Consider the following 72,089-nt stretch of genomic DNA (forward strand, 5'->3'; position numbering starts at 1 on the left):
CATGCACATGTGACAAAAAAATTCAAAAATAAATACATTCCTATGCTAAATCATAACCCACATTCATGCTACAAAATATTACACTAGCTTGAAATTACAACTTTACTCAGATCTGTCAGTTTACAAGAGTTCAAACGATTTCTACTGCTACAAACACAAGAACCAACATCACTCATTACCACAGATAAATGTGTGATCAATGTATTACTCTCCTTATCAATATTTAATCCATCATCATCATCAACTGGTTATCATCATCATCATCATTATCATCACACTTCTTATCCTATCATCATTTGTTAAATTATCACATCATGTTCCAGTTGATAAAAACTTCTAATTTATATTTCAATATGAATAAACTTCTCAAAAATTAAAAATATTGTATAATCATCATCTATAAATAAGATGATGAATGGCTTTCTTCAACTGTTATCACCGGTATTCATTCCACACAGAGATGGGCCATAGAATAATCAAGGAAATTGGAGCATTTGTGTTTGATGCTGTAAGCCACAGTTTTTTTAACATCTATGAATTTCAATAAATTGAATTTCAAGTGGATAATACTAATGTACAAGCTGAAAGAGTTACGCCTCTTGATTTAGCCAGTAAGGTGTCATAGAAATATCCAAACAAATCACTGTGTTCCCTGGTTATATAAATGGACCACTCATACAATATTTACATTTTTTAACCTTTACCCTGCTAAATTTCTAAAATGAACTGGTCCAACATTCAATTTGGGCAGTACCACTCATTATTCAAAGGGGTGTTCACTGAAAATTTACTGACTGAATAGCGAACAGCATAGACCGAGATGATCCGTGCAGGCTCATCATGGTCTGCACTGGACGCAAAGGCAGAATCACTTGAGCCAGCAGGTTAAAGGTTAAACAGTTATACTATACTAACTACAATCAACTAAGAGAAAATAAGAATGATCTTGAAAATATTGCACATAAAGAAGCATAAAATACTTAATATTTCAACAATCAGCACTAACCTGCACATAATAAAACAAAATACATAAAACACAATGAAGACCATAAAACTGTCACTCAAATATTCAAACTGTAAGATAGTCTTGAAGCTGTATCATCATACAACTTAATTATCCAAGCAAAACAAGAGAAAAAAATTGTTGCAGTCTGTTTGATAGTTACTTCTTGAAATGAAATAAAATAGCAGCAAAGTGGGTGTAAGATTTTATTATATACCTGTATAAATTCTGTAAAAATCTGGCCTGTATTTCACAAGTAAATATGAACAGGCAGACAAAAATTCCATATTGTACCTTTTGTATTGTATACTGCTGGACTACTTTCATTTAATATTCATGACCTGATACAGTTCTATAAATACCACACACAAAAAGTTCACTCATTTCTATTTCAACATCAACAAACATTGAAGATATCGTTCGATAATAAAACAACAAACAAAAAGGTGGAGGTATAAATTAAAAGGGTTATTACAACAGTAGCTTGATCTGGGATGCTGTATTTGGCTCTTGTTGATTTTGCAAGGATGGATCACACATGGCGCTTGCATGTCTCGTGAGATCCGATCTGGCAAAATCCATTCAAGCTGAATACAGCATCCCAGATCAAGCTACTATTATAATAATCCTACTGTATTGACCATCTGATCACCCATCTCTGCTAACACCTTTAATAATGGAAAATATCTTTTAGTAACTGATCCTTCCATGATTCAGCTATCAAAATTTCATCAAAATCCATTCAGGGACATAAATATTTTTTATCTATTGATTTACAGAACATAAAAGTTATATACCTAGAGAAAACTTACCAAACAATCAATTCAAAGACATTATAAATATTAACAATAAAAAAACTCATACACTCTCAATTAAAAATAGGACCGAATTTAAGAAGAAACTTAGTAGATAAAATGTGTCAGTAATGGGCAGAAAAAGTACAGTTCAGAATACGACCAAATGTCACATATAAAGACTCGGGAACAAACTGCAACATGGTATTAATAATGCAAGGGAGACAAATCAGTTCCCAGAAGAACTACAAACATGCAATTTGGTGTGTTTGTTTGAAGCAACCAACAACACAATAATTGTACTTTTAATTACAAAAGTATGCAACAGCACATCAAATACTTTTGATGGTTTCAGGCAGTTTAATGTAATGCAATATAAATAGCACTCTAACATCAAAGCAGTCAACAGTAAGAGATATTCTATTTATAAAAAAAAGGATTTTTAAACAATTTAAAACAATATAAGCACTTGTTTAACAGAAAATAATGTTGAAAACAGAAGTGTCTAATGTAAATTTTTTGAACACAAGTAGCACACAATGAAGACAAAAGATGTACGTCACCAATATAAACAAATCTGTGAGAAGATCGGTTGCTGGACTACAACTCAACAAAACATAAAAAAAAACTTCTTGCAAAATAAACAAATAGGGAATTTTTCTGTTAGTTCTCCAACATAACATGGAGATAAATACAAATATATATATATATATATATATATATAACTATATATGTCAATGTATGTTTCATGTTTAAGAATATAAGAGCTAAAAAGTAGATTACCCTTGCTTCCCTAAAAACATTATCAACCATAAACATAACAATTTATTTCATCAAATATGCAGTTTGTGTAGTAAACACATCGTATTAAAACAGTTTTGATTAAAATAACTAATCACAAAATATATTAAATTGCATATTTTCTATCATGGGTAAACCCTTTAACAACAATTGAAACAAAACTGCGTAACACTGAACACTTCCAACCTGTAAATAAATCTAAACCTTAATGCAACATGCTGTAACCCTCTAACACACAAGTTACAACGTTTATGCCCAAATTCAGATCTACTGTTACACATGTAAATAAAAGTAATCAACAATATGGCACATAGTAAAAGAATTGTATCTAAGAAAATACTCTACCGTTTTGCATGTATATACAAATAAAATGATAGCAATATACCATACAATCATGTGACATTATTATAAAAGTTTCTACCTAACTAAATAATAATCTTAAATATTTTTCACAACCACTAAAAAACAACAGTGTTTATAACTGAGTTTCCTATCATTAAACTTCTCAAAACACAGAAACGTCGTAAGTAATATTAAACACCTACAGAAATTCTGTAAATCTGGTTTATATTATATATATTTCCATGAGAACCCTAAGCCTTTAATAAAACTGCCAATCTGGCACTTTTTAGTGATATAATAACGTCTACAATAACAAACTTGCATTACTGGTGTCATTTGAAAAAAAAAAAATCATTTTGTGCAAGAAAAAATATGCACATAATTGTACTGCATTTAACTACAAGTACATAGTTCAATTAAAACAATTGATGAAAAATGTTAATTTACAAAAGCTCGGCAGTAATACATTCAAGTTGATTGTAGAAGCTAACAAATTTAATGTGCAACATTTTACACACTTTGTTTCTTAAAAACATTCACATTAAACATCACTTTTTAACCTTTAATAAGACATTCACCTACAACTTCACGTAAAATCCATTTCCAGTAAGTTTCAAGGGCAAATAGCACAGCAATAAAACTTGAAAATAAAAGTAACAGTGATATAAATGTCTGCATTTAACAAATATACTTTCACAGATACAACCCAATGCTATTGTAACAGCAACTTTCAAAGAAACCAATTATTTCCATAACATAATTTTCACGGTGTATTTTAGTCTCTCTCGTTCCAAATGATGTCTTCATCCCATTCATCTACTTCTTCTGTTTAACTTTCACTTGTTTCATTATTTTGTCAGATTTATTCATTTGTTTACACTGAACAGCTGCTGCAGATGTCTTCTTGTCTAAATCCTGTTTACACTGAACTGCTGTTGAAGCTGTCTTCTTGTCTAGCTCTTGTTTACACATCACAGCTGCTGATGTTTTCTTGTCCAGCTCATGTTTACACTGAACAGCAGTTGAAGTTGCTTTCTTGTCTAGCTCGTTTTTACACTGAACAGCTGTTGACGCTGTTTTCTTGTCTAGCTCAGCCATGGCTTGCTGTATAGCTTGCTCCAAGTTACTGTTCATTTTCCTTCCCCTAAAATTTAGCCATGAAAATACATAAGTAACATTTCATTATGTGTCACGATAACCGAGTTTTGCAACTAGATGTGTGTCCACAGGACACTGGTGCCCAAACTTCCTGTCACTGTTAGTGGTTTCATGACTCTAGGTGAAATACTTTTAAGATATACTACTTTTAAGCACTTCATGTGTATTTTTCACTAAGTCAAGGACCATAACTCTGGTCTAACAGAGTGTTATCCCAAACAGAACAGCAGATGCGCAACTTTCTAATGCTATATAACAATCCTCTAAAGTTCTATGATTGTAAGTCAAATACTTTTGTGATACATGTAACACAAACTTGTATACCCTTTATGCATATTATTTACTAAATCAAGGGTCATAACTCTTGCCTGACCAAAAAAAAAACAAGAGGGCCATGATGGCCCTATATCGCTCACCTGTTATCATTGCACCTGAGGACAAGAAGGTCCTCAGAAAAAATATCTAAGTCCAAAGGACAGGAACAACAAAGGGAAGAAATTTAACCAAAAAGAAAAAAAAATCTTACAAGGTATAGATATGTTAAAATAAACCTAAAAATTGGAGGTACCATCCATGTTGTACCACAGAAAACTGGTCTCGTGTTTTCCCTACGGCCAATAATAAAAAAAGTTACTAAAAATAAGCTATAAAAAAATAAAATATTGTAAGTGGACAAAAGAAGGATCTGCCAAATAAATCTGTTGACATAAATGAAATTTCAGATCAGTATCTTCATTAGTTATGGAGATATAACAATTTTAATTTGAAATAAAGGGAGGTAATTTGACATAAAATCAGTCCATAGTTATCTACCCTCATTGTCTCAGTCCAACTAATAACAATAATGAAATTTCAAATAAGTCCTGTAAGTACTTACTGATATAAATCCATTTTGATTACAATCAGGGGAGGTAGTCAGATATAAAATAACTCTGGAACCTATGATTGGATCTGATTTGTCATGGAATCCAAGATTTCTTGTTGTTGAAGGTATTTTGGAAGTTTGTATCAAATAAAACCATAAATGAAGTCTCTATATGGCTGCAAAAGCCAAAATAGCCAATTTTGGACCTTCAAGGGGCCATAACTCTGGAACCCATGAAGGAATCTGGCCAGTTGAAGAAAGGAAGCAAGATCTTGTGGTGATACAAGTTGTGTGCAAGTTTGGTTAAAATCAAATCATAAATGAAGCTGCTATTGTGCAGACAAGGTCAAAATAGCTAATTTTGGCCTTTCAGGGGCCATAACTCTGGAACCCATTACGGGATCTGGCCGGTTCAAGAAAGGAACCGAGATCTTATGGTGACACAAGTTTTGTGCAAGTTTGATTAAATTCAAATTATAAATGAAGCTGCTATTGTGCAGACAAGGTCAAAATAGCTAATTCTGGCCCTTTCAGGGGCCATCACTCTGGAACCCATAATGGAATCTGGCCAGTTCAAGAAAGGAACCAAGATCATATGGTGATACAAGTTGTGTGCAAGTTTGGTTAAAATAAAATCATAAATGAAGCTGCTATTGTGCAGACAAGGTCAAAATAGCTAATTTTGGCCCTTTCAGGGGCCATAACTCTGGAACCCATAATGGAATCTGGCCAGTTCAAGAAAGGAACTAAGATCTTATGGTGATACAAGTTGTGTGCCAGTTTGGTAAAAATCAAATCATAAATAAAGCTGCTATTGTGCAGACAAGGTCAAAATAGCTAATTTTGGCCCTTTCAGGGGCCATAACTCTGGAACCCATAATGGGATCTGGCCAGTTCAAGAAAGGAACCGTGATCTTATGGTGATACAAGTTGTGTGCAAGTTTGGTTAAAATAAAATCATAAATGAAACCACTATCGTGCAGACAAGAAATTGTTGACGGACGCACGGACGCACGAGACGCACGGACACACGACGGACGACGGACGAAGGGTGATCACAAAAGCTCACCTTGTCACTATGTGACAGGTGAGCTAAAAAAACAGACAAAGCCCCAGGTGCACAACTTCAAATGCTGAATTAAACTCCTATGGTGCTTCATGACCCTAAATCAAATACGTTTTAAGATATGTGCAACACAAACACTATGCATACTTTTGACTAAGTCAAGGGCCATAACTCTGGTTTGACTGAGTGATATCTCTTACGAAACCCCAGGTGTAAAACTTCACATGCTGAATAACAGTCCTGTAAGGTTGGATGACTCTAGGTCAAATACTTCTTGAGATATGCCCAACACAAAGCTAGGCAGATGGACAGTCAAGTGCAAATCTAAGTGACTGCAAAACTGTTAAACACATGAAACATGTAAAAATATGATGTCAGATATGACAAATGAGCTAAATTTGTGACCTTAACCTTAGATTTACTGACACCGTTTATGATCTCTGCACATGTCTCATTACCCACTACCTATATGTAAAGTTTAAAGTCAGTATCTTGAATGGCTTCTCTTTCGACTATGCTCTACAAATGAAATATGACAGACGGACAGACAGACAGGCACACAATCAAGTAATATGTCCCATTTTTCCTTAACAAGAGTGTAAAATTACTGCAAAAGAAAAATTAAACTGTTTATAATGTTTCCACCTGAATGCATCTGATAAACAAAATTCTTTTTCCTTCTTGACATTTACAAAACACCTTTAATGAATTAATTTACCACAAAATGACCAGCAGTTACCTTCTATGTTTTTTTCTTGCTTTATGATGTGCTTCTAGCCCTTCAGATAAGGTCTTCAGTTTATTAGGTTCCACCTGAGTCACCGTATTATCACCAAACCATTTTACAAATACCTGCAATAAACAATCCAAATGGTAACTCTAAGCTAGCTGCTCATAATACCCTTAAAATATGATACATTCTAACCTTTAATAAATTATTAAAATGATTAAATACTACAGTGAAACTTTGTTCTCTCAAACTCGACGGAAAGGGTAAAATTTGTTCTAGCTATCTGTAGTTCAAACCATCGAACAATATATATAGGGATATTGCCGGGGTCTGATGATGAGCTCGAGCGAATGGTGGTGTTTGCGTTATCCTTGTTCGAGTAAACAATTTTTACAAAGTTTGACTGTATTATAGCTGTCTGGAAATATCTTGCTCATTTTGAATTTTCAACAACTGTAAGACACATAAATCACATTGCATTCACTATTGTTTTGCCTAAGCAACTGTCAGTATGACCTTGAGCTTTAGTGCTCAAAACAGCCAAATACATTATTATGACAATATACCATCACTATGAAAATTTCAGTTTAGGTTAGGTTTCATCTACTGACCACAGGCAATCATCCAAGGAAGCTTCCAGACTTTGGACACTATCTACTCAGTAACAGTTTTTACTTTAAAGGTCTATGACCTACTGAGCCTAAACACAATAGCATTCATCTACTTCTGGCAATTACTGTACAAAGTATGGTAGCCTCAGATCAAAGGGTTCTCCAGTTATTTTTGTTTTACCTCCCACAATAATCCAGCATTTCCCTTGGCTGAAAGGTGGTCACATGGTGACCCCTATATTTCCTTGGAAGGTCAGTAGATTTTCATGTTGGGTAAGGCTAAAAATAATTGGTCAGTAAAACAAATCAATTATTGGGTTTGATAGTGCCTTGCCCAACATTTATCATACTGTACAGTACCTACTGAGCAGATTTGACAGTTGCTTTCTACCAAGTTAAAACTGCTCTTTGTAAGTAGATTAGACAGATGCTTTCTCTTTCTGTCAAGTTAAGACTGAAGAGATGAGAAATCACACTTCCTACTGAGTAGATCAAAGAGATGCAAAATATAAGACTGGACAGAATCAGTCTGAGTAGATTAGACAGAAGCTTTCCAATGAGTAGATGAGGCAGACACTTTCTACCAACAGAATGGTTAAATGCTTTCTATTGAGTAGATAGCACAGAGTCTTTCTGAGTAAATTAGACACAGGCGATTTCTACTATGTATATTGCAAAAACACTTTCTACCGACTAGATTGCAAAGACGCTTTCTGAGAAGAATAATTCATATAAGCTTGAAGCTTTCATCACAATCGAGCCAAACTAAATCTTATATATAAACCTCAATTGACTCTGCATGTTTCATACATAGTTTTTAAATTGTAATATCTTACTTTGCCTTCGATCGTATCTCCACACTTGGATTCAGTGTTGTCAACAAGTTTGCCGGGCCAAGATGGAAAGCCCCGAATTTGCCCCCATACAAGGTCCCCAGTACTGAACACTCTTGATAATAGTGACTGCTGTTCCTGATGACCTTCATAGCTTCCTGAAACATAAAAAGTGTGCTCCATCTAATGTATCCCCTTTTTCAAAACAATGATTGAGGGTTTCCATATTGATGTTATGCCATTTTTCAACCACATTTCAGTTCAGCAAATTTAAACAAGTATTCATGGATTTTGGAACCTATACAAACAAGTTTCAGTAAATGACAATTCCTCTGCAGGAATTATTGACCAAGGACACATCTGTCCTTTACAAAATCAAACTGGAGAACATTCACCATACTTAGGTTTCAAACTGGTGACTTCTTGATTCATAGTACTTTACTCCCACTATTAAGAAAACCCAGTGAAAACACTCTGACTGACCAACAGTTACTGTAATTTAATAAAGCTGTCACGTGTATCAATTACCATAATAATACAAAGAAACATAAACAACAACATACTTCTAAACGCTACCATCGGGTCCAAGTTGAAACTTTCAATCTGGGCAATAATTTATAAAATGCCTCAGATTGTTGTATGATGTATCAGAACAGAATTTATTTTTCATTTGCTCACTATCTGTAACAAAAAATATATATCAACACTTAAAAACATGTTGAAACATAAAATGTAAAAACAGCTAATATACCTTCTTCCTCTTCTTTAGAAGTGACATGTTCCCCCTGTTGCTGCCCTATCTCTGTTACATTAAATTCTGTATCCCCTTCACTGCTTGTCTGTGTTTCTTTAGGACCTTCACATATCTGTGCCAAATTTTTCTTCAGACATGACAACTGCCACTGACCTTTCTGACTTGACAATGCTGCAGCTATACGACTTGTGAGATTGTCTTTCTTTACACATTCTGTAGTGTTGTTTGTAATATCTAAAGTCTGTGAGCTGTTATCAGAATCAACTGATGAATCACATTCAAGATATTCATTAGAGACTTGAGTTTTCTTCTGGATTTCTTTTGCAACAATATCTTCATTTGAGCACGATGGTTTAGGATCACCATCACATGGTACCTGTTTAATGTCAGATTTTGCCTCAACCTGCATTTCTTTCATTCTACTTGCATCTTTCCCTTTACTTATTACTGCTGCCAGAGAAGATGATGCTTTTGTAGCAGCTAATGTTGATGATCGTAATTCCTTTTTCTCAAAGTAAATTTGCTCTTCTCTCCTTTCTTTACTTTTCATCTTCTTCGCTGCTTCAACAGCTCTTTCAACGGAGCATTCTAATAATCGTTTTCGCTTTATCTTTAATTTTAATTCATTGCCAGAAGGCTTTGTTAACTCTGCAGCCAAATTTTGACTTCTAGCAAGGCTAGATTTTTCTCCAAGCAACCTGGACTCTAGTTCGCTTGATCTTGTTGTACCTTTCTGGGTCGCTATTGCTAAACAGGTATTCAAATTTGATGTTTTTGAAACAGGCAAAGTAGCTGGTGGCAAAGTATTGCTAGATACAGCTTTTATTAATGTAATTTCACCAGGATCTGATTCCATATCAGAGGGTGATGCATTACTTGTGTTCTCATCAAGATCATCTTCATATTCAGACTGAAGTTCAGAATTGTCTTCATCAATTGCATCTGTTTCTGTGCCTATATCAACAGTTCTTGTTGTTGAGCTGCAATCTTCTGTTGTGTCTGCAGCCGCAATGACTCGTACAGTGTTAGATCTTCTGAGTGTGACCTCTTCTGTACCTCCTGAAACCATTGGCAACGGCCCAGTGTTTACATTGTTAGCCTCAACAGAAGAAGATACACAAACTTCTACATTTGGCATAGCTGCAGCAACAGACTGATCGGCAATATCATTTCTAGATGGTTCTGTCACAACAACATCACTGTTTGCATTGGCTACATTATTTGTCTGCCTCCTTTCAACTGTAGCATTGTTATTTACAGCAATGTTCTGCAGATTGTACTGGCTAATTAGACTCTGCATCCCCTGTACTTGTTGCAACTGCTGCAGTAGCTGCTGCTGCAGCTGTAACGTCTGTAGCTGCATGGCAGTAAGGTTTGTTCCATTTCCAATGGACTGCTGAATATTCAACATGTTCATCACTGCCTGTGCATTTGAGTTCATTGCCATTGGATTGCCAATAAGAAGGGGATTATGAGATGCATCAGCAACTGAGTTAGGTATACTAACAGACTGGTTTGATGGCTGCAAATGAACACCACTGTTATGTGGTGCAGAATGACCAAATGATGTATGCTGTTGTAAAATTTCATTGATATTTGAAGGATTGTGGATACCTTGAAGATTTAACATTTGTGCAGGACCATTGGAATTTCCAAGTAATGGAACAAAATTTTGCATATTTGAAACTGCACTATTGCCGTGGTCTTGTTGTCGTAACAATAGAGGTAAGCTTGAAACAGATGAGGAATTTGGCTGACTGTTCATAAGTTGATTCAATGTGGTATTTGAAGCAGCTGTGTCTACACACATGTCAGGGGCATGTAACTGTGTGTCAGATGCACTTAACTGTTGTTTCTGCGGAGTAACATTTTGTAAAGGAAATCCAAGTGCATTGTACATTTGCAACAACTGTGCATCAATCAAGGGTGTATGCTGGCCACCGGGCATGGCACTAACAACTGGTGCAACTAATGTTGAGCTATTCATGTTCTCTGTTGTTACACTTGGATTAGCGAGATTATGTACTGGGGGCTGAGGTGGCAATGCTTGTCCTAAATGAGCCATTTTAACCATTTCTGGTATTGGAATATGGCTTGATGTTCCTTGTTTTTGTAACTGCTGGATTAAATTGAACATTTCAACCTCATGGCGCCCACTCTGCTTATTGGAATCATTTCTATTTAAAAGTTCTGAAATTTTTGGGGCACCTGATTTTGGTTTTGGTTTGTCTGTAGAGTTGACGGGGACATTTGCATTCGCAGTTACATTGTTCACTGATGTTTTCCCAAGTACAGAAGATACCGGCAGTGGTAACATATGGCTTTCTGCAGCAGAAACTGAAGAAGTTTGAATGGTATTTGTACCATGGCACAGTGCCGATGAGACAGTCTGGTTCTGTAAAGGTAACATGTTATTTGATAAAGGTCCAAGATGATGGGCCATAAGCATGCTAAGGTGATTCTGTTGGGCAATTTGTGCCTTTGCTGCTGCTGATAACAATGAGCTTGCAGGGAATTCACCTTGTGACAAGTTACTAAGCAATTCCTGGATAGGAAAACTTGGTCTCTGCACTGCCATAGGCATCATGCCAGTATTTGTTTGGGGAAGAGTTGATGGTGTAGTTATTAGGTTAGGTATCATAGGTGCACTGGATGTTTTTGAGGTGCCTAATGTTGCAGGGTGAGACAGCACTTGGCTCTGACCCCCAACAGCTGGAATACTTGTTCTTGGTAGATCAAGGGATTGCATTAGAGCCTCTTGTACTGCCTCAGGAAACATCTGTTGGAACACCTGACCTATCTTTGGATCATTTAGAATAGCTGCTATTGGATTCAGTAGACTCCCCTGTGGTACATCCTGTTTGCAATCTTTCAAACCAAGAGAATGTTGTCTAGCCTTTATAAGTGACATCTGGTGGCAAGACAAAGATCCAGGTGTGTGATGAACCACAGTTGTGGGCGTCGGTGGGGCACTTGCAACAGGGGCAGACTGTATGACTGTCAATTCTTTTGAGACTATACATTCATTTGAGAGAGTAACATCTTGTCTGGTAGATGCAATAACAAAATTATCTTCAACATTTTCTGATGAGACTTTAGAAGACTCAACCACATTTTCTGCTGGTTTCAATACTTTTGCAGTTTCTTTGTCAAAAACTTCTTTTTCTGGTCTAAATGGACTGTTTAGTCTATCCGAGCAAGCTGAATCTGACCTTGTTTTCTCACCATCAGCCTGTTCGACATTTTCAGATCTTTTGCCTTCAACAGCAGGACTTGAGCATGTAGATGACATCGAATTATTGACAAGTTCTGTTTGCTGTTTCAAAAACTCTGTTGGATTTTCTAGAAAAGATGCTATTTTCTGCTTTGGAATTGGACCATGACCTTTATCTTTCAACTGACTTACATCAACATTCGGTGGTGGAACATTACTGTCAAAGAGATCTTCCATTTTTTCGCAATCAACTTTCTTATTCCTTCCTTTCTTGTTTTTACTTTTTCCATCTGGACTTAACCACACAAAATTTGACATCTGCGGATGTGTTCCCCCTAAAGTTGAAAACATTGAACTAAATGGAAAGCCTGGTCCTTGATTATGGGAGAATGGGCGGACATTTGCTGCTGTCAAAGAGCTGCCTTTTGAATTCACACTAGCACCATGCTGATAGCCACCATGGACATTTCCTGGAAGTCCTGGCAAATTAAATGGAGGGAACACTTGTTGATTTGGAGGACTAGACAGTTTATGCAAATTTGCAAGAACATTTGCTTGGAAGGGTGTCAAAGGATTTGGTGGTAATACAGGTAACTTCAGCCTATCTGATTTTCTTGTATTATGTATTTGTGGAACACTTGCTTGCACCGTTGGACTCTTACCTGATGGACTTGCACTAGGAACTCTAATGAAATTTTGCTGAAAAACTGGAGGCAGATCTGACGGATTCACACCACAAAAGTTCATAAAATGAGTAAACATTTCTGCAGAAAAGCCATGGTCATTTCTTGGCGACAATGACCTATCAGAGCATCTAGATGAACTATTTCTTTCTGACCCAGGTGATGAAAGATCAGATGGTAACCTTGAACTTGCCGATGATCTTGACCGAGACCTCACAGGACTCTTAGACTTTGATGGAGACACTTTTTTTTCAGTGTTTGATTTTAGATGCACTGGCGATTTCAATCCCGCACTTGAAGACTGTACAACCTGTTGGGTCAGATGAAGACTACTTACAGACGAAGGTACCAATTCATTTTTCACTGCTTCTGAAGCTGAAACTTTCCCCTCAATGTTCTTGGATATATTACTGTTAACACTAGCATTTTCTACTCTTAGTGGTGATAAACCATCTGTCTTTATTCCACTACTATTCTGGGTAAGAGGCAGCTTTGGAATGGTCTTCAGAAGATTTATAGATGTTTTAACCACTTCATTTTCTCCTTTATCACCTGTGTTACAAGCTTGAATACTTTCCTTTATTGAACACTTCTCATTTTCTGCTGTTGTTACATCTGCTGGTTTACATTCATCAGTATCTATATAGAGAGCACTACTTTCTACTAAACTTGTACTCACAATATTATCAGAGATCATCTGTTTTGCAGTATTGTCTTTAAATCTATCGTCTGATTTCCTAACCACTACATTATTACTATTAACACCAGTAACAGTCTGATTAGACAACTCAAGTGAACTTGCAGATTTCTGTTTCTTTTCCATGTCAGTGGTAAAATTTTCTGCCTTTAGTTCATTGTTTTCATTCATATTGTCCATTTTTTGTTTTTTATTGCTTGTGTCTGAAAAAAAGAAAATTTTACATACTGTAAAAAGGTCTTTGCATTGTAATGATGCTTCAATGAAACAATTTGCATAAAACTAAAGACTTTGAAAATGAAACTAACCTTCTTCAAGAATAAACAAGCTAGATTTCATGCAGACAAACATTCTGACAAAGTTTTTGATGACCAAATATAAAATATGACCTCTAGAGTGTTAACAGGGTCTTTCCATAATTTGACCAAGTGACCTACATTGTAATTTCTGACCTTATGTAAAACAGTTTTAAACTAGACCTAGATTTCATAGAGAGACGAACATTCTGACAAAGTTTTAAGATCAAACAGGAAGTGTGGCCTCTAAAGTGATAACAAGGTTTTTCTATGATTTGACCTAGTGACCTAGTTTTTGACCGCAAGCAAACCAGTTTCAAACTTGTCCTATATTTCATACATATATTTTGATAAAGTAACAAGAGCTGTCCATAAGACAGCGCGCTCCACTATTCGGCGATTTGACAGTAAAATGAATATATGTCTCAATAAGAGACAGGTCTCTACTTTAAAAGGAAGATACACCAAGGGGCATAATTCTGTCAAGAACACAAATTAGAGTTATTGGGATTTACCACACATGCAGATGATGATGGTAAAGACATAGTTTGAGTTTCCAGTCATTATCTTGTATAGTACCAAAGTTATGTCCAGAAACCGAAGTTTGTCAAAAAAAAATTAAGTATGAAAGGGGCATAATTTGGTCAAAAATAAAAATCAGAGTTATGGGGATTGTTACCACACAAGATGATGATGATGAAGATACATTTCAAGTTTCAAGTCTTTATCTTATATTGTACTAAAGTTATATCCAGAAAGCAAAGATTGCCAAAAAACTTTAAGTATGAAAGGGGCATAATTCTGTCAAAAATACAATAAGAGTTATGGGGATTGTAACCACAAATGCAGATAATGATTATAAAAAATAGTGTTAATTTCAAGTCATTATCATTTGAAGTACCAAAGAGATGTCTATAAATGAAGCTTTCGAAAAAATTTAACATGAAAATAATTCCAAGTATAACAACTTTGTGACCTTGACCTTAGGTATAATGGGCCCAGCCCCTGCACATACTTTGTTTGTATACTGGACAATGTTTATGTGAACTTACAGTAAGATATAAGCAACTGTAACAAAGACATGACAGAAAAACAAAGGTTGCTGAAAAACAATTAACATTAAAAATAACCAAAGTATAACATCTTGGTGACCTTGACCTTAGGCATAATGGGCCCAGCCCCTGCACATACTTTGTTTGTAAGCTGGACAATGTTTATGTGAACTTACAGTAAGATATAAGCAATAGTAACAAAGATATGACAGAAAAACAAAGGTTGCTGAAAAACTTTAACCTTAAAAAATAACCTAAGTATAACATCTTGGTGACCTTGACCTTATGTATAATGGGCCCAGCCCCTGTACAAGGACCATTAACAATATGAATCGGTTATACACAGCATATATAATTCACACAGGCTGTGGTCTCGTGAAATTGTTCTGTAATCATAAACCTAATTGCACTGTTTCATTATGTTAAAACATGGTTCTGCTGTACATTATTTAATCAATATATTACTTCTAGAATTATTGCTCAACTTACATAAACCCTGATTCTCTTGCACAGTGCTAGAGACACGTGGAGACATCATTGCACTGCTTGATACCAAGGAAACATCAGGTCTCAAAGCTAAGCCAGATCTGCTTGTCTGGCACACAGCTGAAAATTTTCTTTTATGGTTACATAAATTGCCTGTGTCCTTTATGCTGGAAGGAGTCCATTTGATGCTAATCACCTCACTGCTAAAGTTAAATACTTTTTCAATGTGAAATGGGCAGTCTAGACCACACTTACAAGTTCCATCAGTAACCAAGTACTGTCTTACACTTTCAGCTGACGTCAGTCTAGTACAAGTGGGACTGTAAACAGAAAAGGAAGAAGGCTTTTATCACATCATTCACCTAAAATATTACAAGAGGACCATGATGGTCCTGAATCGCTCACCTCTTCCCACATGACCCAGTTTTGAGTATGACATCGTTTTTTCTATTATTTGACATAGTGACCTAGTTTTTCAGCTCATGTGACCCAGTTTTGAACTTGACCTAGATATTATCAAGATAAAAATTCTGACCAATTTTCAAGAAGATCCATTGAAAAATATGGTCTCTAGAGAGGTCACAATGTTTTTCTATTATTTGACCTATTGACCTAGTTTTCGAAGGTACGTGACCCTGTTTTGAATTTTATCTAGATATCATCAAGGTGAACATTCTCACTAATTTTCATGAAGATCTCATGAAAAATATGGCCTCTAGAGAGGTCACAAGGTTTTTCTATTTTTATACCTACTGGCCTAGTTTTTGACCGCACATGACCCAGTTTCGAAACTGACCTAGATATCATCAAGGTGAACATTCAGATCAATTTTCATGAAGATCCATTGAAAAATATGGCCTCTAGAGAGGTCAAAAGATTTTAATAATTTTAGACCTACTGACCTAGTTTTTGACCGCAGTTGACCCAGTTTCAAACTTGACCTAGATATCATCAAGATGAACATTCAGACCAACTTTCATACAGATCCCATGAAAAGTATGGCCTCTAGAGAGGTCACAAGGTTTTTTTATTATTTGACCTACTGACCTAGTTTTTTAAGGCACGTGATCCAGTTTCAAACTTGACCTAGATATCATCAAGGTGAACATTCTGACCAATTTTTATGGAGATCCATTCACAAGTATGGCCTCTAGAGAGGTCACAAGGTTTTTCTATTTTTAGACCTACTGACCTAGTTTTTGAAGGCACATGACCCAGTTTCAAACTTGACCTAGATATCATCAAGATGAACATTCAGACCAACTTTCATACAGATCCCATGAAAAATATAGCCTTTAGAGAGGTCACAAGGTTTCTCTATTATTTGACCTACTGACCTAGTTTTTGATGGCACGTGACCCACTTTCGAAACTGACCTAGATATCATCAAGATGAACATTCAGACCAACTTTCATACAGATCCCATGAAAAATGTGACCTTTAGAGAGGTCACAAGGTTTTTCTATTATATGACCTACTGACCTAGTTTTTGAAGGCACGTGACCCAGTTTCGAACTTGACCTAGATATCATCAAGATGAACATTTTGACCAACTTTCATGAAGATCTCATGAAATGTATGGCCTCTAGAGAGGTCACAAGGTTTTTCTATTTTTAGACCTACTGACCTAGTTTTTAACCGCACGTGACCCAGTTTCGAACCTGATCTAGATATCATCAAGATGAACATTCAGACCAACTTTCATACAGATCCCATGAAAAATGTGGCCTTTAGAGAGGTCACAAGGTTTTTCTATTATTTGACCTACTGACCTAGTTTTTGAAGGCACGTGACCCGGTTTCGAACTTGACCTAGATATCATCAAGATGAACGTTCTGACCAATTTTCATGAAGATCTTTGAAATATATGGCCTCTAGAGAGGTCACAAGGTTTTTTTATTTTTAGACCTACTGACCTAGTTTTTGAAGGCACATGACCCAGTTTCGAACTTGACCTAGATATCATCAAGTTGAACATTCTGACCAATTTTCACGAAGATCTTGTGAAATATATGGCCTCTAGAGAGGTCACAAGGTTTTTCTATTTTTAGACCTACTGACCTAGTTTTTGAAGGCACATGACCCAGTTTCGAACTTGACCTAGATATCATCAAGATGAACATTCTGACCAACTTTCATAAAGATCCCATGAAAAATGTGACCTCTAGAGTGGTCACAAGCAAAAGTTTACGGACGCACGGACGCACGCACGCACGCACGGACGGACGGACAACGGACGACGGACACCGTGCGATCACAAAAGCTCACCTTGTCACTTTGTGACAGGTGAGCTAAAAAAGAACAGAGTCCAACATAACAGACTGGCCACAGCAGTAAAATTGGCAATATAATCATTAGGTCATAGACGACCCAGTTCCAGATCAGATCTAAATTTTATTATTTTATTAAGACAAACATTCTGCTAAGATTGTAGAAGATGTAGCATCTCATGTGATCATTTTTGTTAATGATCTGACCTTAAATGAGCAAATTTCAAACCTGCCTTTGATCTCGTTAAACAGAACATTTAGACAATATTTTATGTACAGAAATGCGACTTCTACAATGTCGAGACTTGACCTACATGTAGGAAGTAATCTAGTATTTAAAATTGTGTGACACAGTCTTCTTTTCATTAAGGTAAACATTTAGAGAAAGTTTTAAAAAGATCAGAGAGTAGTGAAGTCTGGTTTGACCTTAGATGACCAAGTTTCAAACTTGACCTAGATTTCATAAAGACAAATATTCTGACCAGGTTTCATGCAACTATGTACCCAATGTGGTGCATGTACACTGTAGTATAAACAAGGTAGTTTCAAGATTTATTTAGAGACCAATCATTTTATTCCAGATGACAGATTTTCCAACTTAAGCAGGACTTTATAATCGAAAATACTCTAAGTTAAAATCAGGTAGAAAATGTGACCTCTCGAGTGTTAATGTGTTTCTATAATTTGGCCTAAAGACCAAGTTCAAACCATTAAATTGGCACAGTTTTGAACATGACCTAGACTGTGGTCTCTAGGGTATTAACAATTTAGTTTAACTACTATTTGACCTAGAGACCCACTTTTTTAACCCAGGATAACCCAGAATCATATTCTTCTGAGATTTAATTAAGACATACACCATGGTAATGGAAGTCTAAAATTGTAATCTCTAGAGTGTTAACAGCTGTTGACGCATGACAAACGATTTGACAACCAGAGACATATGGTGATCACAACAGCTCATCTTAATCACTTTGTGGTCTTGTAGGCAAAAATAATGATACAGACAGAAAAAGATTCAACTGAAATAAGAATGAAATACTGGTGGTAGCTGTTACCGGTATTCATTTATATAACTTCTCCACCAAAGCTACAGGTTAAGTAGAATCTCCAGCAAATGGATATATATTATGGATCCAGTGAACATCAGAAACATGCTAGTACTACATATGTCACTGGAATAAATGGGAAAAAAAGAATAATTTTTATAAGAACTCCTTTTTGTATTTTATATCATTTTGGAATATTGTACCAGACTACTGCTTCTTAAGTACCCATTTTTCTTAAACAATGTCAATTTCACCATCTGATCTGTTTGTGCCATTGTTTTCTGACACTTTAACTTCAGAATCAAGTTGTAATCCTTCATTAATTTGTGTTTTTTATAATGTTACAGACTCACCTATAATATACAATGGAATCTCCTTCTAATGCTCTCACCCATCCATATGGCACCATAATTGTATTTTGTTCAGATCCATTCAGTTTATTCGGTGATCCCAAGTCTGATTGTGGTTTCAGATCTTGAATAACGTTTTGTTTGAAGGTGTCAGAGACACCAGCATTTTGTAATGTAATGTTTCCTTTTCCTTCGTTTGTGCATACCTTCAATGGCATTGTTGCTCTTGACAGCACATTTGAAAGTGTTGTGACAACACCTGTTGATATTGCATTAGATGTTGTTATAGTACTTGAAGGCTTTGAGGAACACAGTTTTTGAACACCAGGCTTCAACTCTACACCTTTAACTTGTTTGGTTTGCAAACTCTGTACACCTGTTGAAGAGACATTGTTCACAACCCGAGACTGATTTGAGAACTGTTCTATATTCCAGTTATTAAATTCAGCATTGATATTATTATCACTAACTGTCTTAATTTGCATACTATTATCATTTGAACTTAAGTTAGGAACACACTGATTGGCCAATAATGTGGCAGTTTGACTTGAAGCACCAATAAGATTTCTAGTAATATTTTGGTCAGAAGCAGCATTAGTTACTACTGCCTGCTGTGAACCAACCGAGTTTATTCCAAGATTTTGTAGGAAAGGGTGTGGCAAACTCTGCATATGGTGATGCAGAAGAAAATGTCCAAAACTAGGCAAAGACTGGTTAGGGTTCGATGAATTTGCCATATTTTGTTGGTTTTGCAAATTCTGGCTCAGTTCCGTACCACCATGATTTGCTATCTGTGCTAGAAGTTGCATTTGTTGATTGGTTATTCCAGAATTATTACTTTGAGAATTGGCTTTTGTAAGATTGTCTAGGTTTCCATTTCCAGTTGGTGATTGGTTGACAGATAGTATGCCCATATTCTGATTGGTTATTACCTGTGGCTGAGAAAGTAGTCCAGGAATTTGATTCGTCAAGATATTCTGGGCATTTCCATAGATCTGTTGGTTAACATTTTGAACAATGCTTGGGTTTTGCATGAACACATTCTGATTAAGTCCTTGGGCCATAAAATTTTCACTTTGTAGAATCATTCCACCATTTTGGCCTTGAACTAAAACATTGTTACCTTGACCATTTGACAACAGCTGTTGCTGAGGTGTAAACTGAGCAATGCTTGGGCTCTGAACTGCAAACTGGTTTTGATTTTGAATGGTAAATTGCTGTGTAGGGCTTTGCAATGCAAACTGTTGGTTTGGACTCTGAAGCATTAACTGCTGTGTGGGACTTTGGATCATAAGCTGGCCATTAGCATTCTGAAAAGCTATCTGTTGCTGATTTTGGTGCAGAGCTGCTATCTGGGGATCGAACCCTGCTGACTGCAAGAACTGTTGTTGCTGTTCTAGTGGTGAGAGTGTGGCTGTTCCAATGTTGGTTCCAATTTGCTGGGGACTCAGTTGTACAGCAACTCCTGCACCTTGTACTCCTTGATTTACAAGGGTGTAGTTTCTGGGCATTAACTGGTAGTTGGCAGTGTACACACCCCTAGGACCTGAAAAAAAGAGATACTAATAAACTACAAAGACCTTTAGCCAAAACAAAAGTGTCACTGTAAGGCCTAACTGTAAGGATGGTTTGTCTAATTATTTCTAACGGAAGACTGATAGCTGACCTTAAGTTATAACACAATGATGCTAAACAATTGCTTTCATAAGTTTATCAAAATTGTTTAAATTTTGGTAGCCTTAAAAGTAATCATTCTATTGCTACATATATGTGCTCTTTTTATCATCTTAACGTATTTTGAACCCTGACATATCTACTAGTATTCTTGAACATCCTATAAAAATTGGTAATATCAAAATCCAGTTAAAACTGTCAGTACTTCAGATCAATTATAACACTTATCATTTTTTGTAGGAGTAACGGTAAGACATTCTTAGAAACTATGAAAGACTTACCTAACATTTGCTGGGCTGCAGCATGCTGTGCCAACAAATGTTGCTGTTGTTGCTGCTGACCCAAAAAGCCAGGTGCTGGTTGCCCAACAAACTGCAAACCAGTCTGAGAAGCCATGACAGTTTGGTTCCCAGCCTGTTGTGGATTGTTGACTGGTAAAATTGCTTGTTGGATGACATTCTGTGGGGCACCAGATGGTTTAACAGGTGCATTCTGGGTAAACAATTGCTGTATACCTGGTAACTGTTGCAAAATCTGACTTGTTGACTGTGCTTGACTGTTCGCAACATTCATACTAAAATTTAAGGACACAAAACCGGAATTATCCATTCCGGAAAGTCTTAGTGTTTATACAATTTTCCATCTTCCCATTTATATCCATAGTAACAGCCAGCTAACATACTCTCATCAAAGCACTTTATCTCCAGTCAGGTACAATCCTGTTTCATACCATCATACAGTTGTTTCCCGGACATTTCTGAAAGATAAAACTCTCAATTAGTCATTGAAATTCTAATTTGTCAAAATGCGAGAAGCAAGTAATAACAGTTGTCAGCAGACGCAATTCAACTTGCCAAAATGTTGAAAAAGGAATGTCTCCAGAAGAGGGTTCCCAGAAGAGTGCTGTGTGACAGACAGTTAGATGCTTTGCAACCTTGATACTCTTTTTTTTTTTTTTAGATATTTATCAAACTTCAATGAAAATTTAATTTATGTTTTTGAGCCCTGTTCTGTCTTTTGATCCCCTCTATGAAACTGTAAACATGGTTCATACAGGACTTGGCAAAAAAAATTCAAGGACTTTTCAAGGACTTTTTAAGGACTTTTTATTGATTTTCAAGGACTATTTTAATCGCTTTAAATCTTAAATTACAAAACCATTTAGGCTCTTCATAAGGCATTATGACAAAAGAAAAGTCACAGAACAGTTTTATTTTCCATAAGCTACAATAGCATATCTTAACCTTTATGAGATCTTCAATGGGATTACCTTTTATGAGATATATTTGCCTGTATACATACTTAGTACATGTTTTTTATAAGTCTTTCAAGCTCTCAAGACTACATTTGTAGTTTTCAATTTGTCCTCAAGGGACTTCACTTCTTGTTTTCGCGTGTGATTTCAACGCACTTTCTCCCATAGTTCCGACATCAATGAGTTTATCACATACACTTATGCTTGTCTGACTTAAACTTCTTTAACCACGATGAATAATCATCCTGTGTAAGCCATTTATTGGCGAAACTACATTTATTTTTTGGGCCACTCATTGTTGTTGTTGATAGTCACGCTACAATGACCTTGCGCATAATATTTTAATGTTGTGAAAATCGCTATTCCATATCTAACTTCCGTACCGAAACGGTGTTCAACTAGCGTTCCCTCCGTGGGTGTGCATGTATTTTTATTTTACACCGTTTTTTCGCTCGTTTTGACTTATTTATTATTTATTTTTTGTATTTTTCCCCTACAATACGATTGCACCCCCGTTTTTAGCAAAAATTTAAGGACTTTTCTACCTTTTTTTTCAAAATTCAAGTACTTTTTCAGGGGATTTTTGGAAGAAAAAAATCAAGGACTTTTCAAGGACTTAGGATCAAATTCAAGGACTTTCAAGGACCTGTGCGAACCATGTGTAAAAGTTCACTCATTTCCTTGTCTCGTCTCTGCTAGAATTCTCCCAAATGAGTCTTTAATGACCTAGTGTGTTGTTTATCATTTTGAAACATGTTATATTAGCTAGGCCTGACTTTTGAAATGTAGACAGCAAAGACAGGCACAAAATTTTCAAAGTTCAAAGTTACTTATGATGTTTCATGTTTATGTCACAGTATTGAATTTTACTACAAAATTTCGAAGAAAATATACAAGTGTCTGGCTACACATTTTTCCGGCCATGCATACCTGCCAATGTTCTCTGACAATCAAGAAAATTATGAACAAATTTACCATCTTTAGATATATATTTGGTTAACTAATTATCTACTGCAATCATGCCTGAAGGAAATTGTTAACACCACAAGCTAAATTCTTGGGAGACTGAAAGCATTAAAATTGACAATGTTATGTGTTAAACCCGTCAGACTGGTTCTTGCAATTTTTAAACTAGGTCAGCCAAAATACATGCAAGAAGTTAACACAAGACTGTGTATCAAATTATAAACACTGTTCAATCACGTTTTCTTATAACACATTTTTGAGTGTTAACTGGAATCAATTAGGAAAAACTGAATTCTAAAATTGAAGCGACTTTCAAACACTTGTGTAGCCTAACATGTAAAAAATTAACCTCAAGAAAACCTCCCCAAGGTATTTATATTTTCAGAAAGTTGGCTGGTAGATCTATTACACCGCCATATTTCTTATAACAGTGATCATGACTTTATTAGTTCACAGATCATGTTTACCATGTTTCCTATCCCATAAGTAATCTAAGGATCGATTAATTTTGACATAGCACTGAACACTGGAGTCAATGTAAAACTCGTCATAAACTGGACAGAACATGCTTTAATATGAGGAGACCTGGTGCCTCAGGCGTTAGAGCACTAGAAAGTCTGAGACCCATTGTTCATGTCCTGGTCTGCCTGAACATTTTCTCTCACTGCCACACAGTCAACAATACTTACAATCTCAACAATTTTGTATGACATTACGAGTTGCTTCCCTTGGATCAAAAACTGTTAAAATGTGGTCTGTTAGCAGGTATTTTTCGTCTAATTGGAAAGGATTTCAACACGTACTAAATCATCAAACAAAGTAAATGCCTTCCAAGATAGTAGATTGTCTTTTACAAATCACAACGATCAATGCCTAATCTTATTAATTACGTAGGTTTGCATAATTTCGAATCAAGACGAAACAGGTGCCCCGTGAAAACGTAAACAAAGCAAGGTACGGCTCAAATTCGGGGAATAATTACCATTTTTGAAGGTTTCTTCAAAACAATGAAGTACTGTTTTGTATAGCCAGCATCTTTCTGTTATCTGTATCATACATAACAAGAATTAAAGCTTGTTATTTAAAATTTGCGTGTTTTTGCTGCACTTTTAAAACAGGAAGTGGTTTCTGCGTCGGCGCACATTCCCATAATGCAGCACTGCCCTACTTTCAGTTTCTACTTTCGTTTTGAATACACACGCACAGGCAACCAATAATACACCAACTTAGCTACACACTCACACCTGTAAAGGATGGCTTTAGCGTGTCAGAAAGACAGTTATCTAAAAGAAGTAAGCCACAACAACTTTAATTACTAATGGATTATGTTCTTTATGACATTAAATATTGATTATATTTGGAAAAATATCTATATATGACACTGTAATAAATAAACATGTACCACAGCAAATGAGCAATTACTATAAAATATATATCTTGACACTTATTTCTCAGAATATCACTAGCCAATGATTTACTAAAATTCTGAGATATGATAAATGTTATTTGAAAAAAGAGAAGGAAACTTGTATATTTTAATAAGATCTATAATAAAAAAAATGCTTAATCATTTATGATTTCCAAGAAAGTATTACAAGGAGTGGTTTAAGATCCAGGAAGAGAAATAAAAAAGAATATTATTATTGTAACACCAGGATTACGTGTTTCTAAAAATACAATGAAGTGAAAGTGACAAGGCATGCATGACCAAAGTTTACCAGCTGATATTTATATGTTACAGTAGGTCTCAAGGGCAATAATAAACTTAATTGTTAGAAAAAAATAAATTAAATTTGTCATAAATTATTTTGAGTAGTAATTTACTGATTTATAACATAAGAATGTTCACTATCAAAACTTGAACAGCCATTGATGTCTATAATTATCTATTGGAATTTGGAAAACTGTCTGCTTATTATCCCTCTCAGAGTTTTAATAATTTATTTATATGAAAATGAGTGTGACTCTGACGGTGCTTTAATTACTGTTGAATTTTTAGATAAAATCTAATCAAATAAACCTTTAGCCTGCTGGCAGCAAGTGATTCTGTTGTTGCGACCAGTGCAGACCAAGATCAGCCTGAATTGTCCGTGCAGGCTGATCATGGTCTGCACTGTTCGCTATTCAGTCAGTAAATTTTCAGTGAACTGTGACTCCTCCGAAAAATAAATCATACTGTCCAAACTGAATGATGGTCTAGTCCATTTTAGAAATTTAGCAGGCTAAAGGTTAAAATGTAATAACATGATTGTATTATTGATACCTGAAGATCATGTTCTGAGTTTAAATGACATTAATAACCATACAGTACCAGGCTATATTATATGAGTGCTGATATGATTATTATTATAAAGCATTTTGATAATTCATGAGAATGAGGTATTATGGGTACCCTGCTAGAGTTATCAGGGCAGTTTGAATTTTATTGAAACATAACAATTCATAGTACTTTGTGTACATTGTGTAGAGGTGTACTGGTCAGAAACCCAGGCAATCCTTGCGTGTATCAGTGCTATACACTGGGCATGTTAAAGAACCAGGCTGTCTATTCGTAACGAGCTAGGCTAAGTTAGCCGGACAAGCCTGTATCTGATTTCTGATGTCTCTGTCGTGGGGGCTTTGCCTCACTCTGTCCCTCTGGTCAGATCGCTCTGTGTCTGTACTAGTAGAGGATGAATTATGGGCCCTGTGTGGCTGCATTTGAACTGTGTAAAGCGCCTTTGAACGTGAAATTGATCATGAAAAGGGCGCTATATAAATCTGGTATAATAATAATAAACAGGCAAATTCGATGAATTGGTATCCCCCGCCGAAAGGGTTTGTGGTGAGGAATGGCAAAAAAATATATCTGGCAAAAAGTAAAGGATGTTAATAAGAAGCAAATGATTTCATTAGTCAAAATCAATTTAACAGAACGCAAATGTTTAATTAAGAGTACATAATAAATGTATGATACTTTAAGCCTGACTAAAGAATTTATTTTGAATGGGTTATGCTTATTGTAATAAGCTTAGCTTTTAAAATTAAATGCAGTTAGTTGAAATGTGAGCTTGAAGTTTAACTAGAATGAAATTTTGTCTTTGAGTGGTTTGGCACCAGGTGCTGATGTTTAACATGTACATTTGAACTTAAAAGAACAGATGTCCTTTTAAGAGAACACATTCAATTAAGATATCTTGAACATGGCTGAGGGCAAGGTTTGTGCAGTCACAACTTAACATGTTGAAGGTTTGAACATTTAAAAAAAAAAAAAAGGAATAGAAATATATATATCTATATAATTATATAGATATATGTATATATTTATTTTTTTAGTGGGTGGGGCTGCGGGGGAACAGGTGAGGAAACAAAATTTCACATGTTTATTATAAATATTGATGGAAAAAAAAAAAGAAAAAAGAAACTTGCAAGTTGATAAATATTCATGGAAGGTTTGAAAAAATCTAAAATAAGGAATGATAAAAAATATATATTTTTTTGAAGGGGGGGGGGAGCGGGGTGTGACCAAGGCAAGTGGGTGACCAGGTGTGGGTGCGCAACTTCACATGTTTATAATAAATGTTCATAGAAAATAATGAAAGAAATTTAATGAAATTCTGTCAAATGGTAAGTTTGTTATGTACAAATATGTGGATTTTTAGACAATTAAAGGGCAATAACTCTGAAGTTACAAAAGAAATCCATACGAAATTGTGTGTGCACAACCACATTATAGTGCTCTAAGTTCTGTTTAAGTTTCATAGTTCAAGGTCAAATATATCAAAAGTTATGATGCAGAAATTGCCATATCTATAGATCTATAGTACCCTATATATATAGTTAACACTAGAAAATTCTTAGGGCCTTAACTCTGGTGTTACTTGGGCAGTCTGACTGAAACTTGATGGGCCCCATAACCTCATAGTGGTGAACATGTATATGAAGTTTGTTTGAAAAAAATCTAAAATAAGGAATGAATTTTTTTGGGGGGGAGGGGGGGTGTGATCAAGGTAAGAGGGTGTCCAGGTGTGGGTACACAACTTGACATGTTTACAATAAATGTTCATGGAAAAGAAGGAAAGAAATTTAATGAAATTCTACCAAATGGTAAGTTCGTTATGTACATATATGTGGATTTTTATACAATTAAAGGGCAATAACTTTTAATTTACATATAAATCTGAACGAAATTGTGTGTATACAACCGCATTATGGTGATATAAATTCTGTTTAAGTTTCATAGTTCAAGGTCAAATATATCAAAAGTTATGATGCAGAAATTGCCATATTTATAGTACCCTATATAGTTAACACTAGAAACTTCTAAGGGCCATAACTCTGGTGTTACTAGGGCAATCTGACTGAAACTTGACGGGCCGCAAGAACTCATAGTGGTGAACATGTATATGAAGTTTTATATAAATACTCCTAACCATTTCCTAGATATTGCTCCGGACGGACGGACACACAGACGGAAGGACAGACGGAAGGACGGACGGACAGTGCCAAAACTATATCCCACCGACTTTTGTCGGGGGATAATAATGTAGTTCAATATTTCAGCTGCTAAATGGAGGATATTTGTTTGTTTAAGAGTGATATTGAAATTTATTGTCATTGATAACGGATACAATTCAATATTTTTATGAGCAATATGAAAACAAACAAATTTACATTTTATTTTTAATAATGCTCATTTGTGAAAATAAATTGATTTTCTGTTTATTACATGCTTACAGACACAAAAAGGGACAACAAAAATATACAATTTTTATAATTTTTTGGGTTAATGTCACTGGATGCATGTTGTGTTAACTAGGTCAGAAAAAAACATAAGAGGGATAACTGAAATGCATTGATAACTTAAACTAAAATTATATTTTATGATGGATTTAATACAGATGACAAGGAAAGATGTTTAGGTTTATATGATGTAGGCTAAGTAAATAAAATTACATGGGACACCTGCACTTTATCGATACACTCTTTCAATAAATAACTGCTTATAATATTACAGTGTGTCCAAATTTTATACTGGATCATCTTTGGTTAAAATTTAGGAATGTTGTTCTGATGCACATGAAACTTGGTCATAATATTTGTCCTTAAGTAATCTAGGATTATCTTTGGTTAAAATTTAGGAATGTCGTTCTGATGCACATGAAACTTGGTCATAATATAGAGATAGACCCTAAAATTTTCAGTGATAGTAATACATCAAATGAAGTCTAGAAATTGGTTTCCAAGTCCTTGAAATAACCAAAAATGATTCCACAAATGTGAAGTTTATGATAGTTTCGTTAATATCAATAACAGAAGTTTTAATTTTTAATTTAAAGTTGTGATCCACAAAGAATGACAACTCCTGCCTTGGGCTAGTACTTATAAGCAAAGATATCTATTAGTTTACTTCCCTTGCAATTACACAATTGAGTGGAAAATGAAAACTGTTTTAGACAAAATATCTTACTTTTTTGCACAACAAAACCATTTAGGATTTATTCATTTGTGTTTGATTTACCCCTCAAAACATGGTTCCTATGATTCTGTCAACTTACATATGGTAAAAAATTAACTTTTAACAAGCCAATAATAAATTGAAGTACCAGTAAGTAATTAATAGTGCAGATAATACAGTTTTGCTTGTATCAAAATGGCCCAATAGAAGCACTTTTGTAATACAGAACACCTGGTAGGATTAGTAAAGGTGCAATTATATTGATCTCTATTTCCTATGCCTACATAATATTTGTCCTTAAGTAATCTAGGCCAAACTGAAAACTGGGTTCTCCGAGTACAAAACAGATGTCAATAGGTGCAGTCATACAAACCTTTGTTGAAACCTTAGATTTACATTAGGATGTTTGACCTTACGAAATTTAGGCTAAGTCTGAAACCAGGTCATCTGGGTCAAAAACAAGGTAACTAGGTCAGATCATAAAAAAACTTTGTAATCTGCCTGTTCTACATGAAACCAGGTCAGAGTTCTTGTCTTTACAAACTCTAGGGCAAGTTGGAAACTGAGTCATCTGTCTTAGGTCAAAAATTAGACCGCAAGGTTAAATCATAGAAAAACTTTGTCAACACTTGAGAGAACACGTACACCGCCTAGTAGTGTCCTGATATATGATTGATTTTTCAGTTTGATACGAAGGTGAAGAGTTGCAATGCTGCTGAGTTGAAGGTAACTCAGAATGGAAAGAAAGAAGTGTTGAAAGGATATGAAGTGATTCTAGAGGATACTATTCTGTTTCCTGAAGGTGGCGGTCAGGTATATTACTACACTGAAGAAATATTCCCATGCATCACTTTTTATTTTAATACAGATTTTTAGCTCACCTGAGCAATGGTCAGGTGACTTTTTCTGATCGCTCGATGTCCGGCGTCTGTCATCTGTCTGTCTGTCTGTCATCTGTCAACATTTAGCTTGTGTATGCGATAGAGGCTGTATTTTTCAACTGATCTTCATGAAATTTGGTCAGCATGATAACCTTGATAAAATCTAGGCCGAGTTCGAAAATGGGTCATCTGGGATCAAAAACTAGGTCACTAGGTCAAATCAAAGAAAAACCTTGTTTATGCGATAGAGGCTGTATTTTTCAATTTATCGTCATGAATTATGGTCAGAATAATAACCTTGAGGATTGCTAGGCTGAGTTCGAAAATGGATCATCTGGGGTCAAAAACTAGGTCACTAGGTCAAATCAAAGAAAAACCTTGTGTATGCGATAGAGACTGTATTTTTCAATTAATCTTTACGAATTTTGGTCAGAATGATTGCCTAGATGAAATCTAGGTCAAATTTGAATATGGGTCATCTGGGGTCAAAAATTAGGTCACTAGATCAAATCAAAGAAAAACCTTGTGTATGTGATAGAGGCTGTATTTTTCAGTTGATCTTCATGAAATTCGGTCAGAATGATTGCCTTGATAAAATCTAGGTCAAATTTGAATATGGGTCATCTGGGGTAAAACAGTAGGTCATTAGGTCAAATGAAAGAAAAACTTTGTGTATGCGATAGAAGCTATATTTTTTAATTGATCTTCATGAAATTATGTCAGAATGATTGCCTTGATGAAATCTAGGTAAAATTTGAATATGGGTCATCTTGGGTCAAAAACTAGGTCACTAGGTCAAATCAAAGAAAAACCTTGTGTATGCAACAGAGGCTGTATGTTTCAATTGATCTTCATGAAATTTGGTCAGAATGATTGCCTTGATAAAATCTAGGTTGAATTTGATTATGGGTCATCTTGGGTCAAAAACTAGGTCACTAGGTCAAATCAAAGGAAAACCTTGTGTATGCAATAGAGGCTGTATTTTTCAATTGATCTTCCTGACATTAAGTCAGAATGATTGCCTTGATGAAATCTAGGTAGAATTTGAATATGGGTCAAAAAGTAGGTCACTAGGTTAAAAAAGAAAGAAAGAAAAACCTGGTGTATGTGATAGAGGCTGTATTTTTCAACTGATCTTCATGAAATTTTGTCAGAATGATAGCCTTGATGGAATCTATGTCAAGTTCGAATATGGGTCGTCTGGGTTCAAAAACTAGGTCACTAGGTCAAATCAAGACAAAACCTTGTGTATGCAAAAGGGGCTGCATTTTACACTGGATTTTCATAAAATTTAGTCAGAATGGTTTAGGTCAACTTCGAATATGGGTTGTCTGAGGTCAAAAACTAGGTCACTAGGTCAAATCAAAGAAAAACCTTGTGTATGCTATAGAGGCTGCATTTTTAATTGATCTTCATGAAATTTGGTCAGAATGATAGCCTTGATGAAATCTAGGTCAAGTTTGAATATGGGTCATCTGGGGTCAAAAACTAGGTCACTAGGTCAAATCAAAGAAAATACTTGTTTATACTCGAAGGTTTTTGCTCCAATTTTAATGGTAATTGGTCAGAATATTTTATTCATGAAATCACTAGGTCAAACATGTTTACACTGTTATGGTGTGTTTCTCAGGTGAGCAGCCTAGGGCCATCTTGGCCCTCTTGTTTAAGAATTACTGAAATTTAACACACTTTTATGAAATATGTTTTTATAGCATTATTAAAATTTCAAACAAAATCAAATTGTGCCATCATATGATTTTTATACATTTTTCTTCTTTAAACCATTTTTGAAAAGAATTTATAAACAAACAAAATTGTTAAAAGCAAGGAAAATGGTGATTAGAACAGAATTATGTTGTTGTTGTGCCAACTTAAAGTAGAACATGCGACCATTGTGGGATGTTTTAACCATTTTTTTGTGAAAAGTCAGTTATTTTGTTGTATCAGAAGAAACAAAATTGCATTAATTTATTCTTTTCTTTTTCAGCCAGATGATAGAGGCATGGTAAGAAATAAGTATATTATGTTTTTAGGAATATCAGCACTTTTCCTGAATCAGACAGATCAGAGCTGTACAAGTTTACATATTTACATTCGCCCTATTCTTTTCCATTGAAAATTATGATGTTCATTTTGTATGAACAGCAAAAGGAAAGGTGCGAAAGTTACGTCATCACTGCTTAGTGATAACCGGCCGCTCTTTTGGCGACGTCCGCATATAGTCAGGGAGAACGTTCCTTAGATTATGTCGCAGTTGTTCCTTCTGGTGCACAAAATGGCCGGGAAGCTGATTTTAATGTTAAATGCCACAAAATATGTGCAATTAATAATATTATCTTGTTTACAAATGGAAAGGAAAAAGTAAATATAACAGATGAAACTAATTTTTTCGGTGTTCATGCAAAATGAACGAGAATAGGATTGACAAATCAAACATGAATCGCTAGTGCGATTCATGGATTTGCCAATCCTATTTTGTCGTTCATTTCACATGAACACCGAAAAAAATCATTTCATTTCTTAAATTAATGTTATATTGAATAATGTTACAAAACAAAATTGCTCCATATTGCACCCTTGTTTGTGTGATTTTATAACTTGAAAACATTTAACACGTATGTCAGAAACATAGCTGAAAGGAATGTGATTATAGTATACTGAACCAGATTTTGACATACTGCATGAATATTGTAATACTGATAGTTAAAAAACATTATAAGTGACTACCTTTAAATCAAGACTGAGCAAGTTGTATAGCATTAGAATGGCAGTTTTATCGTTTGAAACGTGCTTATAAAAAATGAGTGATTTATATTAAGTTTAGACAGTATCAGTTGATTATGATATTTTCAAATCTTGTTGTTTACTTCAACAAGAAATGGTGCTCTGAAATATTGCTCTCGAAATAAATCAGTCAGAATTTATAACTAAAATTATAAGTGATAAAAATGGTTACAGATAAATGATGTTCCGGTATTACGTATAACACGAAGAGGTGCTGAAGCTGTCAACTTTGTCATGACTGAAATTCCTGTTGGCACCGAGGTACATCTGATTGTTGATTGGACGAGAAGGTTTGACCACATGCAACAACATTCTGGTCAGCATCTTATCACAGCAATGGCGGAAAATATCTACGGATACAGAACTACAACCTGGTATCACAACATACTTACATTCACATGATATAAAATTGTAACATTTTGGTGGTTGAATTAAATATTATAAATGAATTTAATGATAGAACCTTAATGAAGATTATAAGTTACATTTTAAATAAAAATTTGACCAGTTTTCATTTTACCTGACTCATAGGGACCTGCCTTCAGATTTTTGTAAATAACTAAGATTTAGAAAGTGTTTTCAGTTGTCAACAGCTGTAAATAAAAAGAAAAAAAATGGCAATCCAATGAGTTTTATGCAGACATTTTCTGTAAACACTCATTTAGTGTATAAAGATATATTAAATAACTATCAAATGCATAAGTCATGCAATAATAAACTAAGTATGGAGTTTGACTTTAGTCTGTCTCCTTTTTATAAAAAAAACAACTTTAATAGTGTCTATTTATTAATTTTGATATTTTATAGACCTTGCAGTTAAATTGTTTTAAGAATTCTGATAGTGTGTTGTATATCTGGTGGCATGTTCATTTAAGAAATATGCTATAAATAACCCAGACCTTGGATTTCAAGAATTGTCTATAAATAGCCATTCAAAATGTTAAAATCTTGAACATGGTAGTAGTAGGAAGTATAAAGATGCTTTAATTTCACTGAGCTCATTGTCTTTCCTTGCCAAGTTAGCTAAATCAGCAGGTAACCACATATCTCTGAATTGATAGGTCACAAGCGTGATCCTCATGTAAGGTGTAGCTTCTCCATGAGAAAATTTTACAGAAGACAATGTATCTGAAGTGTTCTGTCTTTCACTTTTTCTTCATATGGGAAGTTGTCAGGTACTTTCAGAGAACAAATCAGTGTATGAACCCAGAACAATGTTTTAAATTAGTTTAGTTGACTCCCATTTAATCACAACTGAAACACTCTTGAATAAATGGCATTAGTGCCCATCAGAGAAATACTTATGTATATTTGATACAGTTACTTTGTTACCATTATGAAAATATATCTGTGGAGTATCTGTTAACCCTTACCCTGCTAAATTTCTTTAATGAATTTGTCCATCTTTCAATTTGGAGGGTACCATTAACTGTTAAAAGGGGTGCTTTCCAAAAAGATACTGACTGAATGGCGAACAGGCAGACCATGATTAGACTGCATGGATGCGCAAGCTGATCTTGGTCTGCACTGGTCACAAAGGCAGAATCACTTGCTGCCAGCAGGCTAAGGATTAAATGCCTGAACCATATTTCTTTTACAAAAGTTTATATAATTTCAGTGCTTGGTCAGTAGTAAGAATGACATTTCTTTTTTTGTCTAGGAATCTTGGAGACAGAATATCATTTATAGAACTGGACACACCCAAAATGACTGTAGAAGAAATGACAAAACTTGAACAGCTCCTAAATGAGAAAATACGGGAGGGAGTAAAAGTTTATCCAACATTGTTTCACGACAAGGCTGATCCAGAACTTGAGAAAGCTCGATGTCGAGGTCTGCCGGACGATCATGAGGGTGCAGTGCGTGTACTGACTATAGATGGTATTGATTCCTGTTTATGTTGTGGAACTCATGTCTCAAATGCATCTGACTTGCAGGTAATATCTCTTTCCTTTTGTTATTTAGTCTCCAGCTCAGTAGTGCCGCTGGTGTAACATCACACACCTATTTGCTGGTTGCATAAAGTAAGAAAATCAACATTTTTTGTTAACACAAATAGTTTTATTTACAGGATGAACTATACTAAGAACTGATTCGGGTTTAAATACATCAGCTTCTTAAACAATTTTGTCCCATGCCAAACTTTTAAATAACATATTTTACTAAGCTGAAAGTTCTATGCTACATTAACCATAAGGCTTTAACCCTTTCCAAGTCTTCCATACTCCCAAACCCTCCAACACCGTCTCTTCAACTTGATTTCTAGTTTGTTCAATTATCCTTTTACCTTTCTGTAAAACATTTTCTTATTTCCTGCAAGTCCAAATCTAAATCTTCTATTATTATCATCTCAGCTCCAATCCTCACTCATTCTATATGTCTCTCCAGCTTGCTTTCTCTGTTTCTCCAACTGCCTTCCACTCATTGGATCTTTTCCTGTAAGCATTTTTGTAGAGAATTTATGCCTTTTTCAAGAATTGCATCGCAGTAACATGTTTACAAGTATTTCAGAATATTCATAGCAATTTCAAAAACATGTCAACCAAAACATCCATTATGTACACATGTAATTGTAAACAGCAGGTACAGAAGCAGTCACTACTGGGTATTTTCTTAAGTAAATGACTAGTACTGAAACAAACAAAATGAGCCGTGCCATGAGAAAACCAACATAGTGGCTTTGCGACCAGCATGGATCCAGACCAGCCTGCGCATCCGTGCAGTCTGGTCAGGATCCATGCTGTTCGCCAACAGTTTCTCTTATTCCAATAGGCTTTGAAAGCGAACAGCATGGATCCTAACCAGACTGTGCGGATGCGCAGGCTGGTCTGGATCCATGCTGGTCGCAAAGCCACTATGTTGATTTTCTCATGGCACGGCTCAAATAATTTAGATCAAATCTGATAGACAAAACATTCAACTGCAGATTACTTTGCTAAAGTTGTAAATAACAACAAATTTGCTGGCCAGGTAAACAAAGTAAGTAACATTTCTGAGCAATTAATGAAAGTTCCATAGAAAACATAATAAAATATTTAAGGTAAATGAAATCATTTTCTGTTGAGAGTCTTGCAATTTCTTACCAGTTATAATAGTAAACAGAGTCATTAGTCCAAACCTTTACGGATAAAACATTCCACTGTTACGAATTTTACAAAAGTAGTAAATATCAACAACACAGTTTAATTTGCATTAGCGGGCATTTATATATAGCGTGACCCGGTGTAACCGGCTTAGAATGGTCACCTTCAGGTGCGATTGTTGGAATTCCCTATGATATATTATAATGACCCTTAATATAGCGTGACCCTGTCTTATGCAGTCCATGGACACTAGGAAAGTCAGCAAAATGCACTATAACGGTCACTAAATATCTGATGTGTTAAAATAACAAGGTGATATCTTTTTTACTGTACTGCTGTAAACAAAGTCCCAAGTAATTTAGTTTTCCAAACAATGAAAAAAAAGGGGTGTGAGATCACGATTTAATGTGTTTATTTTAGAAGATCTTTTGTTGGCGACATTCAAAAAAATATTTTTTCTCAAGACTGCAAAATATTGAAATATTTTATGCTTCAATGATGGTAGATTAAAACCAATGTATTTCTAAAAGAATTTTATCAACATAATATTACTATTACATATTAGGAAAGGATGTCAAAATCAAAACTGAAAGTAATTATCATCATACACAGACAGTATTCATTCCCTAAGAAAGGGAGAGGTCATTGTATATTTTAGAAAGAGAAACTACTCCCATCAGTTGCATGTGAATTGTGTGAGTTTTTTTTATTGTAATATAAGACAACAATGAATCAGCTTTTAACAATTTAGCTTGCATGCTTAACATGATGCAAGAACATGTACATTATTATAAACAATACATTTTATATACATAATAAGCATTATTGAGTTTTAAACCAATGTTGATGTCGGATGTCCTACATCGAAAACACGGATATAGTAGTCTCCAGTCTATAGTGGCCACTTTCAGTCAGTCTCTTCAGTGACCGCTATAAACAGGTTGGACTGTAATCTGAACATTTAAACAAAATGATTGGTATTTCCAAGAATTATAATGTCTCCCCCCCCCCCTCTGCCCCCCCCCCCCCCCACACACACACACACACACACTGGGGGAGACTTATTGTTTTTGCCCTGTCCATCCGTCATACTTCATTTCTGATCAATAACTGGAGAACCATTTGACCTAGAACCTTCAAACTTCATAGGATGGCAGGGCTTATGGAGTAGACGACCCCTATTGTTGTGGGGTCATTCCATCTAAGGTCAAGGTCACAAGGGCCTGAACATGGAAAACCATTTCGGGTCAGTAACTTGAGAACTACTTGACCCAGAATACTGAAACTTCATAGGATGACTGGACATGCAGAGTAGATGACCCCTATTAATTTTGGGTGTCACTTCAGAAAAGGTCAAGGTCGCAGTGGACAAAACATTGAAATCCATTTCCGATCAATAACTTGAGAACCATTTGACCTAGAACCTTCAAACTTCATAGGATGATAGGTCTTACAGAGTAGATGACTCCTATTGTTTTTGGGGTCACGCCATCAAAGGTCAAGGTCACAGGGAGCTGAACATAGAAAACTCTTTCCAATCAATAACTTGAGAACCACTTGACCCAAAATGTTGAAACTTTATAGAATGATTAGACATGCAGAGGAGATGACCCCTACTGATTTTGGGGTCACTCAATCCAAGGTCAAGGTCACAGGGGCCTGAACATGGAAAACCATTTCAAATTTATAACTTGAGAACCACTAGGCCCAGAATGTTTAAACTTAGTGGAATGATTGGACATGCCAAGTAGATGATCGATCCCTATTGCAGCCAACCATCAGTGTCACTTTGGCTTTCGCTTCTGTACCCTATTGACTTCTTGCCTATATGACTATGCATTGGGGGAGACATGCACTTTTCTACAAAAGCATCTTCTTGTTTGAATTTTTTAACCAAAAACAGTAACAGATAAAACAATAAACACAATGATTAATTAACTGAAAACTGGCCTACACACAATCGAGTTATAAAGAAATTGTCTCTGAATTATAGATGATAAAACTGTTGTCAACGGACAAAGGGAAGAGGAAAAACTCTACAAATCTCAACTTTGTGTGTGGTGGACGAGTTGTAGAATACCTTGGTAGAGCTTATGATGTGGAAAAATCTTTAACTGGTCTGCTCAAGTAAGTGTTGCCTTTGTTTTACATTAAATTGGATAGGTATTTCTCTTTTATACTGCTGTTCTGTGTACATTAGTGTATAAAATGACACTGAATTTTATTAGAGTGGTGGAAGAATTGAGTAAATCAAGTCAGTTTAAATTTTCAGCCATCTGTTTCAAGTCTCCAATTCCAGTTTTTCAGTTGGCTAATGCAGTTGATACAAATAAGGTTTATTATTTTGATTTTAGTTTAGTGAGAACCCAATGTCAGAAATATTACAAGTGGTGGCCCAGAAGTTCTCTTCAGTAATTAATGCTTAAAAAAGGCTGTATAACCCTGGCTGCAAATTTTCCTTTTAAACAAAAAAAAAATCGAATTAAAAGGTTATGACCAGATTCTCTTTTATAAAAACATGTAAACTGCATAGTGTGGCCATGCTGCATTTACTGACTAGTTTGATATATGACATCTTCTGACAAAGAAATGTTTTGCTATAGCATTTAGAAATGAAAAGTTGTTTTTTATCATAGAGGACCATTAGAGCAGCATTTTGAACTGGCCGAGAAAGCAGTGAAAGGCTTCAAGAATTCTCAAAAGGTAATCTCATAAAACCTCTTAACTTGCAGCAGCTTATCTATGAGTTGTTGGAGAGATTTCAGTTTCTTGCTTATTTGTGTTGTAAATCCCTGCTCATACTTGTATGTGCTGCAAATCCATGTTCATACTTAATGTGTTGCAAATCCATGTTCATACTTGTATGTGTTGCAAATCCCTGTTCATACTTGTATGTGTTGCAAATCTCTGTTCATACTTGTATGTGTTGCAAATCCCTGTTCATACTTATATTTGTTGCAAATCAGTGTTAATACTTGTATGTGTTGCTATCCCTGTTCATACTTGTATGTGTTGCAAATCCCTGTTCATACTTGTATGTGTTGCAAATCCCTGATCATACTTGTATGTGTTGCAAATCCCTGTTCATACTTGTATGTGATGTAAATCTCTGTTCATACTTATATGTGTAGTAAATCCCTGTTCATACTTGTATGTGTAGTAAATCCCTGTTCATACTTGTATGTGTAGTAACTGTAAATTGCTACTCATACTTGTATGTGTTGCAAATACCTGTTCATATTTGTACGTGTTTCAAATCCTTGTTCATACTTGTATGTGTTGTAAATCTCTGTTCATAGTTATATGTGTAGTAAATCCCTGGTCATACTTATATGTGTTGCAAATCCCTGTTCATACTTGTATGTGTTGCAAATCCCTGTAATTGTAGTAAATTCCTATTCACATGTGTAGTAAATCGCTATTTATACATGTAGGTGTAGTGAATCGCTTTTCATAATAATAAGCATCTGCAAATATACACATTTAAAACTTGTATTTTTACAAGTTCAGTGGTGTATGGCTGTTATAAGAATAGTATAGTGTTTTAAATGATAACACTTCAAATATTTATTGAATTAAGGAAGCAAATCCTACAGGTACATGAACTGGTATAAATATGAAATCACAACCTTTCTATTATTTATAAAACTTGTAATCAAATCCTTTACAAAAGTAAACATGAAGAGGATTTGCAAGTAAGGATGTATAATCACACTCAGTGACAAGTAAGGCCTAGTACATTAGTTGAACCACTCGACCTGTGACTTAGACCTTACTCCGCCTGAAATAACTATTTATGAACAATGATAGTGTTTTATTTTCTTTCTTTATAAAGGTTTAGAAGTATCAATGTATTCCACAAGATTGCTTTTTTTTTCAGACCATACAAAATTTATTGAGAGATGTGGCAAGTCTAGAAGCAGAGAAGTTCAAATCTCAGCCAAACAGACCATCTTACTTTATATATCACAGGTAATTTTTGTACCCCCCAAACAACAGAGTTGTAAGTGGGGGGGGTGTATACTGGTTTCAGGTTGTTCAGGTTGTCTGTCTGTCTGTCTGTCTGTCCATAGACACAATCTTTGTGCATGGTGCATATTAGGTTCTTTCAGAAAAAATTCTACAGAGTTATGGGACTTTGTTTTTTGTTACTGTACTATATACATAGTGTCTGCATATGCAATCTTGTGCGTGCCTAATCTCCCAAACCCTTGCACACAATTTAATTAAACTTCACACAAGTGATCAGTTCTTACCCTAGTTGTGCATGATGCATGTTAGGTTCTTTATGAAAAAAAATCTGCACAGTTATTGGACTTTGTTTTTTGTTACTTTGCTATATACATAGAGTCTGCATGTGCAGTCTTGTACGTGCCTAATCTACCAAACTCTTGCACACAATTTAATGAAACTTCACACAAGTGATCAGTACCAACCATAGTTGTGCTAGGTGCATGTTAGTTTCTTTCAGAAAAATATCTTCAGCATTGTTGACTTTGTTAGCTCACCTGTCACAAAGTGACAAGGTGAGCTTTTGTGATCGCGCTGTGTCCGTCGTCCGTCAGTGCGTCCGTAAACTTTTGCTTGTGACCACTCTAGAGGTCACATTTTTCATGGGATCTTTATGAAAGTTGGTCAGAATGTTCATCTTGATGATATCTAGGTCAAGTTCGAAACTGGGTCACGTGCCATCAAAAACTAGGTCAGTAGGTCTAAAAATAGAAAAACCTTGTGACCTCTCTAGAGGCCATATATTTCACAAGATCTTCATGAAAATTGGTCAGAATGTTCACCTTGATGATATCTAGGTCAAGTTCGAAACTGGGTCACGTGGGGTCAAAAACTAGGTCAGTAGGTCTAAAAAATAGAAAAACCTTGTGACCTCTCTAGAGGCCATATTTTTCATGAGATCTTCATGAATATTGGTCAGAATGTTTATCTTGATGATATTTAGGTCAAGTTTGAAACTGGGTCACGTAGGGTCAAAAACTAGGTCATTAGGTCTAAAAATAGAAAAACCTTGTGACCTCTCTAGAGGCCATATTTCTCAATGCATCTTCATGAAAATTGGTCAGAATGTTCATCTTGATGATATCTAGGTCAAGTTCGAAACTGGGTCACGTGGGGTTAAAAACTAGGTCAGTAGATCTAAAAATAGAAAAACCTTGTGACCTCTCTAGAGGCCATATTTCTCAATGGATCTTCATGAAAATTGGTCAGAATGTTCACCTTGATGATATCTAGGTCGAGTTCAAAACTGGGTCATGTGCGGTCAAAAACTAGGTCAGTAGGTCTAAAAATAGGAAAACCTTGTGACCTCTCTAGAGGCGATATTTTTCAATGGATCTTCATGAAAATAGGTCAGAATGTTTACCTTGATGATATCTAAGTCAGATTCAAAACTGGGTCACGTGGGGTCAAAAACTAGGTCAGTAGGTCTAAAAATAGAAAAAACCTTGTGACCACTCTAAAGGCCATATTTCTCAATGGATCTTCATGAAAATTGGTGAGAATGTTCAGCTTGATGATATCTAGGTCAGGTTCGTAACTGGGTCATGTGCGGTCAAAAACTAGGTCAGTAGGTCGAAAAATAGAAAAACCTTGTGACCTCTCTAGAGGCCATATTTGTCACGAGATCTTCATGAAAATTGGTGAGAATGTTCACCTTGATGATATCTAGGTCAAGTTTAAAAGTGGATCACGTGCCTTCAAAAACTAGGTCATTAGGTCAAATAATAGAAAAACCTTGTGACCTCTCTAGAGGCCATGTTTTTCAATGGATCTTCATGAAAATTGGTCAGAATTTTTTATCTTGATGATATCTAGGTCACATGTGCTCAAAAACTAGGTCACTATGTCAAATAATAGAAATAACGATGTCATACTCAGTTGAACACTGGGTCATGTGGAGATAGGTGAGCGATTCAGGACCATCATGGTCCTCTTGTTTTTATATAGTTACTTTACAATTTTGTGTGCATCAAATCTTCTAGACTATCAAATTGCAATGTACTGTGTCAGTGCCTGTGGGGGATACATTCATCACCATCAGTGATAACTCTAGTGATATCTGTCAAAGGTTATAAAGATATTTACCACATGCAATTGTGATATATATCACAGGCAATATGATATATGTCATGGAAAATTTTATTGTTGGTTGTTGTGGAGTATGTATACCTAGAGTTGCTTGTGTTAAGGTCACTGCAGCATCCAACACAAAGCACAGATAATATGGATTCATATAAGTAACATGCACTAATCATCCTGTTCTCACAGGACTATTTGCTATTTATTATATGAATTTTAATCATATCTATTATTATCAGCATATTCCTACACAATTTTAAGAGTGGGGAGGGGGAGGGAATGGCAGTAATGATTGGATTTGTTATTGCTATGTGCTGTTGTCATGTTGATACAGGTTTTATTCTATGATTCAACTTTAAGTTATATCATTTTCATCCATATGTGCTACAGGTTTTATTCTATGATTCAACTTTATCATTTTCAGTTGAGGTTCAAAAACATTTGTGATGGGTTTCAAGATTGCTGTGATAAAATGTTAATACCAATACGGTTTGTTTCATTTCATTGTTACAGAAAAGAGGGTGATTTAGACTTCTTGAATGCTTTGCTGAAAGAACTTGGGGAAGATACCAAGGTAATAGTAACTTTTTTCTTGAAATGTTGTTGCCCATACCCTCTTTAAAGTGACAGATTTTTTTTAAATCTTAAATTATCTTAAACACTTAAAAAATTCATTTTCTTATATTTACATTCACCCTGTTCTTTTCCATTGAAAATTATGACAATGTCACATCTATTTCGTATGAACAGCAAAAGGAAAGGCATGGAAGTTACGTCATCACTGCTTAGTGATAATCGACCGCTGTTTTGACGACATCCGCTTATAGTCGGGGAGAACGTTCCTTAGATGATGTCGCAGTTGTTCCTTCTGGTGAACAGAATGGCCGGGAAGCTGATTTTAATGTTAAATGCAACAAAATATGTGCAATCTGTAATATTATCTTGTTTACAAATGGAAAGGAAATATAATGTCAATATAAGAAATGAAAATAGTTTTTCGGTGTTCATGCGAAATGAACGACAGAATAGGATTGGCAAATTAAACATTTCATTTCTTAAAAAACTGTTTACTGGATGATCTGGTGTCCGGCTTCCATCATCAATCATCCATCATCGTATGTCAACATTTTTACTTAAACATCTTCTGCTCTGAATGTAATGGTCAGATTTTTACCAATCTTGGTCATTAGCATCCTTGCATGGACCTCTTTCAAGTTCAAATGATTCAGCTTGGCCCCTCTGAGGGGGTTGCCAGAGTTAAAAATAGAAAAACCTATGAACAACTTCTCATGAATCACTGGATGGATCTTCACTATATTTGATCTGTAGCATCCTTGTAAAGTCCACTCTCAGTTTTGTTCATTGGTTCTGGTTTGCTCCTTTTAGGGGCCGCAATAGCTAAAAATAGTAAAACATTTTAACAGCTTTACATGAACCACTAGACGGATCTTCACCAAACATGGTCATGAGCAGCCTTGTAAATTCCTCTCTCAAATTTTTTCAGTTGATTCCACTCGGTCCCTTTAAGGGGCCAGCATAGCTAAAAATAGCAAAACCTTTAGAAGATGGCTTTTCCAGGACCAGATGATGGATCTTCACCAAATTTAATCTGTAGCATCCTTGTATAGTCCTTTCTTGGTATTTTCAAATGGTTCAGCTTGGCACCTTTTAGGAGTTGCCAAAGCTAAAACTAGAAAAACCTTTTAACTATTTCTTCTTAAGAACCACTTGATGGATCTTCACCAAACTTGGTCTGTAGCGTCCTAGTAAGGTCCTCTCTGAATGTTGATTTTTCAAATGGTTCCACTTGGCCCCTTTCAGGGCTGGCGAAAGCAAACAATAGAAAAACCTTAAAACAGGTCCTTCTCATGAATGCTTGATGGGTCTTCACCAAACTTGGTCAGAAGTAACCTTGTTAGGTTCTCTCAAATTTTTAAATGTTTTTGCCACTTGGCCCCTTTTAGGGACAAGCAGAGGTAAAAATAAAATCCTGTTGACTGCTTAATGAATGTTAGCAAAACTTTGTCAAAAGTAAGATCAGACTGCCTTAGATGAGCGACTAAGGCCAATCTGGTCCTCTTGTTTTCCTTTTGGAAGATGTTTGAATGAAAATATTGACTTTTAATTTATTTTCTTCAAGGAAACACATTTGGACTGTAAATATCTGTTCTTCTGCAATTTGTTCAGTTAATATCTTGTGTGAAATGGTTTTGTTGAAATTAGTGATACTTGACATGGGTATTTGTTACTTTGTGTTCAGACTTTTTTATGGTGACCACAGTTACTGAAACAGGTGTCTCCTCCAAAAGATTGTTTGTAATTTAAGCGGGAGGATTGTGCAAGATACAGAAGATAGCTTTCTTAGTTCTTAAGTGTGTAAGGCACACATACATGGAATGCTAATTACAGTATTAGTAAATTTTAGTTGGAGAAAAGGGATCTCGAACTCCAGATCACTTGTTGCACACTCAAGACTGTGTTACCACTGGACCGCTTGTTGCATGGTCAGACTGTGTTACCACTGGACCGCTTGTTGCACAGTCAGACTGTGTTACCACTGGACCGCTTGTTGCACGGTCAGACTGTGTTACCACTGGACCCCTTGTTGCACAGTCAGACTGTGTTACCACTGGACCGCTTGTTGCACGGTCAGACTGTGTTACCACTGGACCGCTTGTTGCACGGTCAGACTGTGTTACCACTGGACCCCTTGTTGCACGGTCAGACTGTGTTACCACTGGACCGCTTGTTGCACGGTCAGACTGTGTTACCACTGGACCGCTTGTTGCACAGTCAGACTGTGTTACCACTGGACCGCTTGTTGCACGGTCAGACTGTGTTACCACTGGACCGCTTGTTGCATGGTCAGACTGTGTTACCACTGGACCGCTTGTTGCATGGTCAGACTGTGTTACCACTGGACCGCTTGTTGCATGGTCAGACTGTGTTACCACTGGACCGCTTGTTGCACAGTCAGACTGTGTTACCACTGGACCGCTTGTTGCACAGTCAGACTGTGTTACCACTGGACACTTGTTGCACAGTCAGACTGTTTTACCACTGGACCGCTTGTTGCACAGTCAGACTGTGTTACCACTGGACCGCTTGTTGCACAGTCAGACTGTGTTACCACTGGACCCTTGTTGCACAGATCGACTGTGTTACCACTGGACCCCTTGTTGCACGGTCAGACTGTGTTACCACTGGACCGCTTGTTGAACGGTCAGACTGTGTTACCACTGGACCGCTTGTTGCACGGTCAGACTGTGTTACCACTGGAGACCGCTTGTTGCACGGTCAGACTGTGTTACCACTGGACCGCTTGTTGCACGGTCAGACTGTGTTACCACTGGACCGCTTGTTGCACGGTCAGACTGTGTTACCACTGGACCACTTGTTGCACAGTCAGACTGTGTTACCACTGGACCCCTTGTTGCACATTCAGAATGTGTTACCACTGGACCCCTTGTTGCACAGTCAGACTGTGTTACCACTGGACCACTTGTTGCACAGTCAGACTGAGTTACCACTGGACCACTTGTTGCACAGTCAGACTGAGTTATCACTGGACCACTTGTTGCACAGTCAGACTGAGTTACCACTGGACCACTGGGTCTGCTGTGGATGTTTCTTGGATGGTCATCTTTTAAGAGGTGCTCAAGTAGCTACACTTGGATGAACACTGTGTAGGTTTAAAGCTTAAAATAGAAAAATATTCAAACAACACCGCATCCAAAACCAGTTGTCTGATATTGAAATAATTTCACAGAAAATTTTCAAATTGATGATTTGTCAGAAAATAACATGGCCACCAGAGGGCATGGGCACTTTTCTCTGTACATGTATGTATTTACTGGAAACTTTTAAAGTCTTCTCTTTAGGAGCTACTGGCTTAATTTTGAAATATAATTTCACAGAAATTTTACTTTTGTTGTGACCTTCTACCAAGTTGTTTATACTGTCTTGATTCCTGAAGAACATGGTTGCCAGGTGGCTAGTATATTTCTTCAAATACCCTGAAATCCCGAAAATAAGCCGGTTTTGAAAATAAGCTGCTCTCGAAAATAAGCCACCATTTCACTACAGGCAAAAAGAGCTCATAAATAAGCTGCACTCAAAAATAAGCCATCAAGTTTTTATGCCCCCGGCATCTACTGATGTGGGAGGCATATAGTGATTGTCCTGTCCGTTCGTTCGTTTATCCGTCCGTCAGTACAAGGTTAACCAAATGGGACCGTTTCGTCTAACATCAATACCCCTAACTAGAATGACTTGATACTAATGCAGATGTAACCTGTGACCATTCCTCATCTTCAGACATCACCTGACCTCAGTTTGACCTTGAACTTGACCTCATTTTGGACTAAGGTTGCTTTGTATCGACAAGGATGCCACCAGGGGCATCAAGCGTTTATTGAACGCAGCTCCTTGTTTGTATCAGTAATAGTATCAATGACTTTGTTAGGACACCACATAAGATAGCAAAAATTACCAACGTGTACTTAGCAGATTTATTTCCACACGTAATAGCAATAAAACATACTTTGGAACAAAAAATGCTTAAAACAATGCAAGTTGTGCTGATATTTAAAACCCTGGACAAAATAAAACTTTAAAAGCAAACAAATTCCCGTCTCAAACACTTCTTGTCACGTCAGTTATACTAAATAACATGACCGGTCTTTATAACACAATGCAGTGTTTATCACCTATTGTGTAAATTAGTCATACCCATTGGCCGATTAATTCACAGGTGTATTTGTTTGTCTAAGGCCAGACAAAACTTTTTAATGTTTTAATGGGTACTAATCTGTTAGCAATGGACTATTTTCATTAAGAAATTGACTAAAATGTAACAAAACTGGTATGTCAGAAGTATATGTAATTATCGACGTTGATGTTTTTACTAAAAAGCAAATATATGACATCCATATTTTCAGTATTTCGGTACTCAAAAATACGCCGGTTTTTAAACTGTTATTGAATATTTGTACTCAAAAGTTCGCCGGACTCAAAAATAAGCCAGTCTCGATAATAAGCCACCAAATCCTTACAAAAATTTTAAATAAGCCACAGCCTTTTTTCGGGATTTCAGGGTATTGTTAACTGCTTGAGATGTGAAATGTATTTAAAGAGTGATTTTTTTACCCACCTGTTAAGATTATTTTTGCATGTTGAACTGACAAATGTTGTTTTCAGGATGTACTATGTCTCTTGACTGCTGGAGAAGACAAGGGTCCTGGCTTTGTTATGATGTCTGGTCTAGAGACTGTTGTCAAAGACCTTGGTCCAAAGTAAGTACATTATGTGCCGATAGTAGTCATCTGCTTAAACAAATCTGTGAGAACATTCTTTGGGAGCAAAGAACACAAAAAAGCAAAATAATAGAAGACTCTGTTTGACTGAGTCTGTTCTTGTGTGGTAGTGCAAAATGAAACACTCATGACCTACTAGCAACAGACTAAGCAAAGTATAAAGAACCACTAACTTTGAATATACTCTATGATTACAAACATGCAGAAAGAATAGCAACTCAGTCAAAGTGCATTGTGAGGGGTGACTTTTTATTGTGCTATCATACATGATATGTAGTTAATGTGAAAGGTATCAATTCAATAAGAAGATCCTATAGTAGCTGAAAAGACAACTGTGATTTTGGGGAACTAGTGTATATGTCATATGAACAGAAAGAGTCTACATATAATAAATAAGTACAAAATCCAGAACAGGAGTTATTTTCTGTTTGTTATAGCAGGGGCCTCCGTGGCCCAGCGGTTAAGGCCACTGACTTCGAATCACTTGCTCCTCAATGATTTGGATTTGAGCCTCACTTGGGTCATTGAATTCTTCTTTGGTTCTACCCAGGTGCCCTCCTGTGATGAAATAATGCATGAATGGGTATCTGGGGTTTTCCTCCTCTATCAAAAGCTGGAAAGTCACCATATGACATGTGATTGTGTTGGTGTGATCTTAAATCCAACAAAAACATAACTAAACAAACAAATTTGTTATAGCAACAAAAACAACAGTTTCCAAATGAAATAAGATACTGTAAAAAACGTTAATTTTTGTGGGGGACTAATTTTCATGGATTCATAAATCTGCAAAATTAAATCCAAGTGAACATATAAAATTCCCATATATTTTATCTTCAAAAATAGAAATCCACAAATTCATATGCCCATAGAATAGCTATCTTAAAAAATGAAGTTACGTACCCACGAAATTAAACTGATTTTCCAGAATGTGGTCTGTTAGTAGGTACACCAGGGTCTTACAAAATTAAGAAGAAAAACATATGCAACAGATTTGATGGAAAACAAGTACAATTCTGATCTACAATCATTTCAGGGTGATGGAAATATTTGAAGGAAAAGGAGGCTACAGTAAAGGAAGATTTCAAGGAAAGGCCAATAAAATACAGAACAGAACAAAAGCTGCCAAACTTGTAGAAGAATATCAACAAGGAGATAACAATATACAACAACAGACAAACGAATCTTGACAGTATCTCATAACTGACATTTTTATACATTTTGAGTGAAGTTCCGTAGAGAACCTGTGTAATTTTTGAAAATGGGAACATGTACGTCAGTTATAATATTTTTTTTTCCAAACTTGACTTATTTGAAATATACTTGGAACATATAAAAACACACAGTTTTTGACATGCAATATTATTTGTTAGGCACAAGTAAGTTTATTATTTTTGGCAAGTACAAATTTATAATATTTGTTTCCACATGTGAAATAATATTTATTAAGGAAAGTATTTTATTTTATTTTTAGCTTGCCTGAGCATGATGTGCTCAAGGTGAGCTTTTAAGATTGTTGGATATTTGTTGTCCGCCTGTCTGATCCACAATTTCTTTACAGAATATCTCCTTCTAAACCTCCGAACAATTTCAACCAAAACTTCACAGGAGTATTTCCTAGGTGGTCATCTTGTAGATTCCTTAAAGTCAAGGTCATATGTGCATGATTTATATTGCCATTGCAACCAAAAGGAAAGACAATTTCATCTGCTCAGAAACTGCTAGCCCAGTCTCAAAATAATTTCACAGCAATGGTCTGTTGTTGACCCTCCTGGAAAACATGTTTAAAAACATGGCTACCAAGGGCAGGATATAGCTATTTGGACACCAAAAAAATCACCTTTAAATTTGCTGGTTAATTTCAATACAGTTTCACACAAATGTCCATAGGTGACCTTGTACCAGGTCACTCCGCATATTTGATAATCATCGCCGCCAGGGACAGGGCAGGTTTTCCTATTATGGCTATAGTGCAGATTTGGGTAAGAAACTGTTTACTCAATTTCGAATTAATTTCACACAAGTATACTTTAGATGATTCTACGCAATTCTTTGAATTCATTCTGTTCATTAAATAGTATGGCCAACAGTGGGTGGGACAAGTTTCCTTTATTTATGTACATTGTAAACTTTTTGAAGTCTCGTGATTTCACAGATATGTTTCTTTGAGGACTGCACCTTATTAGTACAAAAAAATTCTGATTTCATCAAAAAAGTTGTCCACCAGAGCTAAAATAGAAGTATCTCCAAAGATGTTCCCCTAAATCACTGGTATTACTTTGGTTAAAGTTTTGATGCACTTTCTCTTTATCTTTGTTATTTCTCGATGGATTTACTTCAAACTTAAAATAGTTGTTCCTCATCATCACCAACATCATATGGCACAAGGTTCATAACTCTAGCACCAATATTTCATGAATTATCCCTCTTTTTTACTTAGAATTTCAGGTTAAAGTTTTGGTGCACTTTCACTTTATCTCAGTTATTACTAAATGGAATTGATTCAAACTTAAAATAGTTGTTCAACATCATCACCCACATCATATGGCACAAGGGTCATAACTCTGACACCAATATTTCATGAATTATCCCCCTTTTTACTTAGAATTTCAGGTTAAAGTTTTGGTGCACTTTCACTTTATCTCAGTTATTACTAAACAGATTTGATTCAGACTTGAAATAGTTGTGCAACATCATCACTTACATCATATGACACAAGGGCCGTTACTCTTGCACCAGTATTTCATGAATTATCCCCCTTTTTAAATAGAATTTCAGGTTAAAGTTTTGGTGCACTTTCTCTCTATCTCAGTTATTATTAAATGGATTTGATTCAAACTTAAAATAGTTGTTCAACATCATCACTCACATCATATGACACAAGGGCCATAACTCTTGCACCATTATTTCATGAATTATCCCCCCTTTTTACTTATAATTTCAGGTTAAAGTTTTGATGCACTTTCACTCTAACTCAGTTATTACTAAATGGATTTGATTCAAACTTAAAATAGTTGTTCCACCTTATCACCCACATCATATGACACAAGGTCCATAACTCTGGCACCAATATTTCATGAATTATGCCCCTTTTATTTAGAATTAAAGGTTAATTTTGATGCATTTTCACTATATCTCAGGTTATTGCTAAATGGATTTGATCCATCACTCTTGCACCAATATTTCATGAATTATGTCCCTTTTTTGCTAAGAATTATACTTAATATTTAATGTTTTGATATACTTGATCCTTATCTCTCTTATTACTTAATACTTTTGACACAGACTTAAGCTGTTATCCAATATTTCATCCACGTTGGAGTCATTGAACACTCCAGTGACAGCTCCAGCTTCGTCAAATGTGCCCAGTTTCACTATCCAGAATCGAAATAGTCGAGCGTGCTGTCTCCTGTGACAGCTCTTGTTTTGTATGCTGGACAATATTTATGTGAAGTTACACTAAGATATAAGCAATAGTAAGAAAGTATAACAGATTGGTGACCTTGACCTCGGGTATAATGGGCCCAGCCCCTGCACATACTTTGTTTGTATGCTGGACAATGTTTATGTGAAGTTACAGTAAGGTAAAAGCAATAGTAACAAAGATATGACAGAAAAATAAAGGTTGCCGTAAATCTTTAACCTTAAAATTAACCTAAGTATAACACCTTGGTGGCTTTGACCTTGGGTATAATGGGCCTAGCCCCTGCACATACTTTGTATGCCGGACAATGTTTATGTGAAGTTACAGCAAGATATAAGCAATAGAAACAAAGATATGACAGAAAAATAAAGATTGGCGAAATACTTTAACCTTAAAAATAACCTAAGTATAACACCATGGTGACCTTGACCTTGGGTATAATGGGCACAGCCCCTGCACATACTTTGTTTGTATGCAGGACAATGTTTATGTGAAGTTACAGTAAGATATAAGAAATAGTAACAAAGATATGACAGAAAAACAAAGGTTGCCAAAAACCTTTAACCTTAAAAATAACCTAACTAAATAACACCTTGGTGACCTTGACCTTGGGTATAATGGACCCAGCCCCTGCACATACTTTGTTTGTATGCTGGACAATGTTTGTGTGAAGTTAAAGTAAGACATAAGCAATAGAAAAAAGAAAAACAAAGGTTGCCACAAAACTTTAACCAAGAAAGCTCACACCGACACCGGGGCAAGTAGAATAGCCCCCTTTTTCTCCGAATAGTGGAGCTAACAAGAGGACCATGATGGTCCTGAATCGCTCACCTCTTCCCACATGACCCAGTTTTGAGTATGACATTGTTTTTTCTATTATTTGACATAGTGACCTAGTTTTTGAGCTCATTAGACCCAGTTTTGAACTTGACCTAGATATTATCAAGATAAAAATTCTGACCAATTTTCATGAAGATCCATTGAAAAATATGGTCTGTAGAGAGGTCAAAAGATTTTAATAATTTTAGAACTACTGACCTAGTTTTTGACCGCAGTTGACCCAGTTTCAAACTTGACCTAGATATCATCAAGATGAACATTCAGACCAACTTTCAAACAGATCCCATGAAAAGTATGGCCTCTAGAGAGGTCACAAGGTTTTTTTTATTATTTGACCTACTGACCTAGTTTTTTAAGGCACGTGACCCAGTTTCAAACTTGACCTAGATATCATCAAGGTGAACATTCTGACCAATTTTTATGGAGATCCATTCACAAGTATGGTCTCTAGAGAGGTCACAAGGTTTTTCTATTTTTAGACCTAATGACCTAGTTTTTGACCGCACATGACCCTGTTTCGAACTTGACCTAGATATCATCAAGATGAACATTCAGACCAATTTTCATACAGATCCCATGAAAAATATGGCCTTTAGAGAGGTCACAAGGTTTTTCTATTATTTGACCTACTGACCTAGTTTTTGATGGCACATGACCCACTTTCGTACTTATCCTAGATATCATCAAGTTGAACATTCTGACCAATTTTCATGAAGATCTCATGAAATATATGGCCTCTAGAGAGGTCACAAGGTTTTTCTATTTTTAGACCTACTGACCTAGTTTTTGACCGCACATGACCCAGTTTCAAACCTGACCTAGATATCATCAAGATGAACATTCAGACCAACTTTCATACAGATCCCATGAAAAATATGGCCTCAGAGAGGTCACAAGGTTTTTCTATTATTTGACCTACTGACCTAGTTTTTGACGGCACATGACCCAGTTTCAAACTTGACCTAGATATTATCAAGGTGAACGTTCTGACCAATTTTCATGAAGATCTTATGAAATATATGGCCTCTAGAGAGGTCACAAGGTTTTTCTATTTGTAGATCTACTGACCTTGTTTTTGATGGCACGTGACCCAGTTTCGAACTTGACCTAGATATCATCAAGGTGAACATTCTGACGAAGTTTCATGAAGATCTTGTGAAATATATGGCCTCTAGAGAGGTCACAAGGTTTTTCTATTTTTAGACCTACTGACCTAGTTTTTGAAGGCACGTGACCCAGTTTCAAACTTGACCTAGATATCATCAAGATGAACATTCTGACCAACTTTCATAAAGATCCCATGAAAAATGTGACCTCTAGAGTGGTCACAAGCAAAAGTTTACTGACGCAGGCACGCATGCACGGACGCACGCTCGGACGGACGACGGACACCGCGCAATCACAAAAGCTCACCTTGTCACTTTGTGACAGGTGAGCTAAAAATGATACTTTTGGAACAAAACTATCTGGTATTTTAAGATACATGTATATGAGAATTATGACATTTTTGAAATGCATCTTAGCTTACTGTTTGTCTCTGTGATACACCTTAAGGTGAAAACTGAATTCTTTCCTTTCTTTCTTTGTTGACTAATTTCCAGATCTTAAGTTCATCTCTAAACCATCAATAGCCCATTTACAGGCACCCTTCATGCATTACTTAAGTACCCTGAACCTTTCAGGAACCTGTCTGCTAACAAATGTTTGGATACAATAATCAATGAGTTACAAATAAAACTTGACACCTCATTTGCATAAACTAAGAAGTGACAAACTGATGGTGTTTTAAGCTCATTTGACATTGGGACCTTGCTTGTTTTGTTCAATTGATAGTCCTATTTTATACCTTGCTTAATGTATTTCAGAAATGCTTCATATGAAATCTCATTTACTTTTATTCATAAAGGTCTGATATGGAAAAGGCGTCTTAAGAATTTTAACTAACCTTATTTTATGCATTGACAATGTGCATAACTTCCAGCTGAACACCAGCCCAATGCACTAAATGTATTTGCTTGCGCACCAAGATCTACAAAGCCAATACAAAAACAATATGAGGAATTAAGACTGCATTAACTATACCTTTCTGTTTTGACTTTAAGGCATTCATAACTCCCATCTGAAACCTTTGCCAGGAACTTTCACTGTCATCCGTGACTGCTATGTTATTGTCGATGCATTTTATTAACATGCCAGACATTGTTTTCCCAGTGTCACGTTCTCCCAGACGTTACCTAGATAAGCAGTTCTTCAGAACAACCTCATTAAAAAATTTATCATCAAGAAAATAAAACGCATGTACAGGTAAAATATTCAAATTTTTTATTGTGCTATAAATTATTTTTTAATTAAAAACCCACCATTTCTTATTCAAAATATTGGTACTGCATTTTTAGCTCACCTGTCACATAGTGACAAGGTGAGCTTTTGTGATCACCCTTCGTCGGTCGTCCGTCGTGTGTGCGTCCATGTGTCCATCAACAATTTCTTGTCTGCACGATAGTGGTTTCATTTATGATTTTATTTTAACCAAACTTACACACAACTTGTATTACCATAAGATCTCGGTTCCTTTCTTGAACTGGCCAGATCCCATTATGGGTTCCAGAGTTATGGCCCCTGAAAGGGCCAAAATCAGCTATTTTGACCTTGTCTGCACAATAGCAGCTTTATTTATGAATTGATTTTTACGAAACTGGCACACAACTTGTATCATTATAAGATCTCGGTTCATTTCTTGAACTGGCCAGATTCCATTATGGGTTCTACAGTTATGGCCCCTGAAAGGACCAGAATTAGCTATTTTGCCCTTGTCTGCACAATAGCAGCTTCATTTATGATTTGAATTTATTCAAACTTGCACAAAGCTTGTGTTGCCATAAGATCTCAGTTCCTTTGTTAAACCGGCCAGATCCTCTAATGGGTTCCAGAGTTATGGCTCCTGAAAGGGCCATAATTAGCTATTTTGACCTTGTCTGCACAATAGCAACTTCATTTATGATTTGATTTTAACCAAACTTGCACACAACTTGTATCACCACAAGATCTTGGTTCCTTTCTTAAACTGGACAGATTCCATCATGGGTTCCAGAGTTATGGCCCCTTAAATGTCCAAAATTGGCTATTTTGGCTTTTGCAGCCATATAGAGACTTCATTTATGGTTTTACTTGATACAAACTTCCAACATATCTTCAACAACAATAAATCTTGGATTCCATGACAAATCAGATCCATTCGTAATTTCCCGAGTTATTTTATATCTGATTACCTCCCCTGATTGTAGTCAGAATGGATTTATATCAGTAAGTACTTACAGGACTTATTTGAAATTTAATTATTGTCATTAGTTGGACTGAGCCAATCAGGGTAGATAACTATGGACTGATTTTATGTCAAATCACCTCCCTTTATTTTTGAATTTAAAATGGGTATATCTCCGTAACTAATGAAGATACTGATCTCAAATTTCATTTATGTTAACAGATTTATTTGGCAGATCCTTCTTTTGTTAACTTACAATAATTTTCTTTTGAATTACTTCCCTTTTATGTTACTATAAATAGCCTATTTTTAGTAACTTTTTTTATTATTGGCTGTAGGGAAAAACTGAGACCACTTTTCTGTGGTACAACATGGATGGTACCTCCAAATTTTAGGTGTATTTTGACATATCTGTACCTTGTAAGAATTTTGTTTTTCTTTTTGGTTAAATTTCTTTCCTTTGTTGTTCCTGTCCTTTGGACTTAGATATTTTTTCTGAGGACCTTCTTGTCCTCAAGTGCAGTGATAACAGGTGAGCGATATAGGGCCATCATGGCCCTCTTGTTACTATTTCTATTCTGTTAGAAGTAAGCAGTGAGTGAGTGAGTGAGTGATTTGGATTTTAGGGCACAAAAAGGTCGTATATCGCCAAGAAGAAGAAGCTGTATTGAAAACGCACGCAAAGTGTAAAATATCTCCAAAAATATATATGTTAAAACGTATATACATATAAACGGTTAAAATATCAGTGGCAACCAATAATATTGCAAAATATGTGACTAGTAGTAAACAGGGTATCGGGGTATCACAGATTTAAATACTAACAGTTCTTGTTTAGTTTCCATTTCTGACAAAAGTTAATGTAAAAGGTTATTCACTCGTATTTAGTTTTACCAGGATAATTCATAATAATTTAGGATAATGACCTCATGCAATCGCATGCTGTTTTTCCTTCAATCAATCTCTGCAGACATTTAATCATCGCCACTTAACATGTGATTGATACAACCCTTTGAACATAAAATTTACTCATCCAAAGGAATACTTATAAATATGGATATTACAACTAAAAATAACTAATAAAATATATGTGCAGATCGCCGTCTCAACTGCGAATATATATGCTTCACTGAATAAGGTTTGTCTTGCGTTTCTCTCCATGGTAAATTGATTCACCGTCGGTTTCATGTTTCTGAAAGGGGTATATGGATCTTGCGCCATAAAGTTCTACAAATGAGTGAAATTCTGGAAAGTAAACCAAAAAACCCTGTGTTAAAATGCTACGCTTATACATAAAGAGCAGCATATCTTAGTGGTATACTACCCGTATAATTAAGTTATAATATCGTTAGAAGTAAGATTGAGTAATTTGTTCATTAATTACCAATAATGTTGACTAACAGTATGACCGCACGTAGAATGTACTGTTCCGTATCAAATATCAATGTATGTAAGGTAAGTCGAAAAAATCTGTTAACTGGGCTCCTGAACAGTGTCATGACAAGCCCCTACGACCTCTACATACAATTCAGTTTTATGATCAGGGTGTCATTGTGAACCTAAAGTGACGACCTTTCCACCAGTATATTACATTTGGCTTTTGAATACAGATAAGTGATAGTAAAACGGCAACAAAAAATGATAAAAACGAATCAAATGTCAGTTGGACAGATGCTTGAACATCTATGCAAGTAACTTGCAAAATACATGTGTACGCTGAGCGTTGCGACTGAACATAAGCTCCACCATTTCCATTTAAAACATGTTTTACATTATAGACACATTTTCATAGTATACCCTTTCCATAGCCGTAACGTACTAAAACGTATTAACCTCTGGTGGCCCGTTCACGCTTCCGTAGAATCAACATTTATAACACGAAATTTAGCACTTAAATCATGTGACATTTTAAGCCTGCCGATTCCTTTGATTCTATGATAAAAGCGAGTAAAACTCCGCTTTCAGGACACTAAATTTTGAGGCAAAAATGGCCCAAAATGTACACCTAAGCATATCTTAGTGGTATACTACCCATATAAAAAAGTCATAATATCGTTAGATGTAAGATTTAGTAATTTGTTCATTACCAATAATGATGACTAACAGTATGACCGCACGTGGAATGTACTGTTCCGTATCAAATATCAATGTATGTAAGGTAAGTCGAAAAAATCTGTTAACTGGGCTCCTGAACAGTGTCATGACAACAAGCCCCTACGACTTCTACATACAAATCAGTTTTATGATCAGGGTGTCATTGTGAACCTAAAGTGACGACCTTTCCACCAGTATATTACATTTGGCTTTTGAATACAGATAAGCGGTGGTAAAACGGCAACAAAAATTGATAAAAACGAATCAAATGTCAGTTGGACAGATGTGCAAGAATCTTTTGTCATATTGACAGATGCTTGAATATCTATGCAAGTAACTTGCAAAATACATGTGTACGCTGAGCGTTGTGACTAAACATAAGCTCCACCATTTCCATTTACAACATGTTTTACATTATAGACACATTTTCATAGTATATCCTTTCCATAGCCATAACGTACTAAAACGTATTAACCTCTGGTGGCCCGTTCACGCTTCCGTAGAATCAACATTTATAACACGAAATTTAGCACTTAAATCATGTGACATTTTAAGCCTGCCGATTCCTTTGATTCTATGATAAAAGCGAGTAAATCTCCGGTTTCAGGACACTAAATTTTGAGGCAAAAATGGCGCAAAATGTACACCTAAGCATATCTTAGTGGTATACTACCCGTATAAGTGAGACATAATATCGTTAGAAGTAAGATTTAGTAATTTGTTCATTACCAATAATGTTGACTAACAGTATGACCGCACGTGGAATGTACTGTTCCATATCAAATATCAATGTATGTAAAAATGATAACAAGAGCTGTCCGTAAGACAGCGCGCTCGACTTTTCTCAGTGCTTGACTCTGAATTAGAGCTTTGCCAGTAAAAAAATCAAAGTTAAAAAGGGACATAACTCTGTCAAAATTATAATCAGAGTTATGGGAATTGTGTCTCCTGGTGTAGACATTGATAGTAAATAACTATTTAGAGTTTCAAGTCAAAAGCTTTAATAGTAACAGAAATATTTGACTTTTAACAAAAAATTCTAAGTTAAAAAGGGGCATAATTCTGTCAAAATTCAAACAGAGTTATGGGGATTGTTTCTCCTGGTGTAGACTGTGATGGTAAATAAGTATTTTAAGTTTCAAGTCAAAAGCTTTGATAGTAACAGAGATATTTGACTTTATCGAAATCTTTAACCAAATATACTAAGATAAAAAGGGGCATAATTCTGTCAAAATTCAAATCAGAGTTATGGGAATTGTGTCTCCTGGTGTAGACCTGGATTGTAAACAACTATTTTGAGTTTCAAGCAAAAAGCTTTAATAGTAACAGAGATATTTGACTTTATCAATGTTTTTTAAAAAAAATCTAAGTTAAAAAGGGGCATAATTCTGTCAAAATTCAAATCAGAGTTATGGGGATTGTTTCTCCTGGTGTAGACTTTGATGGTAAATAAGTATTTTAAGTTTCAAGTCAATAGCTTTGATAATAACAGAGATATTTGACTTTATCAAAAACTTTAACCAAAATTTCTAAGTTAAAAAGGGGCATAATTCTGTCAAAATTCAAATCAGAGTTATGGGGATTGTTTCTCCTGGTGTAGACTTTGATAGTAAATAACTATTTTAAGTTTCAAGTCAATAGCTTTGGTAGTAACAGAGATATTTGACTTTATGAAAAACTTTAACCAACGCCGACGCCGACGCCGGGGCGAGTGCAATAGCTCTACTTTTTCTTCGAAAAGTCGAGCTGAAAACGAATCAAATGTCAGTTGGACAGATGTGCAAGAATTATTTGTCATATTGACAGATGCTTGAATATCTATGCAAGTAACTTGCAAAATACATCTGTACGCTGAGCGTTGTGACTGAACATAAGCTCCACCATTTCCATTTACAACATGTTTTACATTATAGACACATTTTCATAGTATATCCTTTCCATAGCCATAACGTACTAAAACGTATTAACCTCTGGTGGCCCGTTCACGCTTCCGTAGAATCAACATTTACAACACGAAATTTAGCACTTAAATCATGTGACATTTTAAGCCTGCCGATTCCTTTGATTCTATGATAAAAGCGAGTAAAACTCCGGTTTCAGGACACTAAATTTTGAGGCAAAAATGGCGCAAAATGTACACCTAAGCATATCTTAGTGGTATACTACCCGTATAAGTGAGACATAATATCGTTAGATGTAAGATTTAGTAATTTGTTCATTACCAATAATGTTGACTAACAGTATGACCGCACGTGGAATGTACTGTTCCATATCAAATATCAATGTATGTAAGGTAAGTCGAAAAATCTGTTAACTGAGCTTCTGAACAGTGTCATGACAACAAGCCCCTACGACTTCTACATACAAATCAGTTTTATGATCAGGGTGTCATTATGAACCTTAAGTGACGACCTATGTTTTCTAAAAGAAATCTAAGTTAAAAAGGGGCATAATTCTGTCAAAATTCAAATCAGAGATATGGGGATTGTTTCTCCTGGTGTAGACTTTGATGGTAAATAAGTATTTTAAGTTTCAAGTCAATAGCTTTGATAATAACAGAGATATTTGACTTTATCAAAAACTTTAACCAAAATTTCTAAGTTAAAAAGGGGCATAATTCTGTCAAAATTCAAATCAGAGTTATGGGGATTGTTTCTCCTGGTGTAGACTTTGATAGTAAATAACTATTTTAAGTTTCAAGTCAATAGCTTTGGTAGTAACAGAGATATTTGACTTTATGAAAAACTTTAACCAACGCCGACGCCGACGCCGGGGCGAGTGCAATAGCTCTACTTTTTCTTCGAAAAGTCGAGCTGAAAACGAATCAAATGTCAGTTGGACAGATGTGCAAGAATTATTTGTCATATTGACAGATGCTTGAATATCTATGCAAGTAACTTGCAAAATACATCTGTACGCTGAGCGTTGTGACTGAACATAAGCTCCACCATTTCCATTTACAACATGTTTTACATTATAGACACATTTTCATAGTATATCCTTTCCATAGCCATAACGTACTAAAACGTATTAACCTCTGGTGGCCCGTTCACGCTTCCGTAGAATCAACATTTACAACACGAAATTTAGCACTTAAATCATGTGACATTTTAAGCCTGCCGATTCCTTTGATTCTATGATAAAAGCGAGTAAAACTCCGGTTTCAGGACACTAAATTTTGAGGCAAAAATGGCGCAAAATGTACACCTAAGCATATCTTAGTGGTATACTACCGTATAAGTGAGACATAATATCGTTAGATGTAAGATTTAGTAATTTGTTCATTTACCAATAATGTTGACTAACAGTATGACCGCACGTGGAATGTACTGTTCCATATCAAATATCAATGTATGTAAGGTAAGTCGAAAAATCTGTTAACTGAGCTTCTGAACAGTGTCATGACAACAAGCCCCTACGACTTCTACATACAAATCAGTTTTATGATCAGGGTGTCATTATGAACCTTAAGTGACGACCTATGTTTTCTAAAAGAAATCTAAGTTAAAAAGGGGCATAATTCTGTCAAAATTCAATCAGAGATATGGGGATTGTTTCTCCTGGTGTAGACTTTGATGGTAAATAAGTATTTTAAGTTTCAAGTCAATAGCTTTGATAATAACAGAGATATTTGACTTTATCAAAAACTTTAACCAAAATTTTTAAGTTAAAAAGGGGCATAATTCTGTCAAAATTCAAATCAGAGTTATGGGGATTATTTCTCCTGGTGTAGACTTTGATAGTAAATAACTATTTTAAGTTTCAAGTCAATAGCTTTGGTAGTAACAGAGATATTTGACTTTATGAAAAACTTTAACCAACGCCGACGCCGACGCCGGGGCGAGTGCAATAGCTCTACTTTTTCTTCGAAAAGTCGAGCTAAAAACGAATCAAATGTCAGTTGGACAGATGTGCAAGAATTATTTGTCATATTGACAGATGCTTGAATATCTATGCAAGTAACTTGCAAAATACATCTGTACGCTGAGCGTTGTGACTGAACATAAGCTACACCATTTCCATTTACAACATGTTTTACATTATAGACACATTTTCATAGTATATCCTTTCCACAGCCATAACGTACTAAAACGTATTAACCTCTGGTAGCCCGTTCAGGCTTCCGTAGAATCAAGATTTACAACACGAAATTTAGCACTAAAATCATGTGACATTTTAAGCCTGCCGATTCCTTTGATTCTACAAGAAAATTCTTTGATGCAAGCATCAAAGACGCCGCCAAGTGTTGTGTCTGAAGTACATTTATTGCAATATGAGAAATTACCTAATCATTACTGTATTAGACTGGCATAATACAATATATGTTATAAACTGTTAAAAACAGTCAAGAATAAACATGATAAAAAAGTATTACCATGCAATACAAATCCTCTACCTGCAATGACACTGCCATTGGTGGTCCCTTTACATACAAAATCAAAGTAATTATTTCACCACCAAAGGTCAGCACCTGTGAAAAGTTCTTATATGCAGGGGCATGTGTATGAAGTTTCACATAAATGCCGTTTGTTGGGAAATGAAGAAAATATTTAAAGATAATTATTTCAAAGTTGTGGTTCACAGAAACCATTTATTATTATTGTTATAATGTAACGAGTGTTTTCTATTCACTGATAAAGTTTCATGGATCTTAGTCACCTTCATTATAGATTTCAGGATGCAGATTACAGACAGCGTTCTATTGTTTCCGTTGCCAAAGCAACCAAAAAATTATTCAAGAAAAAAAATGATATAACATGCATGTTCTCTATATTGCCCCTATACACAAAGCATGTCATGAATCTTCCTTATATACATTTAGAATATCACAGAATTCATTTTTTTTTCGGCCGAACTGTAGAAGTCCTCTTTGGTTGAACCTTAAGGTTACTAGGAATATGTCAGTGTGTAGATTCAAATCTAATATTACAAGAAATTAAGCAAGCATAATAACCCGCTGCCAAAGTGTAGAACATGTTTTTAATTGAAATCTATTTTTTTAGTAAGACAGGAATGGACAGAAACAAAAACAAACTCCAAAATTTAAAAAAGAAAGACACAAGTAACAAGATATAACACAACCAGAGCAATTGACTAGTAATAAAAGATTAAAGGAAATATAAATTCAACAAGGAAATCTATTTGAGAGTCACTGATGCTTTGATAAGTTATGGTCACATGACTTTTGATATTTCGATCTAAACACATTTAAAAGAAGTATTAACCTGTCAGTGACAAATTCAGGCAAATGATGGCCCTTTATTTCGCACCTTAGTTGACAGTGAGTATCTGTTAACAATGAGTACATGTATATGACACAAAAGCTAAAAAAAATTAAATGAATGTCAAAGGTTAGAATCAATATGAGTTTATAAAATATTTAGAAATATTCTGACCAGTTGAACATGTGGTCACAAATGGGAAACTCTAAGGTACCCATAACAATTACATAAATGTAAAACTGTTAAAGGAATCTGCAAAAATGTGCGCATTCTGACATTACGTCACTGTACAATTAAAATAAGACAAAAGTTTAAAAATAAGTTAACTTTGGTACTTCCTACGTCCATTTCAATGTACAAAAATGTATATGCGTTGTATTATCGTATATCTGCGGTGTGTTCTATTTATAGAATACGAGAGAGCGTAAGTAGGCCATACTAAGGTCAGAAATAGAAAACTTGACTTAGAGAGTAACCCCCCTTATCAATAAGTCGGATCAACATTTTGACGAAATTGTAAACAAAAACAATTTTTTCTGCTCTACAAATAAGGAAAGGAAAGACAGATAACATTGTTTTATATCACATAATAAATTGCATTACATACATTTTTTGTGTTTTCGTTTTGCCATTTTTTTGTTTATTCACTAAAATCTGTTGTGCAATATCGTTGGTCCTTTAACAAACTATTCATTGTGTTCGGTTTATCGTTCCGAAACTATTCTTTGCTATCTTTACAGATTCCAAAATAAAAGTGTATCCCATATACTCGACACCGCCTCCTGGCGGCGTCGAATGATAAAAGCGAGTAAAACTCCGCTTTCAGGACACTAAATTTTGAGTGAGGCAAAAATGGCCCAAAATGTACACCTAAGCATATCTTAGTGGTATACTACCCGTATAAGTGAGACATAATATCGTTAGATGTAAGATTTAGTAATTTGTTCATTACCAATAATGTTGACTAACAGTATGACCGCACGTGGAATGTACTGTTCCATATCAAATATCAATGTATGTAAGGTAAGTCGAAAAAATCTGTTAACTGGGCTCCTGAACAGTGTCATGACAACAAGACCCTACGACTTCTACATACAAATCAGTTTTATGATCAGGGTGTCATTGTGAACCTAAAGTGACGACCTTTCCACCAGTATATTACATTTGGCTTTTGAATACAGATAAGCGGTAGTAAAACGGCAACAAAAAATGATAAAAACGAATCAAATGTCAGTTGGACAGATGTGCAAGAATCTTTTGTCATAATGACAGATGCTTGAACATCTATGCAAGTAACTTGCAAAATACATGTATAGGCTGAGCGTTGTGACTAAACATAAGCTCCACCATTTCCATTTACAACACGTTTTACATTATAGACACATTTTCATAGTATATCCTTTTCACAGCCATAACGTACTAAAACGTATTAACCTCTGGTGGCCCGTTCACGCTTCCGTAGAATCAACATTTATAACACGAAATTTAGCACTTAAATCATGTGGTATTTTATTTTAAGCCTGCCGATTCCTTTGATTCTATGACAAAAGCGAGTAAAACTCCGCTTTTAGGACACTAAATTTTGATGCAAAAATGGCGCAAAATGTACTCCTAAGCATATCTTAATTAGTGGTATACTACCCGTATCAGTGAGACATAATATCGTTAAATGTAAGATTTAGTAATTTCTTCATTACCAATAATGTTGACTAACAGTATGACCGCACGTGGAATGTACTGTTCCGTATCAAATATCGATGTATGTAAGGTAAGTCGAAAAAATCTGTTAACTGTGCTCCTGAACAGTCATGACAACAAGCCCCTACGACTTCTACATACAATTAAATCAGTTTTATGATCAGGGTGTCATTGTGAACCTAAAGTGACGACCTTTCCACCGGTATATTATATTTGGCTTTTGAATACAGATAAGTGATAGTAAAACGACAACAAAAAATGATAAAAACGAATCAAATGTCAGTTGGACAGATGTGCAAGAATCTTTTGTCATATTGACAGATGCTTGAACATCTATGCAAGTAACTTGCAAAATACATGTGTACGCTGAGCGTTGTGACTGAACATAAGCTCCACCATTTCCATTTACAACATGTTTTACATTATAGACACATTTTCATAGTATATCCTTTCCATAGCCGTAACGTACTAAAACGTATTAACCTCTGGTGGCCCGTTCACGCTTCCGTAGAATCAACATTTATAACACGAAATTTAGCACTTAAATCATGTGACATTTTAAGCCTGCCGATTGATTTGATTCTATGATAAAAGCGAGTGAATCTCCGGTTTCATGACACTAAATTTTGAGGCAAAAATGGCCCAAAGTGTACACCTTGCGCGACCTCTACCGCATTATCTGCAAACGACAGGCCTAAAACATATATATAGTTTTAAAGCATGTGATCAGACGAAAATATTAGTGGAAAGAAAAGTGTCTCAGAACCGTTTACTTTTTCCGCAAATTTGAGCTGAATCTCGATGGATGGATGGATGGATGACCGTTTCTATTTCGTCTGACTTCCGTTACTTCAGGTTAGATTTTAGGCCAGGCTGTCTACATGGAGCCACCAAGATCGATTCAAGCATTCGTTTATTTAACATAATGATTACTAATAGTCAGGAATCTTTAGTTCTATAAACACCATAGATCACGCCATGTACCCGGATAATCTTAACTCTGTTCAGCGACCCTAACTCAGTGCCAACATGGCGGATGTAAAGCCGATACAACTTTGTTTTCTGTGTAATTACGATGTATAAAGGAATGTTTCTGTTGTTATATCTATCTCCATTGATCATGTGTCTATTTATTTCAAAATGTATCATGTTAAATATATCAACCTTTGTGTATTAAGGTGGAAAAACGACGAACAAGGCAACTTTTTCAATGAAAACTTTTACAAAAAAATCTTTAAAAATACTTCTATGCTTTTGATGCCTCGACTATTTTGTTGTTTGAAAGCAAAGATATACTGCTTTATAGGCCCCTTTACACTATGTTGTTAACCCACTACATGTTGACACAATACATGTTCAAATGTACTGACAGCGAGAAAAGGGATAAAAACCTAACTTTGATTCGATAAAAACCGAACTCAGTTTACATGAGGAATGGATAAAAACCTAACTTACACGAAACTGTGTGACGGATAAACACCTAACTGACTAGTATTCTATAGAAGAGAATGAGTTGACATGTACATGGTCTGATTATTGTAATCATTAATTTATAAGCGGTATTGTCTTCAAACTTTGTCATTAATTTTCAGATGTTATATGTATGCCCACTACAGTCAAATATTTTTTCATAATTTTAATATTATGCAAATAGCAATGTTTGGAAAAATCTGGATAAACCCTAAAAATAACTCAGTATAAAAGTCAAAATTATTATATTTACATAAGAAATTATTTAATACCACCGATGTTCGAAGTTCTGTAGTCCCCCAACCCTCTCCCCGCCCCCCCCCCCTCTCTCTCTCTCTCTCTCACGCACGCATGCACGCACGCACGCACACACGCACGCACGCACACACACACACACACTGTTTCAGAAGAATTGTGTTTGTTTCAAATCTTGTATATCGTATAGTGTAAGAGATTTTATAGAGGTGCTAATGGAATATTTTTGATACTGTTTAAATGGGATTAGATTTATGATTAATTATTAAATATGATATATTTCAGACGGTAAATAGGGAAGAAAAGTGGGGGGGGGGGAGTGATGCATGGACTGATGGGACAGGGGTGTGGGTATCCTTACATTTTTCACTTGTTCACGGACACTTAAAATCCACTTGTCCATAGTCAAATTTCACTTGCTCTGATTTGTAATATTAAACGTTCATGAAAGCACAAATAGACTGGAGATCGAGTTCTTTATTTAGGACAATGAAAAGAAAAGCATATCACAGTAACTGTGGTAAAACATAAACTGTTGAAATATTTGCCTTTTAACGTTTATAAAATTCTGAAATCGCGTAAGCAGTGTTCGGGATCTTTTGAGGTCATGCCCGAAACACTGCCCACGCAATGGTGCAAAGCCAGATGAATTCAGAGGAAGACTCTTAAAACGTTCCGACTTGTTTTAGTCATACTTGCGATCTCTGTGCGCTTTTGATTTTAATTTGGCTGACTACTGGGTCAAATATTTCCTTTGACAGTGACTTATTGTCTCAGCAGTTGGAATTCTACTTACAAACTTGTCATAATACTTTTTTAAGTTGTTTACGTTTCTGATGTCTTTAAATGTCCTTTTAGTTCTCTGTGTGTAACCCTTGTTTTCCTTTTTTAGTTTTAGTTACAGAATGCTATATGCTGATGATGCAAATATTTTTCTTCAGCTACTTTAAGTAGTTATGTTCCCTTTAGCATGTATATGGTTTCTTCTTTTATGTTTTTTTTAATGCATGTTGTAAAATGTGACTCTTCTTATTTTTGTGTAGTGTCAGCTAAATTTTTTTATGTTGCTTTAAATGTGCTAAATCTGTATGTGGTAAATTATTTTTCATTTTATTTGCTAGTACATATGTGCTATTTTGTTTTAATTTGCTGTAATATGTATGTGATAATTTGTGATTTGTTTCTTATCTACTTAGAGCCAGATGCTTTATCTGCTTTGATGTGCTTTAACATATTTGCATTTTGTTACAGCTGTTTTACTTATGTTGAGCTTATTTACATGTGTTTGTCGGAAAATAGCTTTAAGCTAGTGTTATATGTTTATACTTTTCCGACGTTAAATAAATCTTCTTGTATCTAAATCTTCTCTGATATTTTTATCATAGTCACCGAGTTACAGTGTGCGCGAGACCTAGTCAAAGAACCCATTATCTTTATCACCTCCATACATTTGAAGCAACACACAATCTAAACGATATTTTATGTTTTCTCTTTTTATACCTGAAAAAGTATGCTTGTCCGCGGACACACGGAATGAAAAATGCACTTGTCCGCCGGCAAAAAATCACGAGTCGGATAAGTTGGACATAGGAATCCCACATCCCTGCAGGGTGGGTAGATCAGAGAACTTCGAACATCAGCAGTCCATAAAAAAGCACAGACGAACAGCAGTTTTCGTTTGGTTAGGTGTTTATCCATTCTAAGTTCGTATTTATCCAGCACTGTTTTCTATACCAGTTAGGAATTATCCGCAAATTTAAACCCACCTCATAATCAATACAATTTTTAAGGTATAAAAATCGGTTTCAAACTTTGATACTGTTAAACATTGTCAAAGAGATATTTATGGAACTAATACATTTAATAAGTAAGGTCTTACTGCAGTTTCTGGAACTCTAAAACAGTTAGAAACATAAAACATGTTCATTTTGAAGACTTTTTTGAGTACATTTTAATGAATTCCAGCCACATAATGTGACATTTCGACTGAAATATTTAGTACACAGAACATGTTATCAATACAGGATATTATGACTATCAAAAGTTTTACGCTAACATTGCATACTGGCATAAAAACACGAAAAAGACAAGGAAATTAACTACATACATCGTCTTTCTGTCAGCCATGTTGGCACCGAGTTAGGGTCGCTGAACAGAGTTAGGATTACCCGGGTACATGGCGTGTAGATACCCAGTTGAATATAAATGCCTTTGAAGTACATCTACGTATTTAATTTAAAGAACGTACCCCGGCCAGATACGAAACTGGCCCCTGTCACTTTGATACACAGGTCTATTTTCATCGTAATAGAGCGACAAGCAGTTTAGATACAGAAGCCCGACATTACTTAGACATGTAATATTGGGCGTGAAATCTGATTCCGACGTTTGTAAATTTTGACATCAGTATGCATTCCAGCTAAATTTCGATGCATAGACACACTATATGAACATTATCGCGCTTGCAAATGGTCTAAATGTATATGATACTCACACAGACATAAATTAGTATTAATAAAATGTCCTATAGATGAAATACACCAGCATTTTTAAAAGTGGTGACGCTTTCACATCAGTGATGGCGCTATACAGTAATGGTGTCGGACGGTTAGCATTAGAATGTCTGACAACAAAAAAGTGGTTTTATTCATAACAAATAAGGTATAATTACAGGGATTGTCATTTATCTTTTTAAATATAATGTCTTAAAGTTATTTTGAAGCATGTGTGTGAATAACGATTGAACGACTAATTTTTTAATCAAATAATAAAACTTTTATATATTCAAGTTTCATACAGACATTGTTTATCCGTTGCAGATGGGGAGTCTCGAGCGAAAAGGGAAAAATGGACCTTTCCTAAAAACTTAAAAGAAGATAATATCTTTCCAAGCCTTTTTCTCCGAAGAAATTAATTCAAATGAACACAATTATCTCACTGAAATCAAGTTCAACAACGAGAACACATACTCCTCCAAAATATCGTCACTCAAAAGCTTTGAAAAAGGGCTTAATTTATTCACCTTTGAAAAAATAGGTCATAAAACTGAAATCACATACCAAATAAAACAAAGCTTTTGAAAAGTCAGTCGCTTTCAAATCAAGAAACACTTTAAGATATGAAACGATTCTAATCATGACAAAGTGAAATGGAGGAATGTGACACTTAATTGTATTAATTTGGTGCATGTGAAGACTCTGTCATTCGTTAGGCAGATAGGTCGATTGGTTCCTTTCTTTTTAACAGAGGGAAAACCATTTCAGAAGTATTAATAGATGTTCTGAAAACATTTGAAAAAAAATATGTAAAAATTGAGTTTCTGTCATTTCACGAAAATTCCGCATGCTGATGTTACATGTATATTGTTTCTAGATGTAATAAAATGATTCAATGCAGATGGAGTTCAGCAGGTTAGATATGTATAACGATACATTCTCGAGGGGAAATGGCCATATGATATATTATGTGGTGGTCACTTTTATTTCGGAAATGCTTAGCTACGAAATGTTTTCGTTTCTGTTTGATTTTATTGATTAAGATTTGTTGTTTATATATGAGAAATAAAACTTCATTTTTTTTCAGATCTTAAACAAGATAGACGTGTTAGATGGTAGCCACAATTGAACAGAAAATGCATGCCATAGCCACAGCTCCACCACTACTGTATAGCGCCATCACTGATGCGATAGCGCTACCACTTTTAAAAAATACTGACATATTTCTTTTAAGGGTGATTTCATTACTGCTAATGTTTGCCTGTGTAAATATCATACATATTCAGACCATTTGCATGCGTGATAATGTTCTAATAGTGTGTTTATGCATCAACTTACACCTCGAATACAGACAGATATCAAAATGTACAATTGTGCGAATCAGGAGAAAAGCTCTTGACACCACAATTTTTAAGATATTTTAATGAAATTAAAGTCATCCTGTAGTAAAAGTGTTTTACACAGCACTACATTCTTCGATTTTTGAAATAAGTTTTAGCAATAAAAATATAAGAGAGAATGTTAACATTTACAGTTCGAAAGTGGTGATAGCTGCACCACGGGAACACTGTATGGTAACTACAACGGTAGCCGTGTGTTTGGTTTTGTCCAATATGGCCGCTCAAAGCAAAAAAACAACTTAACGTTTATGTAATTCATACATATATTTAATACGTCTTGCTACGTTTCATTACCAAACTCTGTTCAGTAACATTTGTAATGTCCAAAGAAGTAATCACCGGACTGACATGACGATCGGAATCGTATTTAGCATAAATACTGGTACTGATGATAACCCGAACAGAAAATGAGGTTTTTACCTGTAACTTTTTTATTTCTGCAAATTGAAATCAATGGTTGGTATCAAAATAAAGCTTAACATATGCTGAAAACTTTACATAATTCAAATTTTATATTTAGTAAGCACACTCACACGAAGTGAGGCCCTGAAAGGGGTTTGTAAAATGGGGACTGTATGAACGTTGACTGATGATAAATTCGACCACTTTGTCATTTACAAAATTTTCTTCGTATTATTATATTGAAACTTTCCCCAAAAAGCTGCAACAGTCATTCCTGATCAAGTAATGAAAAGTGACCCAATGTCAGGACTTCATGTTTCGACAGTGAGCATGCGCAAAAAACACCCAGTTCCCCAGTAATTTTGGATAAATATTTTTTTATACAAATAAATGTAAGTCATTTATTTATATAGAATATCTACCAATTTTGTTTTTGTTTACACCAGTTGGTGTTCTAAGTGGAATCAACTAGATGGTGTGTTCAACTTTATAAATAACCGCTTGCAATCGAATATTTCCAAGGTGGTCGACTTTATCATCTGTTCGGGTTTATCATCAGTACCAGTATATCTTATAAACTCATGGAAATTGTTCAGTTTCGCGTCAGATGTTCCAAAATTTCATTTTTATTATCTATAAAATCAAACTATTTGGACTAGATAGATGTAAATATACTATATGATAATCTCTAGTATAAGTATGCATAAACTGTGATGTGTACATAGCACCTAAGCTTCAAAAGGACACGAAACGTATAGTGTCGTGAAAACATGAATGTAACGGTTTGGATAACAAGTGTTCACCAGTTTGGATGACTGAATCTCTTTGGATGTTTGCGGTTTGGACTAACACCTTTAACTGCTAATTTTAAAGTAATGTTTGTTTCTAAGTAATGCTTTCATATTTTACAATAGTGCATGTCCAAATATGTCTTCCGGCAAACGAAGCATGGCCATCAAGCATTTATTTTAGATTATTTTAAATGTATATGCTTATAAAATAGGGGTGTATAATTTAAAGAAATACACTCATATGTTGATCAATATGAACGCTAATTTTTCTAGTGTGTTTAATCAAACTGATGTTACTGCTAACAATTTTGAAACCAGACTTTTCATTCAAGAATTTTTGAAATGAGTATACACACATCCTTGCTAATGACCAGAAAAAAATGTGTTAAAACTGAGCAAATGGTCAATGCATGCTGAAGATTGCCTCAGTTCGATACATATTGACGCATACATCACAAATAATATTTGCTTTAGCAATTGCCCAAATGAACATCCTCGTGGAAGGCATAGCTCCATGATCTGCCGGAAATACGTTAAGCGACAGGATAATGTTTGCTATACAGGGCTAACACTTGACTGGTACACATTATCACCTTTCAGTATGTACTAACAGGTTTATACCCCGGTGGTGGCTTTGCTATCGACAGTGCCAAGGCAACGCCCAGATGTTTCTTTGTTTCTTTCTTCTACGTTAAATATACGTTATAGTATGTCTATGTATTCTGAGTATAGTCAAATAATTTTCACATCTATGCATACACTGCTGTAGGCTTTCGCGTTTTTCTCCTGTTGGATATGTTTCCCTTTTTATAATTTCTTTTCTCAAGCGTAGGAAATTCAGACGCACAGGCCTATTACTAAGTAAGATAGATCACAAGTGCAAGAATACATACTATTGTTGATTATGTATGATTGTTAGTTCAATAGTAGGGTAACATTAAAAGCTTTATTTCCTGTCTCCCGATCTCACATTTCTAAACAGAGCTTTTAAAAGGAAATGATTCACTAGCTTGTTTAATAATATACTGACTTCTGTTTTAATTTCACGACTGTTACTATACATTTTCGATGAAAAAGGGCAAATATGAAGTTTAACAGGGGGCAATAAAGATCGACTATTCAAATGCCATGTCACTAAAGAAAGCTATTAACTGAATGTATCAGTGTCATAAACACTTACAAAATGGCCAAGAATTTTGCTAAGACGTATGTTTTAGTCATAAAAATCTCCCCTCTTCTGATGCTAAATAACACTATGATACCTACTTACACACATAAACTTAACCATAACTTGCTAAGACAAGTCAAAATAGCGAGATAATCTTTTTGAAGAAACATGAGAATCTTTGAGCCTGTGCATTGCATGTCGGATAATCAGAGTGAACAAGTGTTTTAAGTTTCATTTCATTCATTACATACCAAAGCAAAGCTCAATGAAGCGGCATAACTCTGCAATGAAGTTAAAGTCAGACTTGCTGATCCTTACTTTGCATGTTAGATCCTCACAAATAATTCATTCTAACTACTGATTATTAAGATACCTGCGTACGTACAAAAATAGTACAAAATCCAATTTAGTGAATCGGGAAAAGAGTGATACCTTTGTAAAAACAAAGCAATCTAGAATTATAGAACATTTGTATTGCATGTCAGATCACCACATTGAACAACTAGTTTCAATAAGTTCCCACTATAACATCTTACAAATAATTAACAAAGAATATGCGGATGCGTGCAATAGTCCTTCGTATTCTTCAAGTAGTCGATGTAAATCATCTTATGGAATAATGAAAATAGCTAATGTGTACAGGCGTTGCTTTTAAGTTAGTAGGTGAAAGGGCAAACAAACGTTTTTGTTTAATTTGGGCCTATTTTCTAAGTATTTACTAATGCCCTCTTCTAAACAAGCAATTGTCATATGTGATAAACAAATGAACATTTATTGTAAAGGAATTCAAATAAAAGCACCCTCGAGACGATAGATGGAACCCAGGGTTTCAAAAACGAACGACTGGGATATCTTACCAGCCTGGTACTCGAGATCAAACGTTCTTACACTGCTTTTTTAAAACTCGTTTTACCTACCTATCAGGATATATAGTGTTTCATTTTGAAAATATTCCATAATATAAATTCGGTATTAAACGTAACACATTTTTCTCTAGGTACAGTGTCAATTTCGAATCGTTTATACACA

At 35.4% G+C, this 72,089-nt stretch overlaps 2 protein-coding genes across 2 annotated transcripts; one reads left to right on the plus strand and one right to left on the minus strand.

Annotated features, from left to right (window-relative positions):
* Nucleotides 1-382: 382 nt before the first annotated feature.
* On the minus strand, nucleotides 383-24,085 carry LOC123561679 (uncharacterized). The gene is made up of 8 exons (XM_045354204.2): nucleotides 23,932-24,085; nucleotides 21,010-21,485; nucleotides 19,058-20,600; nucleotides 15,389-15,705; nucleotides 8,955-13,754; nucleotides 8,207-8,361; nucleotides 6,769-6,881; nucleotides 383-4,084 (listed from the first exon to the last, which is right to left on the minus strand). Exons 2-8 carry the CDS (start codon nucleotides 21,335-21,337, stop codon nucleotides 3,757-3,759), a joined length of 7,584 nt encoding a protein of 2,527 aa, XP_045210139.2. The 5' UTR covers nucleotides 21,338-21,485; nucleotides 23,932-24,085; the 3' UTR covers nucleotides 383-3,756.
* A 12-nt stretch (nucleotides 24,086-24,097) lies between these two features.
* Nucleotides 24,098-47,993, plus strand: LOC123561681 (alanyl-tRNA editing protein Aarsd1-B-like). Its single transcript, XM_045354205.2, has 11 exons — nucleotides 24,098-24,241; nucleotides 29,071-29,199; nucleotides 31,255-31,272; nucleotides 32,226-32,425; nucleotides 33,712-33,988; nucleotides 37,128-37,261; nucleotides 37,771-37,837; nucleotides 39,015-39,106; nucleotides 41,738-41,798; nucleotides 46,424-46,518; nucleotides 47,576-47,993. Exons 1-11 carry the CDS (start codon nucleotides 24,203-24,205, stop codon nucleotides 47,727-47,729), a joined length of 1,266 nt encoding a protein of 421 aa, XP_045210140.2. The 5' UTR covers nucleotides 24,098-24,202; the 3' UTR covers nucleotides 47,730-47,993.
* Nucleotides 47,994-72,089: the final 24,096 nt, after the last annotated feature.

Source organism: Mercenaria mercenaria, chromosome 10, assembly GCF_021730395.1.
Source record: "Mercenaria mercenaria strain notata chromosome 10, MADL_Memer_1, whole genome shotgun sequence".
Classification (NCBI taxonomy): Eukaryota; Metazoa; Mollusca; class Bivalvia; order Venerida; family Veneridae; genus Mercenaria; species Mercenaria mercenaria.

What these genes read in the sequence shown, in the direction of transcription:
- LOC123561679 (XM_045354204.2), bottom strand. Translation starts at nt 21,337, where the DNA reads ATGGATAATTCCGGTTTTGTGTCCTTAAATTTTAGTATGAATGTTGCG. An exon ending in GATTCCATTGTATATTATAG is followed by an intron (nt 15,706 to 19,057) that starts GTGAGTCTGTAA and finishes TTCTGTTTACAG; the next exon opens with TCCCACTTGTACTAGACTGA. An exon ending in GAGATACGATCGAAGGCAAA is followed by an intron (nt 6,882 to 8,206) that starts GTAAGATATTAC and finishes TGTTTATTGCAG; the next exon opens with GTATTTGTAAAATGGTTTGG.
- LOC123561681 (XM_045354205.2), top strand. Translation starts at nt 24,203, where the DNA reads ATGGCTTTAGCGTGTCAGAAAGACAGTTATCTAAAAGAA. An exon ending in TCTTTAACTGGTCTGCTCAA is followed by an intron (nt 37,262 to 37,770) that starts GTAAGTGTTGCC and finishes TTTTTATCATAG; the next exon opens with AGGACCATTAGAGCAGCATT. An exon ending in GTCAAAGACCTTGGTCCAAA is followed by an intron (nt 46,519 to 47,575) that starts GTAAGTACATTA and finishes CAATCATTTCAG; the next exon opens with GGTGATGGAAATATTTGAAG.